The following is a 72,089-nucleotide window of genomic DNA, read 5'->3' as shown; positions in this document are numbered from 1 at the left end:
TTACTCGGAATCCTAAGGCTACCGGGATTCGTAATATGATTAAATCTAATCCTAATAGATAAACTTTGTTTAATTAGAATCCTAGTAGGGTTATAATTAAATAGATTTGTATTCTAATAGGATTATAATTCCTTTCCATAAACTCTATAAATAAGTGCCTAGGGTCACTTATTTACAACGAGTTTTCAAGTATTAAAAGTGAGTTTTTGAGAGAAAAATTCAGTCACACATTTGCCTAAAAGTGCCGAAAATAATAGTACCTTAAGGGCGATTCTAGTTGGTCAATCTTAAGGCGGATCCGGACGTGCTGTGGACTATCTACGGAGGGACGACACTTGGAGTCCTAAAGACTTGTTCTTGTTCGGTTCGGGCGCAGCTAGGGAAGGCACGCAACAAAGAGTATGCATCTAAACTATGCTATATGATTATGTGTAAATAATATGTATTCCTGGCTAAATGGTTTTTCCGCATGATTTATGAATTGTCATATGTATCATAACCTTACAGTGGTATCACGAGCCTCTTATTATTTTCATAATCTAAATTGCATGAACATGGTTAAATATTACAAATTTGCAAGAATTAAAAGGGGTGATTAATTTTCGTAATTGTTAATTAATTGCAAATTGCGTTTATTTAATTATACGTACGCAGTTTTTCGGCAGTTTCTTCGTTACTCATCCAGATCGAGTGATTTTTGTGTCAATTCCGAATGTAAAAGGCATTCTAAAATTTTGACAAAAATAGCATTTTTCGGCCGAACCCAGAATTCTCAAATTCGAAGCCTAACTATGACTTTTCGAAGGTTTTAGTTTTTCGAATGCAAAATTTCGTAAATTTAAGATGTTAAATTAAATATTTGCGATTCTTGTTGATAAATCTTGAATTTTTGATTGACCTACTGTATATGTTTAACAAGTTTGAATGCCTAGCCTTGTTAATTATGCAATCTAATTTGTAATTATGATTAATTTGTTGAAAATTAGAATAATTTAGAATTAATTTGATTTTCATAATTAATTATAATTTAATTAGATACCTATGATTAAAAACCACCATAAAAATTGTAAATTGATGATAAATTTTAAATTTTTATGACCTAGACTTGAATCCATGTTAATCGGAAATCAATTGAATAATAAATTTTCGATTTTTCGCCCTAAAATTATGAAATTAATATTATTTATTAATTTGTCATTAATATTAAATATAAAATTTTAAATTTTATGCGATTCGCTCATATAACTTGCACGCACAAAGCAATGGACGCTACGTGTTACCCTTAAGGGGTGTTGTATAGTGCGGGCATGTGACGACGAGCAAGGGAGCTCGTCGCCCATGCGGCACGAATGCAATGAGCAAGGCCATGGTGCACGAGCACAAGGCAGCAGCCCTGCCTTGTGTCGTGGGCTATGAGCAATGGACGAATGGGCATGGGCGAAGGCAAGGCACGGCAGTCGCGTGTGGGCAGCAAGCGAGCTGCGCCACAGCGCGCACTGCCTCGCGCAAAGCGCGCGGAGCCTCGCGCGCAGCGAGCGCAAGCTCGCGTGCCACGAGGGCTCCGCCCAGCGTCGATGCCTCACGCAGCGAGCGCTGGCAAGCGCGCGCAGCGAGCGCTGGCAAGCGCGCGCAGCGAGCGCTGGCGAGCGCGCACAGCGAGCGCTGGCGAGCGAGCGCAGCGAGCGATGGCTCGCGTGCATCGAGCGCTGGCGCGCGCGCAGCGAGCACCAGCTCGCGCGATGGCTTGCGAAGGAAAGCAGCAGCAGCTATGCGACGCAGCGCATGGGCTGCGCGCACATGGCCAGCGATGGCTGTGTGTGTGTGGCCCATGGGCGTGCGATGCGTGATGTGTTTGCGTTGCGATTAGATCGTTTTGAAATTTTAATTTGAAATTTTCAGTTTACGTAATTTTAATTAATTTTAAAATTAATAATTTAAATTATTTTCTTGGATTTTAATTTTGAATATTGTAATTATAATAAATTTTATTTATTCTAATTATTTTACTAAAATTAAAATCATGAATTAATTTAAATACGACTGAAATTAAATTAAACTTTTGGATTCAATTACAAATTTATATGAGCTTTAAATTTTAATTAAATTTGTATGTTTCCGGTTAGACTAGAAATACATTTTTATGTTTAAAATTAGTAAAGCATATGAATTTATTGGTTTAAGTGGGAGCCCTTTTTAGTCATAAACTCTTGATTAGGTCTACAAATCCTTAAGGTTGAAACAACTTGATTAGAATTAATAAGGACTGAATAATTAGTAGATTATTGGTGCCCTTAATTAATTGCTGCAAATGTTTACGTGATGCATAATGTGTTTAACTAACCAGCTATGTGGGCCATTCATGATAATGAATGGGTGAATGGTATATATATATTGTATATGTACTGTTTTGCAGGTTATGAAGTGACTAGTATGGCCCAAATAGGATAGAAAATATGGTCTGCGTACCATTAATTTGAATGTAATTGGTCTAAAGTACCAAAGTTGTTTATCAATTCAAATATGGTCTGCGTACCATCAAATAGTTGTAATTAGTTTTAATTATAGCTTATCCTATTTGAAGAAAATAGTGCCTCCCACGGAGATTTTCAAGACGGACTTTGAAGTTAAAGCTTCAAGATGAAGTCGGGCCATACTAGATCACATTTATCTTATGCATGTTTTAAGTTATTTATTGCTTTTAAATATGTCTTAAAATGCATGAGATCAAAAGCTTGATTATGTTGCATGATTAAGGATTTTAGTTCACTTAAAATCTAACCAACATAGTAAGAGCCTTAAGTTCCAAACTTAAAAATTGAGTTAAAAGGTGCCATGCCAAAATATACACTTGCTTGGATATCCTTTACATCAATCTAGTAATAGTTTTCGCTCAGCAAGGTGTTATTTATTGGTCCTAAAGGGGCAAGTTACACAAATAATTGTGAGTACATGTTAGTTTTGGTGAAACTCAACGATATAAGTAAGGAGTCCTTTTATGTCGTGGCAAAATCGATAGGTTTACCTAATAAATTCTTAGACGTACCTATCAACCAAGAATAGTTTCTAGATTATTAGCAAAAGGCTTTTGCTTACCTAAGATGTTTTAGGATTAAGTCGACAAACTGTGCTTAGTTCTTCAATGATTTTAGGATCTTGGAATCATTTTATTCACACCTGCCGGAACACATAATTCGAATAAAATGCTAATGACTTGTTTAAATTGCATGATTGCTTTCATTTTCAAGTTATTATTCATGATAAATGTTTAGACTTTGCATGCTTCAATGTATGTTTTAATTATTGTTTATAATTAAATATCTTGCACTGCAATAAATCCTTTTAGAAAGGTAACAGTAAATTTCCTCGATTGGTAGTGAATCCAAGAACGATTCACGGAAATGAGAGAAAATGAGCAATTTAAATGTACGTTTCTTTTAGCGACTTTTATGGTTGTTTTCGAGTATCAAAGTCGAATGGCGAACCGATTGGTGCTTGTGAATTCAAAATACAATGTAGTTTTGAGATCATAAAGCATTGAGTTTAAACGCTCAGCTTTACCAATGGTTAACAACCTAAAATCTTTTTCCATTTAATTCTCGAATGAGTCTAGTCCCTAGACATTCGAATAGATCGATACGTAGAGAACTTTAGAAGCTTCTGGTAAGATCATCTAGTTGAAACAAAATATTCAACATAAATTAAAATGGTAAAGAACCTTGTTGGTGACATTGGACATGTCTAACAAAGTATAAAAGTCAACACTAAAGAATTCAATTCTTAAGACTATAAGAAAGGGTACAAGAAATAGGAAAACGAGGAACAAATGAAAGGAATTTACGATTCTGTTTCTACCTATAAGTTTATGTTTAAAGAGAAGTGACCTAGCAATCAAACTTCCTTGGTATCATATACCGCTTGAGGGTCTTACTTCGGTAATAACTCAAACAATGGAAGCTAGGCTACACTAATGACCTACAAGTGGGAAATGAAGCATGCCAATGCTACATTAGTTGTAGGGTCATCTAGTTTGTTTTAAGTCCTTTCAAAGGCTGGAACTTAATGGCTATCTAGAGAGTTGCAAAACTCAGTGGGAGCTTAGTGTTTGTCATTCGACAAACTAAGGCCCAAGTATAGATATATGTTTCATTGTGATTTATTCAAATGAGACACAAGGGTATTGTTTCTACCACGAATTTTTGAGAACATAATGTTTGTTTGGTCGAAATAATGTCCTTTTGGAGATTCGTTTCCAAAATGACAAGTGGGAGAAAATAGACCTCGAAAGTTTTCGAGGCGAACAACAAACATAAACGGACATTCTGAAGGCTTTTCGAAGTGCTTCAGAAAAACCGAACGTATTCTTTAAGGACTTTAGAAGTGGCATTAAAGAATAGACATCTCTTAGAAGACTTTACAAGTGCTTCAAGGAGAACAGAATATTCAAAGGACTTTTAAGTGGCTATTGATATTCTATTGTTTGATGTTCCATACCCAAGTAGGCATAGAGTTCAAGTCACTGGAACTATGAGATTCTTCTATTAGATAGTAAAGAAACATAGAGTTCTGGTCAATGAAACTATGAGATTCTTCTATTGGATAGTGAAGAAACCTACAACTTGCAGTCAAACTATTATCATGTAGATTAATGAGTTTGTGACTTGTAAGAAAGCTATGACGAATCCTAGATTCCCTAAAATGGTTAGAGGCCATATATAGACTCAAATGTTTTAAATGGTTAGAGGCCATAAAACATACTCAATGTTTTGATGACAAAATTGAAATTTTGTTGATTTGCAAGAATAGTTTCACACCTATTGGTTGCAAGTTTGTTTTAAAGATAAAAACCATCAAACATGAAATTGTGTTCACACACAAAGCTAGATTAGTTGCTAAAGGTTACAAGCAAATTCACGGCGTGGATTGTGTTGAAACCTCATGCATAATCGTAATGCTCAAGTCTATAAATCAAGCAATGATTGCATATTGGTACATATAGCAATAGGATGACAAAACGTATTCCTCAATCAAATGTTGGAATAAAATATGTACATGGTATGTCATAGGATTTGTGGATCCAAATAAATGCTTGAAAAGGAAAGCTAGCTTATAAAATCTAAGTACAGATTTAAGCAAGCAATTGGGAATTGGAACTGTATTTTAAGTGAAGCTAATAAGCATTTTAGTTTCATAAAATATACATGATTCTTATTGATATATAAGAAGTTTAGTGGGAGTACTTAAAACTTAATTAGTCCTATGTGTATTACACACATATCTCTCTATTGTAAAATAACATTCAAATGCTAATGACTTAGATTTGAGATTATTCATCAATGATGGACCATGGCGAAACTTAGTACATACTGGGTATTAAGATCTATTTACAAAGATCTTATGATATTGTTTTGGATTAAGTAATGGCATTTACTAAATCAAACACGAAAGTCTCCATTGGAGATATTCGACCCATGTGAATAAATCTAAGTAAAGGATGTTTGAACTATGTATAAGCATTTACTAAGTTAAACATCAAAGAGTCTAAATGAGATTCTTAACCTATATTATATGTCAAAGAATTTAGCTGAATTTAGTATCTACTGAAACTAGATAAGCTAAAGTTACATGAATAGAATTCAATTGGAAATTATTCTGCAAAAGAATTTATCATGTATGATATAATATGAGGATCGCCAAAAACGTATCGTATGACTTTAGGCATGACGAACATATACCAATCTCTATTGATCTAAGTGAAGATCAACTAGATTGAGATCAAGAATACTTATGGTACTTGAAAAGGTACATAGGAATAGTTCTTGATTCAAGGAAATAAAGATATGCTAAATATTGATGCTACACGCATAAACACTGGCAAAGGATCAAGCAAGACCCTTTGGAGTTAACCATTGCTAAGGACGGGCTATAGAGCATCGTGTTTTGAAATGGCAACATGGATTGGAGACCATGAGTTGTTGCGTGGGAAATTAAAATATTAATTTCTATGTTCTAAGATACAGCTGGAAAGTCTTCCACATGTCTGTGAACTGCTTGGATAAGTAAATCCAAACAAAGCATCACCAGCAACCTAAACAGTTGAAGTAAAAGTACTTATTGCCTAAGAAGCAATAAAACAAGAGTTGTTTATATTAATGAGTTCTTCATTGAACTTGGGTGGATCACATGTCTGCTAACTTGATGGCTCTTCATTGCAAAATGCGTAGAACCACTATCGAAGTAAGAGAGATTAGATCACATAATAAACAAACTCAAAAGATCTTATCATCCTATCTCGAATATCATTCGATGAAAAAGATATTAAGATTGGCAAAGCATGATAACTAAACCTATGCAACAAGTGAGAAGCAACACTCACGTTGTAGCACTGGAAATCAAGCATAGCTTTGAATTCCATGAACTGTTTTAAAGATGGGTTTGAGGCCCATGGTTGTAAAACAATGGGGTTGAACATTTATCATATATGAAATGTATTTTCATATTCCATTTAATCTTGGTTTAGTATTAAATGATGAGTCCCTTCAAATTTGGTTATATATATTCAAGATAGACTGTCAGGACCAGTCCTGTGACTAAGAAATGTCTATCAAGTGAACTTGAATGTCAAAGGTTGAAAATGGTCCCTAGTCGGAGTTTTCTATAAAATTGGACGAATAGAAAACGTTAAATGACTAGAATGCAAGATGACTAGTAGTTCTGCTTCTTGAACTATGTGGACATGGCAATGTCATAATCATTTGCATAGATACTTACTTTGGGAACACTAGTATCGGACAAGACCTATGAAACTTTACTGTAAGAGATGAAAATCTGTCATAAGTAAATTTCATTAAATTATTAGACACTAAATCCTCAATACCTGAGTGATTTGAGATTACTTGTTTGAGAACTGGTTGCTTTGACGTTGACCAACCGTCGCACCGTAAAAGGAGGCTATAAAAGCAACGCTCAGGTAATCACCTATCAAACGAAGTCTAATCTCAAGATCGCAAGATTTTGATTGTCCTCCCATAAATCGGGATGAGATGCTTAAAAGTTGTACAAGGCCACTCGGAGAGCTAGAAACTGTGAAATGCATGGCCGTGCTCGGATGAATCATAGGCTATGATTATCTGTCTATTTGATCAGTTGAACTCTGAAACCGAGGAACACCTATGGACATAATAAGGATGACAACTCTTACCTTATGTTCAAGAGCAAGCATCGAGCGACAAAGGAATTAGGAAATGCACACTTGTCCCTAAGGACAAGTGGGAGACTGAAGGAAATAATGCCCTTGGTTCAAGTATGCATTCAATGTTAAGTCTAATAAATGCGGTTCAGTATTAATTAACAAGTTAATAATTCAGTGAGATCAAGTGAGCTGAATGCCTAGCTAGAGGCCGCTTCAGTTCAAGTGGAATTAATGATATTAATCCACAGCTTACTCTTGACTGAACCCGTAGGGTCACACAAATAGTACGTAAACGGATCAAGTATTTAATGGCATTAAATACTCCATCTATGGATATTCGGAATCGACGGATCTTGGTTTCAGTGGGAGCTGAGATCGTCACAGGCAAGAAATGAATACTCCGGAAACGATGATATTGCCAGATACGGAAATATGGGTCGTATCGGAAATATAAATATTATCCAAGTCGTAGATGTTGCCGGAAACGAAAACATGGTACGTATCGGAAAATATTATCGGAAATGGAAATATTGCCGGAATCGGAAATATTGCCGGAAACGGAAATATTGTCAGAATCGGAAATATTATCGGAATCGGAAAATAATTCCGGAAACGGAAATATTAAATATTTGTTCGAAACGGAAATTAATTCCGGAATCGGAAATATTAAATATTGTTCGTATCGGAAATGAATTCCGGAATCGAGAATTTAATCGGAAGCGTATCGTACGAATTAGCATCGGACGAGGCCTGCCAGACGAAGGCCCAACACGAAGCCGGGCCATCGCCCAGCAAGCCAAGCGCCACAACCACACGCCAAGCATACGACCAGGCCCAGCGCAAAAGCCAGGCCCAGCCGTAGCTTGGGCGCGCGCGCGGACAAGGCTGCGACAGTGGGCCTTGCGCTGTGCGCTCGGCGTGGGCCGCAAGGCCTGCGTGCCCGCGTGCGGTGCTTGTGCGCCACTCGTGTGTGTTACTCGGAATCCTAAGGCTACCGGGATTCGTAATATGATTAAATCTAATCCTAATAGATAAACTTTGTTTAATTAGAATCCTAGTAGGGTTATAATTAAATAGATTTGTATTCTAATAGGATTATAATTCCTTTCCATAAACTCTATAAATAAGTGCCTAGGGTCACATATTTACAACGAGTTTTCAAGTATTAAAAGTGAGTTTTTGAGAGAAAAATTCAGTCACACATTTGCCTAAAAGTGCCGAAAATAATAGTACCTTAAGGGCGATTCTAGTTGGTCAATCTTAAGGCGGATCCGGACGTGCTGTGGACTATCTACGGAGGGACGACACTTGGAGTCCTAAAGACTTGTTCTTGTTCGGTTCGGGCGCAGCTAGGGAAGGCACGCAACAAAGAGTATGCATCTAAACTATGCTATATGATTATGTGTAAATAATATGTATTCCTGGCTAAATGGTTTTTCCGCATGATTTATGAATTGTCATATGTATCATAACCTTACACGCCAAGCATACGACCAGGCCCAGCGCAAAAGCCAGGCCCAGCCGAAGCTTGGGCGCGCGCGCGGACAAGGCTGCGACAGTGGGCGTTGCGTTGTGCGCTCGGCGTGGGCCACAAGGCCTGCGTGCGGGTGTGCGGTGCTTGTGCGCCACTCGTGTGTTAGGTTATGATACATATGATATTACATAAATCATGCGGAAACAACCATTAACCCAGGAATACATATTATTTACACATAATCATATAGCATAATTTAGATGCATACTCTTTGTTGCGTGCCCTCCCTAGCTGCGCCCGAACCGAGCAAGAACAAGTCTTTAGGACTCCAAGTGTCGTCCCTCCGTAGATAGTCCACAGCACGTCCGGATCCGCCTTAAGATTGACCAACTAGAATCGCCCTTAAGGTACTAGAATTTTCGGCACTTTTGAGCAAGATGTGTGACTGAATTTTTCTCTCAAAAACTCACTTTGAATACTTGAAAACTCGTTATAAATTGTGAACCTAGGCCACATATTTATAGGGGTATGGAAAGAGAATTGGAATCCTATTAGGATACGAATTAATTAAACCTAGAATCCTACAAGAACTCTAATTAATTAATTTATCAAATAGAATTAGGAATTTAATCATTAACCGAACTCTGCACGTTTTAGGAATCGTGCATGAACACAAACTCACACACACACACACGGCAGCCACGATGGGCCGCCCATGCGCGTGCGTGCGAGCAGCAGCCCACGCAGCGAGGCCTACGCGAGCTACAAGCCCACGCAAGCACCTGCGCGCGCTGCGCGCGCTGTGCGCGCTTGCCACGGCCTGCTGGGCCTGGCCTTGCGCTGGGCCTGGCGTGGCCTTGGCTGTTCGTGTGGCGCGCTTGGCTTGCTGGGCGATGGCCTGGCTTCGTGCTGGGCCCTCGTCCGGCAGGCCTCGTCCGATGCTAATTCGAACGATACGCTTCCGATTAAATTTCCGATTCCGGAATTCATTTCCGATACGAACAATATTTAACATTTCCGATTCCGGAATTAATTTCCGTTTCGAACAAATATTTAATATTTCCGTTTCCGGAATTATTTTCCGATTCCGATAATATTTCCGATTCTGACAATATTTCCGTTTCCGGCAATATTTCCGATTCTGGCAATATTTCCATTTCCGATAATATTTTCCGATACGTACCATGTTTCCGTTTCCGGCAACATCTACGACTTGGATAATATTTATATTTCCGATACGATCCATATTTCCGTTTCCGGCAATATCATCGTTTCCGGAGTATTCATTTCTTGCCTGTGACGATCTCAGCTCCCACTGAAACCAAGATCCGTCGATTCCGAATATTCATAGATGGAGTATTTAATGCCATTAAATACTTGATCCGTTTACGTACTATTTGTGTGACCCTACGGGTTCAGTCAAGAGTAAGCTGTGGATTAATATCATTAATTCCACTTGAACTGAAGCGGCCTCTAGCTAGGCATTCAGCTCACTTGATCTCACTGAATTATTAACTTGTTAATTAATACTGAACCGCATTTATTAGACTTATCATAGAATGCATACTTGGACCAAGGGCATTATTTCCTTCATCGTGTGTGTTACTCGGAATCCTAATGCTACCGGGATTCGTAATATGATTAAATCTAATCCTAATAGATAAAGTTTGTTTAATTAGAGTCCTAGTAGGATTATAATTAAATAGATTTGTATTCTAATAGGATTATAATTCCTTTCCATAAACTCTATAAATAAGTGCCTAGGGTCACATATTTACAGAGAGAATTCAAGTATTCAAAGTGAGTTTTGAGAGCAAAATTCAGTCATACAATTGCCTATAGAGTGCCGAAAATAATAGTACCTTAAGGGCGATTCTAGTTGGTCAATCTTAAGGCGGATCCGGACTTGTTGTGGACTATCTACGGAGGGACGACACTTGGAGTCCTAAAGACTTGTTCTTGTTCAGTTCGGGCGCAGCTAGGGAAGGCACGCAACAAAGAGTATGCATCTAAACTATGCTAAATGATTATGTGTAAATAATATGTTTTCCTGGCTTTATGGTTTTTCCGCATGATTTATGAATTGTCATATGTATCATAACCTAACACTCCTTACTTATATCGTTGAGTTTCACCAAAACTAACATGTACTCACAATTATTTGTGTACCTTACCCCTTTAGGATCAATAAGTAACACCTCGCTGAGCGTAAAACTATTACTAGATTGATGTAAAGGTTATCCAAGTAAGTGTTATTTTGGCATGGCACCTTTTAACTCAATTTTTAAAGTTTGGAACTTAAGGCTCTTACTATGTTGGTTAAATTTTAAGTGAACTAAAATCCTTAATCATTCAACATAATCAAGCCATAATCTCATGCATAATTAAGACATATTTAAGGCAATAAATAACTTAAAGCATGCATAAGATAAATGTGATCTAGTATGGCCCGACTTCATCTTGAAGCTTCAACTTCAAAGTCCGTCTTGAAAATGGATTGGAAACTCCGTCTTGAATTTCACCATGGGAGGCGCCATTTTCTTCAAATAGGATAAGGTATAATTAAACTAATTACAACTATTTGATGGTACGCAGACTATATTTGAATTGAAAAACAAACTTTGGTGCATTAGACCAATTACATTCAAATTAATGGTACGCAGACCATATTTTCTATCCTATTTGGGCCATACTAGTCACTTCATAACCTGCAAAACAGTACATATACAATATATACCATTCACCCATTCATTATCATGAATGGCCCACATAGCTGGTTAGTAAAACACGTTATGCATCACATAAATATTTGCAGCAATTAATCAAGGGCACCAATAATCTACCAATTATCCAGTCCTTATTAATTCTAATCAAGTTGTTTAACCTTAAAGGATTTGTAGACCTAATCAAGAGTTTATGACTAAAATTTCTCCCACTTAACCAAATACTTTATATGCTTTACTAATTTTAAACATAAAAATGTATTTCTAGTCTAACCGGAAACATACAAGTTTAATTAAAATTTAAAGCTCATATAAAATTATAATCGAATCCATTTATTTAATTTATTTCTCAGTTGAATTAAATGAATTTAAATTAATTCGATGTTTAATTTTAGTAAAATAATTAGTATAAATTGAAATTTATAATAATTATAATATTCAAAATTAAATCCCAAGAAAACAATTTAAATTATTAATTTGAAAATTAATTAAAATAATTTCCAAACTGAAAATTTCAAATTAATATTCAAAACGACTCAATCGTAACACGACGAGCACTTGGGCTTGCGCCCAAGCCCCATCGTGTGCACGACTGATCGCACACCCATGACACATCGCAGCAGCAGCCACGCTCAAACGCAGCAAGCCAAGCCACGCTTGCGCGCAGCCTGCTCGCCCGCATGCATCGCAGCAGCTACTGAAGGAGTGCTCGCTCGCTAGGCGCAAGCAAGCCCTCGTGGCGAAGCAGCGCTCGTTGGTGCAAGCAAGCCCTCGTGGCGAAGCAGCGCTCGTTGGTGCGCAGAGCAGCGATCGCTGGGTGACCCAGCTCTCGCCCTTGCGCGCGCGCCTCGTCATGTGCCACGCCCATCGCCCTTCGCCCATAGCACACAACACACACGCCCAGGCTCCCTTGCCTCGTGCGCGCGCCATATGCTTGGTTGCTCGCTGCATTCGTACCGCACGGGCGACGAGCTCCCTTGCTCGTCGTCGCGTGCCCGCACTATACAACACCCCTTAAGGGTAACACGTAGCTTCCATTGCTTTGTGCGTGCAACATTTATGGGCGTTTTTCAAAAAATTTAAAATTTTTAATTCAAAATTAATAACAAATTAATAAAACATATTAATTTCATAATTTTAGGGCGAAAAATCAAAAATTTATTAATCAATTAATTTCCGATTAACATGGATTCAAATCTAGGTCATAAAAATTTAAAATTTAACATAAATTAGCAATTATTAATTAATTATGAAAATCAAATCAATTCTAAATTATTCGAATTTCAACAAATTAATCATAATTACAAATTAGGTTGTATAATTAACAAGTCTAGGCATTCAAAATTGTTAAACATATACTGTAGGTCAATCAAAAACTCAAGATTTATCAACATGAATCGCAAATATTCAATTTAACATCTTAAATTTACAAACTTTTGCGTTCGAAAAACTAAAACCTCCGAAAAGTCATAGTTAGGCTTCGAATTTGGGAATTCTGGGTTCGGCCGAAAAAAAAAATTTTGTCAAAATTTTAGAATGTCTTTTACATGCGGAATTGACACAAAAATCACTCGATTTGGATGAGTAACGAATAAACTGCCGAAAAACTGCGTACATATAATTAAATAAACGCAATTTGCAATTAATTAACAATCACGAAAATTAATCACCCCTTTTAATTCTTTAAAAATTTGTAAAATTTAACCATGTCATGCAATTTAGATTATGAAAATAATAAAAGGCTCGTGATACCACTGTTAGGTTATGATACATATGACAAAACATAAATCATCCGGAAAACCTTAATGACAGGAAACATATTATTTACACATAATCATATAGCATAATTTAGATGCATACACTTTGTAGTGTGCCCTCCCTAACTGCGCCCGAACCGAACAAGAACAAGTCTTTAGGACTCCAAGTGTCGTCCCTCCGTAGATAGTCCACAACACGTCCGGATCCGCCTTAAGCTTGACCAACTAGAATCGCCCTTAAGGTTCCTAGGATTTTCGGCTAAAATGGTTGCAAGTGTTTGGCTGATTTTTGCTTCAAAATCTTACCTTTGAATACTTCAATGTTTTTATAAATTTGTGACCCTAGGTACCTATTTATAGAGTTATGGAAAAGGACTTATAATCCTATTAGAATACTAATTTAGTTTAATTAGAATCCTACTAGGACTGTATTAAATAAACTTTATCTATTAGGATTAGGATTTAATTATATGACGAATCCCGATAGCTTTAGGATTCGTGTAACACGCACACGAGCAGCGCACAAGCACCGCACACCCATGCGCAAGCCTTGCGGCCCACGCACAACGCACAACGCTGAGGCCCACTTGCTTGCAGCCCATCGCTGAGCTCGCGCGCACCAAGGCTTGGCTGGGCCTAGCCTTGCGTTGGGCCTGGTCGAGGCTTGGCGTGTTATTGGATGCGTTGGCTTGCTGGGCGATGGCCTGGCTTCATGCTGGGCCTTCGTCTAGCAAGCCTCGTCCGATGCTAATTCGTACGATACGCTTTCCGATTAAATTCCCGATTCCGGAATTCATTTCCGATACGAACAATATTTAATATTTCCGATTCCGGGATTAATTTCCGTTACGAACAAATATTTAATATTTCCGTTTCCGGAATTATTTTTCGATTTCGATAATATTATTCTGACAATATTTCCGTTTCCGGGAATATTTCCGATTCCGGTAATATTTCCATTTCCGATAATATTTTCCGATACGTACCATGTTTCCGTTTCCGGCAACATCTACGACTTGGATAATATTTATATTTCCGATACGATCCATATTTCCGTTTCCGGCAATATCATCGTTTCCGGAGTATTCATTTCTTGCTTTTGACGATCTCAGCTCCCACTGAAACCAAGATCCGTCGATTTCGAATATCCATAGATGGAGTATTTAATGCCATTAAATACTTTATCCATTTACGTACTATTTGTGTGACCCTACGGGTTCAGTCAAGAGTAAGCTGTGGATTAATGTCATTAATTCCACTTGAACTGAAGCGGCCTCTAGCTAGGCATTCAGCTCACTTGATCTCACTGAATTATTAACTTGTTAATTAATACTGAAACGCATTTATTAGACTTAACATTAAATGCATACTTGGACCAAAGGCATTATTTCCCTCATGACCCCTTCTCCCGCGGCTTCGGGCCTCGCCTCTTCCAGGACATACTCCTTTTCTTCCTGCATAAGAACTATTTGCAAGTTCCTTTGCCAGTCAAGGAAGTTCTTCCCGTTCAACTTCTCCTTTTCGAGAATAGATCGGATGTTGAATAAATTGTTGTTTTCCATAGTTAAAACTACAATTGAAAAGAATAAACAAATAAATAACCATTCATATTTTCTCTTAATAAACTTAAATTCTAGCATACATGCATAATTCAAAATTTATTAAGCATTTTATTCGAGTTTTTGTGTTCCGTCAGGTGTGAATAAAATGAATCCAAGATCATTAAATCATTGAAGAATTAAGCACGTAAATTATGTATTTTGACTCAATTCTAAAATATTTTAGGTAAGCAAATCCTTTGCTGATAGTCTAGAAACTACTCTTGGTTGATAGGTACGTCTAAGAACTTATTAGGTAAACCTATCCCATTTTCCACGACATAAAAGGACTCCTTACTTATATCGTTGTGTTTTACCAAAACTAACATGTACTCACAAGTATTTGTGTACCTTATCCCTTGAGAATCAATAAGTAACACCTCGCTATGGCAGAAAACTACTACTAGATTGATGTAAAGGTTATCCAGGTAAGCGTTATTTTGGAATGGCACATTTTAACTCAATTTTTTAAAAGTTTGGAACTTAGGGCTCTTACTATGTTGGTTAGATTTTAAGTGAACTAAAATCCTTAATCATTCAATATAATCAAGCCACAATCTCATGCATTATTAAGACATATTAAAAGCAATAAAGAATTTAAAACATGCATAAGATTTAAATGTGATCTAGTATGGCCCGACTTCATCTTCAAGCTTCAACTTCAAACTCCGTCTTGAAAATGGATTGGAAACTCCGTCTTGAATTTCACCATGGGAGGCGCCATTTTCTTCAAATAGGATATGCTATAATTAAAACTAATTACAACTATTTGATGGTACGCAGACCATATTTAAATAATAACTTTGGTGCATAAGACCAATTTTACATTCAAATTAATGGTATACATACCATATTTACTATCCTATTTGGGCCATACAAGTCACTTTCCATAATCGGCAAAACAGTACATTTACAATATACCATTCATCCATTCATTTATCAATGAATGACCCACATAGCAAGTTAGTAGAACAAAGCATGCATCACATAAACATTTACAGCAACTAATCAAAGGTTCCACCAATCTACAAATTATTCAACCTTATTAGTTCTAATCGAGTTGTTTTAACCTTAAAGGAATAAAGACCTAATCAAGAGTTTAATGACTAAAAGCTCCCACTAAAACCAAGAATTTACATGCTTTATAAATTTTAAACATAAAATTGTATTTCCTAGTCCAACCGGAAACTTAAAAATTTAATTAAAATTTAAAGCTCACATAAAATAATTTTAAATCCCTTTATTTTATTTTCAGTTGATTAAAATTAATTAATTAAATTTTACCAAGGTTTTAATTTTATTAATATAATTAGTATAAAAAATTATAATAACTAATTAATCAAAATTAAATTCTGAGAAAAATTAAATTACGAAATAAAATTTAATTAAAATCTTTTTCAACCGAAAATTAAAAAACAAAACGAAACAAGTTAATCGGCCAAGGCAAGGCACATGGGCGCAAGGCCAATGCCTCGCCGAGGCTTGCAGCGACGCAAGGGCTGACCGCACGCATGTCCGAGGCCATCACACAGTCAAGCCCTCGCCAGCGCCCATGGGCTCAACGCCATCGTTGGCTTGCTGTTGCATGCTTGCTTGCTTTGCGCGCATGGCACGAGGGCATCCATCGATGCCTCGTCGCCATCGCTGCTGGGCACAACGTGGGCTGGCAGCGTTGCCCATTCGCCTTTCTCGATCACTCGCATAGCACACACGGCACAGAGGTTGTCCCCGCGCGCGTGGCTCGTTCATTGCTCGCTGCCTTGTACCGCATGGGCGACGAGCTCCCTTGCTCGTCGTCGCATGCCCGCACAATGCAACACCCCTTAAGGGTAACACTTAGCTTCCATTGCTTCGTGCGTGCAAGTTTGTGAATGATTTATAAAAATCGAAAACTTTTATATTTAAATTTAACGACAAATTAATAATTCATATTAATTTCACTAAATTTAGGCAAAAAAATCGAAAAATTTATTATTCAAATTAATTTCCGATTACATGTTTTCTTAGGGATTAAAATCTAGGTCATATAATTTTAAAATATTTTAATTTTAACAAATTTTATGGTGGTTTTTAATCATAGGATCCTAATTAAATTATCAATTAATTATGATATTTAAAACAAATTCTAAATTATTTGAAATTCAACAAATTAATTATAATTACAAATTAGGTTGTATAATTAACAAAATTAGACCTTAAAATTGTTAAACATATACAATAGATCAATCATAGATTCAAGATTTACATACAAGATTCGCAAATATTAATTTAACATCATAAAAATTACAAATTTTGCATTCGAAAAACCTAAAACCTCCAAAAAGTCATAGTTAGACTTCGAATTTGGGAATTCTGGGTTCGGCATCAAATATTTGATTTTTGTCAAAATTTTAAAACGTCGTTTACATGCGAAATTCACTATAAAAACATAAGATTTCGACCATTATTGACAAAACTGCCGAAAAATCATGCGAACATATAATCAAATAATCGCACGAATTTGCAATCAAGTACATCCACGAAATTAATCACCCCTTTAATTCATTGCAAATTTTAAAAATTTAATCCATGTTAACTATAATTGATTATGGAATTAATTAGAGGCTCGTGATACCACTGTTAGGTTATGAATAATACAATAATATAATTCATGCGGAAAAACCCTAAAGCCAGAATTCAAATTAATTGCAATATAGTCAATTAGCATAATTTAGGTTACATACAATCTGATGCGTTCCTTCCCTAGCTCCTCCCGAACCGAACAAGAACAAGTCTTTAGAGCCCCAAACGTTGCCCCTTCATAGAAAGTCCACAGCACGTTCTGATCCGCCTTAGGTTCAACCAACTAGGATTTTACTTAATGTTTTATGTATTCGGGCTAGGCTATTTTATATTCTCCCTTGAACACAAAGTAAGTAAAGAATATGATTTTCAATCTTTGATGTGTATAATTATGAGGGCCTAGCCTCATATTTATAGGGTAGGAAATAAGGAGTTTGAGTCTTACTAGGAAAAGAATTACCAACCCTACTAGGATTGAAATTCTTATCCAATTAGAATTCTAATATTAATTAAACTCCTAATCAAACCAATTCTAGTAAGACTAGGAATACTTAATCCCAATGTTACTTGGCAACTAAGTAATCAGACTTTTCTTGGAGCCCAAGACGAAGCAACCAACGCAGCCACAATGGGCCACGCTGGTGCGTGTGCCTGCCTAGGCCCAGCCGCAGCTAGCCAAAGGCCCAGCGCGCTGCAGCCTTGCCTTGGCGGGCTGCATCGCTGCCGCTGCCTTGCTTGCTTGGCGGGCTGCTATGCTGCTGCTGCCTTGCTTGCTTGGCGCGGCCCCCTCTGCTTCCAGGCCCATCGGTTGGGCGCTGGCGCTGGGCTTTTTCCTCAGCCCTATACGCTCGGCCTTTGCTTGTCGAGCGATGGGCCGGCTCGCATGCGCTTGTCGCTCGTCGAGCTTCCGATTCGTTTTCCGATTCTGGAATCCATTTCCGTTTCGAACAAATATTTACGTTTTCGTTAATATTTACGTTTTTGTTAATATTTCCGATTCCGAAAATAATTTCCTTTTCCGACAATATTTCGGATTCCGGCAATATTTCTATTTCTGATAATATTTTCCGGTAAGAACCATGTTTCCGTTTCCGGCAACATCTACGACTTGTATAATATTTATATTTTCGTTATGAACCATATTTCCGTTTCCGGAAATATCCCCATTTTCGGAATATTCTTTACTTTGTCTTTTGACGATTTCAGCTCCCACTGGAACCGAGATCTTTCATTTCCGAATGATCATAAATGGAGTACTTAATGAATAACATATTTACTTAAATACTTGATCCGTTCACGTACTATTTGTGTGACCCTACGGGATCAGTCAAGAGTAAGTTGTGGATTAATATTATTAATTCCACTTGAACTGAAGCGGCCTCTAGCTAGGCATTCAGTTCACTTGATCTCACTGAATTATTAACTTGTTAATTAATAATTAACCACATTTATTAGACTTAGCATTAAATGCATACTTGTACCAAGGGCATTATTTCCTTCACATTACACCCCAACTTCCAGCATCTAAAAACTAACCGTAATTTTGTCGTTGGCACAACATCTCCAATTAACATCCATATCAACCAAAGCCAGAATTGATTACCAACATCAACAAACTTAAACAGGAATTTACTAACACAAGCAAAACCTAACAAAACTACTACCATCACCAACTTAATAAAATTAATGCATTTAATGATAAGTCTAATAAATGCGGTTCAGTATTAATTAAACAAGTTATTTATTAAGTGAAATCAAGTGATCTGAATGCCTATCTAGAGGTCGCTTCATTTCAAGTGGAATTAATACTCCCTCCGTCCCAGATTAGTTGTTACACTTTCCTTTTTCGTCCGTCCCATATTAATTGTTACACTTCTAAATTATGAATGACCCCACAATTATGAAATTGTCTCTCTCTTCCTACTAAATTTTTTTTGTCCCCACACCCTCTCTCATTCAATTAAAAAAATACCCCACTAACTCCTATCACATCTCCCTTTTCAATAAAATAACAATTGATAACCAAACAACCACTTATCACCTAAAATTTTGTGCAAATGTAAGTGTAACAACTAATCTGGGAAGGAAGGAGTAATATTAATGCCACAACTTACTCTTGATTAAACCCGTAGGTGTGAGGGGGTCGAAAAAGCACGAGGCTAATGCGTGACCTCGTCCCTCGTGGGTGTGACGATTCTTTTTATTCAATCAAGTGTAATTGGATTTCCTGTGAGTTTACACCCAATTGATTAGTAATATAGGAGTCGCCATTCAGTTTTTAACGACAATGAGAAAAACTGACAAAACCCGGTTATCGTGACATAAAGGGAGTGCAATTATGTTTGACCACGACGGCCGTAGGTTCCCTTGTGATCCCTGGTGTGGGGATCTCTCAACATACACCCGCAAGGTAGAGATTGAGGGTTCAGGGGACTGTAACTACCGAGAGGAGTACTCGCTCTTCGATAACTCCAGAGGCAGGATATCCTTACTAGCTCAGCATAAATAATTGAAGGGACATGCGTTAACTATTAAACTAATCTGAGTTGATTTTAGCAATATACAACATATAATACTAGATCGATCGCGATTATCTGATTTAAATAGCATTAAGGGACCTAGCATGATAATCCAATTTCCCAAAAATATTATATTTGTTAGGCGTGGTAGAACAATCAGATTTAGTTAGTTTAACAGTTCATAAAAAGGGCGAGGAAAGCGATTAAATCATAGAAAAGGGGCACATTACGACGCACCCTTGAGAGGTGCGTCACGGTTCTCAGAAAACTAACCACTTTGACTTTGCTATTTCTCCTTTTTATTTAACGAATCTCAAATTATGGGACATGATACGTTCTGTTCGATTTATGGATCGATTGCGACAGAACGCGTGAACAATTTCGCAGCGTGAGGCTTAGGCTAGGGGTTGGAGTCAATACTCAGAATATGAACTGTGTGTTGTGATTTCACGTCGAACTTGGGCTATATTTATAGAAAAGAGTTTGTGGAAAGATAGAATTGCAGAGCTCTAATCCATGAAGAATTAGGAAAAAACACGTACCCAGGTAATTCCAGCGCCCAGGCCTAGGCGCCGAAGATTTCGGCGCCCAGAGCCAGGCGTTGAAAATAGGGTCTGGGCTGTTTTCTTAGTCAGATTCGGATTCCTGAAATCCGTAGTGTTTGAGACTTAATCGAGTCTTTTGGTGCGTATCAATTTCATGACGGAATGCGTCTGGGCCCGTTACGAACTCTAGGCTCGTTAGGATTTTAATTAATACGTAACTCTTATTTCCGAATCATATTAGGAATAGGATTCTCGCAGTTTTCTATCTCATTTAGGATTTATGTTGGAGTGCAACACCTAATTCTGACAGGTTTCTATCTTTTATGACTTGCCACTTTTAGAAGCTACCCTTTACGGCAGTTACTATTTTTAGCAGGTTTCCATAAATAGCAGGTTTCTATAGATAGCAGGTTTCGGGTGAAACGAGAAGGGTGATTGAGATTCGTTATTTTATAGGAGATGCGTTGTCAAGTGGAGATTTATGTTTTCATCATCGAACCTTCCCTTTCAGGAATGGGGACAAAAGTAGGTGTCTACAGTTAGCCCCCACTTTGACTGAGTCTTGGAGTAAGACGATGGTCAAAGTATTAGACGGAGTGCGTCACACAAGCCATGGTGACCTGTTTTTTGCGAGGGTCTCACGAGCCCCCGAGTGATAACATTTGACTTAAGGGTCATCACTTTGAAGTGTCGACATATCCCTCACGTGTCATTGGGATTTGTCAACTGATAGTATAGAAACTTCCTCACTTTGTCATTGGAAGGATCTAAAGGTGCGTAGAAACTCCCTCACTTTGTCATTGGGAGTAGCTACAGATGTTTTCGAAATCAAAGCTGTAAAGTGCAATTGGGCCTGGCCAAGCCCAATCACGAGGTAAAAATGTTTTTAAAGATTCTCATTTTTAGGGTTAGCTAAACGAGAAAACCCCCTTGTTTTTATGGGACGTAAAACGAAGGAAAATCCAGCACATCGTTCTTTTTTGGAAAAAACGGAAAACCAATTTTTGAATTTTTTTTTTTTTTTGGAAAAAGGAAAGCTACTCACATCGTTCTTTTTTGGAAAAACGAAAAACCAATCTTTGAATTTTGGAAAAAGGGAAACTACTCACATCGCTTTTTTTTGGAAAAACGGAAAACCAAAAGCTACTCACATCGCTTTTGGGAAAAACGGAAAACCAAAAAGAGTTATCGCTGCAGCGCCTAAGGACCTGCGCGGTTAGTGACGCAGACCCCGCCGGCTAAAGATGGTGAGCCTGTCCGCTAAGGGTGGACACCCCGTCCGATAGAAGTGGACGAATCGGTTTTGAAATTTGTTTGTGTTTATTTTTTGAAAATAAGGACCTACGTGGTTTGCGCCGTAGACCCCGCCGGCTGAAGATGGCAAGCCTATTTCATTTTGTTTTTGAAGATTCTATTTTTTGAAAACTGAGGACCTGCGCGGCTAGTGACGCAGACCCCGCCTGCTGCGGGTGGGCGAGCCCTGTCCGCTGAGGGTGGACGCCCCTGAATTCGTTTTTCAATTTGGGACTCGCGTGGTTCGTGACGCGATCCTGCCCACTAAGATGGGCAAGTTTCCTACTTTTTTCATCGTGATTTTTTTGAGAATTTCTTTTATTCATTCTTGCAAGAGCGAATTCTTTCGAGGGATGCTCGGATTTAGTTGTAACCTGAACGTGGGTTGACAACGGGTTTAGACGAACCTTTGTCTTGCGACCGTCTGCTTTCGTGGTTTTGAGCTAGTCTTTACGGCTCGATTTTTGCCACTACTTGGTCTAATGACGACCTTTCTCTAAGGTCGAACCTGCTTTTTCTTTGAGATATCCAAACATGAGATGGTGTATGGCGTAGTCCGGGAAGGTGATTTTGATTGTGCGCTCCTTGTTGGAGTATATTTTTTCGCGAGCCCCCAAGCACTGGGGCTCGTCGGTCGTTTTTCCTATCTTGTAATCATGTTTGGGGTCATGCTCGTATGCGCGAGCGACCTTTTATAGTAGTTTGCTATTTTAGCGAAGCCGTGGAGTGCGACTTCAGTTTTCAGGCGACATCCGGTTTTAGCTTGGCCCGGATTAATCCTTTGACAGACAAACATTTTTTTATTTGGGAAACCAACGACTTAACGACACACATTTTTTTGGTGTTTCGAAGAATGACCATGATATTTATTTTGATTTGAAAAGTGTACATAAGCATTTTCTGAGACAAGTCTAAGTTTCGACCAAGTTTTAATGTTTATTTTTGCTTATTTGGGAGCTAAAGGTGCTTTTGGGCTTGATCCTACTTACAATAGGGCCTCGTGTTTAGCAACACGGTTTTAAGTCCTTTCCTGTTCCACGTTTTGTGAAATCTGGGCCTTGGGCTGCATTTCCGGCGCCCAAGGCTAGGCGTTAAACATTTCAGTGCCCAACCATGGGCGCTGGAAGTCTTTTCCTGGTGATATTTGACTTTCGGATTTCCTAACACGTCTCCGAATGGGATCAGGATGTCACTGGGTGCGTTCAGCTATATATAGGGGCTAGATACGTCCCTATTTTCCACCACTCTCAATTTCCTTCTCTCTGTGTTTTAATTACTCATTGCTTTTGCCATGTCGATCCCTACTTTCTCACTCCAACGGACTGTTAGGCGTTGGCTACAGGCCCTTACTCCCACAGAAAAGGCTTTGTTAAAAGAATACCACTTAGAGGCACTTTTAGGCTTACAACAAATTAATATTGATTATAACTTTCTGCATGCTGCTCTAAGCTTTTGGGACTCCGATCATCATGTTTTTGCCTTTCGGGGCAACGAAATATGTCCTTTGCCAGATGAATTTGCTGCGATCCTTGGTTATCCTACTAATGCTACTCCTGCTACCCCTGGCACTATTGAAGAGGGTAAAACAACCATAGGGGCTTTCCTAGGACTAGATGATAACATGTTTGCTTAAATTGTTGTAGGTGACGAGGTTAACTTGGCAAAACTTGTAAAACATCACTTTAGGCCTATTAAGAATATGACCGTACAGAAATTGAATATTCGAGCCCTTGTATTTTGCTTGTTGAATCACTATTTTCTGTCGAATAACAATGGCGCGTTCGGTGACATAAGGTTGATCCCCTTGATTAGCCAGATGGAAAGTTGTTATTCTATTATGCCGTTGGTTGTTGCCGAGACTTTGCTGAATGCGGATGAGCTGAAGAAGGATGCCAAATCTGAACATTTTAAGGGAAGCCCCCTATTACTGCAGGTAATCGATTTTTCCTTGCGCACGTATACACGTTTTTTTTTGCGTACACAATGAGTTTCAGCGCCCAAGGTTGGGCGCTAGAATTTTTGGCGCCTGGTCCTGGGCGTTGAAACTGCGCACCAGGAACCGTTTTCTTTTATTATTTTTTGATCGTGCCCACTTTTTGCAGATTTGGCTCGTGGAACGGCTTAGACTTTTGGAAGCTCCTGCCGATCCTAAACATTATCTCCCTATAGCCTTGGGTAACCGAAAATACTTGCACCAAGGCCAGGACGAGGCCGAATGGACCTCCTTCTTTACTTATGGCATTTGTTCTATTAAGTGGGTGGTACCATGGTGGGGTTTGACTACTATGACAGGGGGTTCTGATGTATCGGTTTATGTTTCTTTGTTGGGGCTATCTCGTCCTATTTATATTTTCCCTTACCGAGTCATGCGTCAATATGGTTTAAGGCAGACTATCCCTTTTTCTGATACGGTACCACCTAAGGTAGCGGCCTTTTCACAAGCACGGGTTCTAGCGTGGGCTAAGTATTATGATGGTCTCCCGCGTTGGGCCGTAGCTACAAATGGCTTTGTGGGTCTTTCTGAAAACTACAAGTTGTGGATGAGCTCCGATGATAAAGATGTGAGGACCGAGGCTCGAAATGGGGGTCCTGATTCTGCCAAACCTCGTACCTATAGTATTAAGACTGTGAAAGCTCGTCCTGATCGAAAGCGAAAGGAAGTTCCTCCCCGTTCCAGTTTCAGGCCTAAAAAGATGCCTAACATGAAGGGGCCTGCTGTTGTTCAAAGAAATGCAAGCTCTTGCGGAGATCGTCGCCGGAACAATGTATGGGTTAGGAAGGCTCAGCCGCCTGTAGAAACAGTGGCTAGTCTAGTTGATGATAATAATCCTTCTCCCACCATTGTTTGTGCCCTTGAGGCTGAGCGGGCTATAACTGAGAATGTTTCTGAAGCCTTGGCATCTTTGGAAGTTAGTGTCCAGGAGCCGGTTCTTATGGAGATTGATATTGGGGCAGCGCAGAAGACTGTGGGGGTGGATCCTGCGAACATTGCCCTCTACAAGACTTTATTTGATGATCCGGAAGAACTAGAGTAGTGTAGTTCTTGCTAGGGTGTAGGTGCCCTTTATTTATTTCAGTTGTGTTTGTTTTTATTCTTAGCACTTTGTTTTCCTTCTTATTATTTTTTCAATAAAGGCGTATTTTTATTTTTCATTTTCATTTATTTTTGTTTCTCCTCTTTTTTTATGTTTTTATATGTCTAACACTTTTTGCACAAAGAATATGTGTTTTTTTTATTGGACCGAATCCTTGGTAAGGATTGCCTACGTATCTTGTCAGAATCAGGTCGCGCGTAGTTCTAGCTTAGAATAAGTTCTAGTATGCCGGATTTCGGTAGATATGCCCTGAGGTGGAAGCATATTACTTAATCGGTCAAATGAGTGAAGTATTATCATTATTTTCATCTGTCGTTTTTTGCCATAAGTCGCGTAAAAATGAAATTCGACTAATTTGTATGGCTATATTTTTGGTAAGCCTATTTGGATACGTACTGTACCCCCCAAGTGTTCGTTATTTTTCCGTTGTGTGCGGATAAAATGACGAGCACTTCTGGAAAAAAATTAGGCAGGCAGAGAGTTTCAACGCCCAGCCTGGGGCGTCAAAGATTTCGGCGCCCAGCCCTGGGCGCTGAAAATGATTTCTGGCGGTCGTTTTTGACGCTTTGCTTCACATGTTCTTGCATTTATTTCTTTTTTTTGTGCCTTGATTTTTTGCTCGTATTTAAAGTCAATTTTGAGGCTATTTCGGAGGCTTTTTGACTGTTAGCGTGAAATGCATTTTTGTCCGGATTAATTTTTTCTATTCGTGACTCGAAACAGTTTTGAAAATGGAGTTAGGGTGCGGAAGTTATGAAGATCTTTGTGTAGGATTTTGAGGTGGGTTGAGGTGCGTGTCGTTTTTGAAGGATTGGTGGGGGTTATATTTTATTAATTCCCCTTTTAAGCATTGCTTTCGTTTTGGATTTTGATTTTCTTTTACTTCTTTGGGTTGTATGGGTTGATTTTTATGGTTACACTGGTTGACTTTTATGTTTTGGGGATATGAATGGGATGGTGCGGTTTATTTTTGTGGGTTTCGGGAATTAGTCCCCATGGCACTATTTCAAGGCCGAGTGGGCCTTGTTTGTTGGGCCTAGAGTAGGCCGCCTCTTTATTTTTGTATTTTGCAAGTACATTTGGTGCTTATTTAGTGTTAGAATAAAAAAATTAGGAGAAATGTTACGCCTTTATTGATTTGGAAAGTAAGGAAAACACACTGAAATAAAACTGACCTATATTCTAAGGGGCCTTAGGACCATCTAAAGTCTCTATTATTTTTTTACAATCTAAAGAACTACTAGGAGCTTTTTACTAATGGTGCTCTATGTGGCTCAAGCCTGGGGTTTAGTCTCATAAAACTTCGGTCCTTCACCGGTACTCATCTTGAATTCTATTCCTTTTGCATTGACCCACTGATATGTCTTCACCCATCCGTTCTCGATCTCTTCTAGTGTTGATGAAGGAGAGATTAACCGGGTTGGATCGAAACCTTCATCTTGTAAAGCTAGGGTAGTCATCACAGTCTCGTTCTCCATAGGCCTCGATTCGTTAAACAATGTCCATAGAGCCTGGTTGTCCAATATTTCAGCTGTTTTAGTCTTGGTGAGGTGGGGTGCCTCATCCAAGGTGTGGCAGTCATGGAAAATTTCAAATCCGGATTTTAGCAAGCCATCCTGAACGAAGGGTTCGGGTTTGGGATATCCTGGAAATTCGCTTTTTTTGGGCAATAATGCCAAGTTCTTGACTATCGGCGTTGTTTCGTCGCTCCACCGCCTACCAAGCTATATAAGTTATGTTTCATGGCTGTATTCAAGAAATTGGGGTTTTATAAGTAATTAATTGATTTAATTCGAGATTCGATAATTAAATGATGGTACCAATATACACTTTTGATAGAATCTGAGGTTTTCAGATGAGAGAGATGAAGGTGCGAGTGTTGTTCATCCATGAAATTGACATCTTTAATTGTACTGAAAATGTTAACAAATTAATTAAGAAACAATATTTGTTCAAAGATCGAGTATGTTACTTGGAAATGTCAACAATTTACCAGTAGACGAGAAATGTCACATTGTACTGTTCTATTGTCGTCGTTGTTTTTGTTGGCCTGTTGTTGATGTTGTTATGCATTATCTGAGTAGGGATATGGTATTGTAACAATAGAGACATCCTGTATGGAACGGTTTTGGGTAAGGGATTCCGAGTTATTATTCAAAACTAGGCTCTTAGTTGTTTTTAGAATTTGATTAAAATGTGTAAGATTGTGATTTTGGGTACTCTAAAGTGTAAACATTACATTATAATTTTATGCTAAATGTTGATTGTCAGGTAATTATTAAATTATTTTAAAAGCTGTCTGAATCGAACTTCGGAGACTCCTTATTATAGAAATGAATTTTATGCACGCGATGCGTGCGAAATTTAGCAAATGTTGTCTCATCCGTCTGCCATCACCGCCGTCTCCACCATCACCCTGCTCGGCCTTCCATCGACGTCCGCTTCTCGGCAACCTAATCCGTTTTGCCTCATTATCTCCTCGAATTATCAAAGTAATTATTTCTTTCAATCTCTCTGCTTTTTTGATTAATTTTTGAATTGCTTTGAAAATTCGCCGGTCAATTGTTGTTATGGATCTGGATTTGTCCTATTTTCACAGTAAATTTTAAAAAATGTGTGCAAGTTTCGTGATTCTAGCTATCCAACTTGCTCATTCGAGGGTTTTTAATTTTGTTGTTGATCTAATTTTCACTAATTTACATTGAACTATGTTGATTATATGTGTTCATTGGTTGTTAATTGATGTAATTAGTTTGCTTCGTTTGCATCCTTCTCTGTGGGTCTGACATTTAAGAGGACTAAAGCTATCAAGGCCAGACTTCAGCAAATGGACCGCACTACTTCTTCTAATCGCCGCCTATCTTCTGAATTGGGTACCCCAATTGATCGGTAAGGAACACTAATCTCGAAACTAATTGGGGTTTCAATTGTTTGTAATGTTTGTTCTACAAAACAAATGTTGTGCTTTGGTTTGTATTTTAGATGGAGATATATTCTCTGTGATTTATGGGTGTTGAATGATTTTTAGTTCATATTTTTGTGTGTGCAAATTTGAAGTGGATATAGAAATTTATGTGTGTGTTTTTTGAATGACTATAGGGGATGTGCTGCTTCATTGCGTGGTGTATGCAATATTGGGGGCATTAGGGCTTCCGGACATAGGGCAAATTTTCCGTGACAATGATCCTAAGTGGAAGGGTGCTGCTGCTTCCATTTTTATTATGGTTGTAAGTAATTTAATTGTTGCTCCCTTATGTTTTCAAATTTTAATTATGGGATAATGGACTCTGAATTTTAACATATTTTGATTATTGAATCTTGATGGTCCATTTATGACATTATAGAGAAACTACTTTGGTATTTACTATTACAAAATACAAAATACAGAGTTTTGTTTACAAAAGAGAACACAACAGGCCGGGTGGTTGAGGCTGCTACTTTTTTAGTTATCTAGAACTCTAGAATAGGAGAAGAATACAAGTATTTCTTCCACTTAGCTTTCATTGTTATGGAGAGAAAGTTCTTTAATGAAGCAAGAACATTTTGGAAGTAGTGCATGAGAGTTTAATGATCAGTTTGGATGAATTTTTGGGTGATGATGGATGACCAGGTTGATTTCTGTGTAGGTGGTTTCATGTTTTAGACCTTGAGGTAAGGTTTGATTTAATCTTCTTCTTCTTTGTGATCATAATCAGTGCTCCAGTGCCTTAAATGTACCTCCTACCAGTTGGGTGATAAGATATGAAGATGCATGTGGCCTTATCCTTGCAAATGGAGAGGCAGTTTCCATTTTACCTTGATTTGTAATGCAGTCTTGCAACTTCAAAGAAAGTAAGAAGCATAAGTAGTTATTTGAGCCATTTTCATATGATAACTGTACATATTACATTTCTCATGTTCCAATTATGTATTCAGCTATATATGTCATATTGCACATTTTGGAATTTCAGTAGCAAGCCAGTTATACAAAATTATGGGAATGGCTATTTCTCCTCTAGGAAATTTGAATATTTGTTATCTTTTGTTGTGACTGTAGGCCTGTGCAATGGGGTAGGTCAGGGTTAAATGGGCGGGGTCAGGTCGGATCAAGATAAGTCTTAAACGGGTTGGACCGGGCCATGGCCCATTCATCATGAAGGGGAAGACCACCATGATGAACTTGATTACATATTTAGCCAATGTTTTAATTTTGGAGCTCAATGATGCATTGTTTGCGTGCATAAAATCTCAAGTAAATTGGATTTTTGCATCCACTAGTTATATACCGAGAGCTTGCTCTTTTTTTTTCTTTCACTACTATAGCACTTCCTGGAGGAGACATTTCAGTTACAGAGGGTTATAGTCTCAACAAGACAGAAGCTGATGGAAGTACAGTTCAAAATAGCTGCTGGTTTTGTTGCTAAGATCACGAATGAGCTTGACTGGCCATCTAAGTAGTGACTTCAGAAAACCTGAACAAAAACTTAGGGTTCTTATTGATATTTTATATATTCTGTGTTTCAGTCAATTGGTGCAAGAAATTAGATAGATTACATTGTAAATAAACTCCAAAAATAAAGAAGTAAGATGTTTGTTTGATACTGCTAAAGATCATAACATTCCTTGCTGGAACTGATCTTGGATTTGTCAGTTGTATTAGTTAGACAGTTCAGTAATACAGATGTTTTAATCTGCTTAATTTTAATGCGCGACTTTGAAAACTGAGGTTTTAATATGTTTACCTTTTTTTTGTTCACATTACCCAAAATAAGGTGAATAAAAATTTTCTGGGTTTTACTCTTTGAATACATGTTAAAGATTGAAAATACGAAGTAAGAGAACGTTTTACAAGTCTTATATGCATGCATATAAGACTAGTTACTATATACTAAAAGACACACCAAGAATGACACGTGTCATGTCCTGGTGAGTCCTTAGTATTTTTCATTTTTTTTGCAGAAAAGATTTCACCATATTTTAAAGAATTTTATATTTCTTTTTTTAAAAATGAAAATCATTCCTTATTAATTGATATCTTTTATCAATTTTTTTTTGTAACGTATGTTATAAAATATCCTTATATTTTTTTTTTTCAAAATATACTAATATAGCAACATACATTTTTTGTACTACACAATATTTTTTTTACAATTTCATTTCTGAACAATCCATCAATAATTACACTACTTTATTTTAAATACTTCCAAAAATATTACGTGTTCCTTCTTTGCGAGAGAATATTTGTGGCACATTTTTAACTACCAAGATCAATAACTATAACTATCAATCAATATATCAATTACTATATACTTAAAGACACGCATAACTCCCTCAAAAAAAAGACACGCAAAACAATACCTGTCAATACCTGGTGTTTCAAAAAAAGTTGTGAAAATATTAAATATGAGAAACTTTTTATAAAGAACTGAAAGAAACAAATATTAGCAAATTGTTACCTTATATTGAAAGTAAATATGAGTACACTTATTTCAAATAATATAAGTTTAGATAAATTTAGTTAACTTAAGCCTCTGTTTTATTCGACTTATTGTGTCTGCATTTATATTATATCAACTTATTTTATCTGAAATAAACTTATTTTGATTGAAAAAATTTATTTGTGTGTTAAAATATTTGAAAAAACTTAAATTTTTTTTTTGGTGTTGATGAACTCATTTACGAAATATATTTTATTTTATTAACTTTTTAGTAAATAATTATTAAATTATTAAAAAAGTATTAAATAAAAATATTTAAAGAATACTAATAATCGTGCGTTGCATAGGTACTAAACTACTCTATATTATTAAAGAAGATTGATGAGAAATGTGAGGAATTCAAAACCCCAATCCCTATCTCTCATGCACAGTTATTTAAGGAAATCTAGACAATTAAAAAAAAAAAAAAAAAGAAACAAACCACCTAAAAGTATACCCGCATAATTAATTGGGAAAACTAAAATGAAAATAAGAATAATTAAGAGTATTGGACATGAAAAAATAAGAAAATAATTTAAAATAATTATCCATTGTCAAATTTAATTGTGGGTTTAAGGAAACAGATATCCGCAGTCGATGCGTATATTAAAATCAAGAACTTGTATTTCATTTTTTGGATTGTCGGGTTAACAAAGTGTATGAAATTCCTCTACTTTGTAAAAGAAGAGTTTGTATGTTGTGGATTCAAGGAAAATGATCGCAATTTAGCAGTGCGTATAATAAATCCGTTAATTCAATTGTAAACCCTTACCCCATACATTACACTTGTATACATCATTTTCTTTTTTTGGGTGATTGTGACAGTATTTTAATACAACAATGACATGATATATACAACAATGATAATATTTATATTACCGTTGACAGTATATAACAAGTTAGCAACAGTTGTACACATTTATTTAACGGTGAATCATCTTTCCAAAAAAAAAAATTGGGAGGGGAATAGGGGGTATGGGGTCAGTTTGTCGCTGGTGACCAGCGATGTAGACTACCTCGTCCAACCAACACCTTGGCTCACCACTCGTCCACTCATGATTTTATGTTAAATATGGTAGGTAATCAAACTGTCTATCCATAAAAGCTTAAAAAAACACAAGTCGTCCGATTGATTTGACCGTTTAGACGCTCGTACACCTTTAAAAATTCAAACAACCGCCCGTTGTCACTATTAATTCATTACAATATTGTAATCTATCTATATATCTATATATTATACTAAAAGAGAGGAAATCAATGTGGTGATGACAAATGTCACTCATTAATTCGCCTCTTTTTTAATTAAAAAAAATAACTAAATAAATATTTTAATTAAGGAAAAATATTATTATTATTTTTTTTTGACAGGAGGAAAAATATTATTAAGTGTCATTATAAATCCTAAATATTTTGTTGATAATAAACCTCCTATAAATATTTTCCTATTCTTTATTTCCTTCCCAATTAAATAAATTTATTATACGAATAATATATGAGTCATTTCAATACCATACTTGGGGACCCTTGCCTAGAAACAACGTTTGGAGTACCGAATTCCAAATGTTTTGTCATAAAGTAAAGAGGATTATATTAATATTCATGACAACTATAGTACGGTCTTGCATGCACATGATTTACAATAAATTTATTGTATATTGAAGTAAAAGTTAAAACAAAATGCTTAAAAGTTAGTTTTATATGTATAAAAGTTATCTATTTTATATTGATAAAAGTTTCATATGAATAAAAAAATATTTTTTTCAAAATCACTAATAACAACTCATTATACGAATTCATATTGGGATGTTACCTTTTAATTGTACCCTAAAAACATGTCTAAAAAGATACTCCCTCCGTATTTATTTAAGAGATACAATTGGCCGGACACGGGTATTAAGAAAAAGAATTGAATGTAATAAAGTAATAAAACAAATGGGGTTGAGTAGATATTTTAATAAGAAAAACAAGTGGGGACCATGTCATTTTAGGGAGTAGGGGTGGGGTGTAAATATATTATTTAATTAGATGGTGGGGTTGATAAGTTACTAAGGTAGTGTTCTCTTCACCTGAATTTCACTTATCTTATCTTATCTTATCTTATCTTATCTTATTGACCTTTATCTTATCTTATCTTATCTTATCTGAACTTATTGACCCTTATCTTATCTTATCTTATCTTATTGACCCTTATCTTATCTTATTGACCCTTATCTTATTGAAACTTATAGTATAACCTTATGTAATATTTACCTTATCTTATCTTATCTTATCTTATCTTATCTTATCTTATCTTATTGGCACTGAACTTATCTTATCTTATCTTATCTTATTGACCCTGAACTTATCTTATCTTATCTTATCTTATCTTATTGACCCTGAACTTATCTTATTTTATCTTATCTTATCTTATCAGACCTGAAATAAGTGAAAATAAGGTGAAGAGAACAGAGCCTAAATAAATACGGCCGGAAAAGGCAAGTGTATCTCTTAAATAAATACAGAGGGAGTACTTTTTATCTATATAATACGGAGTATACTAAAAGACAGAAAATCAATATGGTGATGATAAATGTCACTCATTAATCCGCCTCTCTCTTAATTTTTTTTAAAAAAACTAAATAAATATTTTAATTAAGGAAAAATATTATTGATTGTCATTATAAATCCTAAATATTTTGATGATAATAAACCTCCTATAAATATTTTCCGCTTCTTTATTTCCTTCCTAATTAAACAAATCCAGTATACGAATAATATATTTCATTTCAATACCATATTAGGATGTTACCTTTTAATAGTACCCTAAAAACATGTCTAAAAATATACTTTTAAATAGCACCCAAAAAATATGTCTAACAAAGATAACTTATGAGTTATGAATCTTGATCATCACTATATGTAACGAATTTTTATTGTTGACATATATACAAGTACTTAAGACATGAAAATATAAACGATAGTGGCAAAATCCTATACTTTATTTTAAAAATGAAAAATAAAGTTTGGCAATATTATACGGAGTAGTTATGGTAATATTTTTATACGGCGCATGAATAATAATTTATTCTCTCATACGGAGTATTATTGAAGTCTTAAGGTGATTAATTTTTTTTACTAATATATGTAATCAACATTTTCTTTGCTCTAATTGATTATAAATATATCAACATTTTATAACTACTAATGTACATATTATAATATTTTATTTATTTACTCAATTACTCTAATCAGACAACCGAATTGTCGGAGACTCTAGAATATAGTTTTAAAATTCAAAATTATTTTAATAAAAAAATAGTCGAGTCTAGGGATGGGTTTGAGGCGGGTGTGGATATACGGGTAGGTAATGGAGCGTGAATAATTTTACTTTGTACCCCTCGAGAAGAGGATTGAGATGGGGTTACCATTCCCATATGGGTGCATGTCAAGGATGTATATGAGAATTTTAGGCGGATACTTGTGTGGAGGCCCCACCCCACCTCAAAGACATCTATAGGATGAATGAAGTAAATGGTGTAAGTAGGTGTTAATTGGCCAGGTAATGAGATAAATGAGGCAAATATTAAGTGGGTATAACTACCGAAGTGAAGGGTGGATGTGGTACCTTATTGCTTGACAGAGGTGATGAATGGAGATGAAAATAATTCTATCCATGTACCCTTATTCGCTTTAACTAATTTATAAATAAGACAACGAAATGTGTAATAACAAACTTATCAGTCATTATTTTAATTAGGATAAAATATATAAGCTCTATTTTAATGATAATTGTCTCCTAAATTTCATACAAATTTATATTAAGATTATAAACCGTGCATCGCACGGGTAGTATATTAGTTCAACTCCTAAACCAAACCCAGAACCCTAAACACAGAGAATCGGTAAAACTTGTGAGACCAATCTCCTACAATTTCTTATTAGGTAAAATATAATGTAGAAAATCAATCTTCAATACTTCTTATTCTATGTCTTCATTTTCTTATTCTCTCATCAAACTCAAAATCTGGCAAATTTTCTTTGTGATTTTTGCAGGATGAAAACTGATCGGAAACCACCGCTTGCTAGATCTCCGATGACTCTTCGAGGCCGTCGCCCCCTTCAACCACCTAACTCCAATTTCAACGCCAGCACCCCTCTTCGAACACCAGATTTTTTTTCCCCAAAGAGCTTGTCATTTTGGGTTTTGATGTGGGTTTTTTCGTTGTTGATATAATTGCTGAAATTCCTTTCTTTTGCACAAACAAAATTGGTATGTTGTGGGTTTAAGGAAACAGAATAAATCAGTTAATTCAATAGTAAGCCCTTACTGGGTCTGTTGATTTTGGTTGTTTTATTTCCTTGATTTTAATTTGGTTTTCTGGGTGATCGAAGAATGAATAAACGCTTAATAAATGGGTTTAATTCTGTTTTTCACTGTTATTCCAGCAATGATGACCAAACCGCAGATGAGAGAACAAGAGAACAAGCCAGAATTCAACACAGTTTCTTGTGAATTGAGGGCATTAGCAAAAATGGTGGAAGACGAGCTCGGTGCAATCAACGCGAAAAGCAACAATGATTCAGCAATTGGAGGGGGTAATACTAAGATGTTTGAGAGAGGTAGGTTGTAGAATGCTTATTCAGAGAGGAGGAATGAAAGGCTAAGGAAGAAACAGAGTGAATCAGGGGATGATGAGCCCAAAACTGCTTATAATCATATGGGTGTTAAACTTGATTCTACTTTGAAGAAAGATTCCACCAAGAAGAAGGCTGAGACTTTGAAGAAGTCGATGATGGCTGCGGCCAATACTTATTCATCAGTGGATCGAAGCCAGCACCCAAGGTACGCATTGAGGAGCACCACCAAGAAGCCACCGCTTCCGGTGGCACCGATGAATATCGATGAGAAGGGGACGGCGAGGAAGACTCCTAGTACAAGAGCTAGGAGGAAGTGAAGGAAAAGGAATTTTAGAACTTTAGAGGAATTGATCTGTTAATTTCTAATGGGATTCATGGAAAATTATGATACTAGATGTTTTGGTTGTATTAGTCCATCTATTGTGGACATCACAAATCTTCAGTGCTGAATTGGAGAACCAATGATATACAGTAGGTTAGTATTTATGTTGTGAGACACTTGCAAAAGTTGCAAGAATGTGTTCAATCACATTACCCAAAGAAAAACAAAAATGTTATGATTCTTTCTTAATAAATTTTTCATCTATGCATTCATTCTTAATTTCTTATCGATCTGGCTATTTGTATCGAATCCTATTAGTATTGTTGTATGGGGCATGTTCAACCGTCCAAGTAATTCGGGTTGTGTGTTAGTCAATTGTATACTTCCTCCGTCTTTTAATACTCGCAACGTTTGGACTTTTTTCACTATTCATATAATTTACTTTGACTATTCTTAGTGATTTTTATATAAGATAAAACATAGTCATGTGGGATTTTTTTAGATTCGTCTCAATGTGTATTTTTAAAATATCAACTTTTTATAATTTTTGCATAAAGAGAATTTAAGATATAAATGATCAAAATTGTGCATTGGCATGCGTGAAACTAACAAACGTTGTGAGTATTAAAAGACGGAGGAATTATTAATTACTTATTTATATTGTTACTCTCAAATCAAGTCAAACCAATTTTTATCAGAATATGAATTATGTTAATGCTTATATGTATTAAATAAGGGCTGCATTACGCATTATCTATGGTTTAATTCTAAATATAATATTTAATGTAGTGATACCTCGATTGCTACATTAAATAGTTAAAATTTTAGATTTTTTGGAAGCTCCGCCGCCAATTGATGGTGACACGTAAATAGTTATCACTCAAATCCTGTTTGGGACAATTCCAACCACAATATCTACAACTGTGGTTATTGCAAGAAAGGGAAGTACATGTACAACAAGTTCAACGGAAAATGAAGGCACTTCGAAGGAGCAGTAGTTTGCTATAGTGGTTACACCCTTCTAGGGTGGATGGCTATGATAATGATAATGTCAAAAGCTAGAGGGTATTTTGCTAATATTTTGGACATTTTGGTTTTAATTTGGGTAGTTAACGACCTTAGGTAATATAGTAACTTATCACCTTTTAAATGCATCAATTTTCAAACACTGTGCTTATTATTGTGGGATCTTTTGTGGTGATGACGTGTCACGCGTTCCTCAGAGGTATCAAGTATGCGTTGGCACGATCTTCCTGCAACCTGCAAAACAAGAATATTCCCGAAGGAATATTCCCTCCGATACCTAAGTAAGTATTGGCTAGAGAGAGAAGTAATTTGTAGAGAGAAGGCAGAGCAAAGATAGTTTTAGGTTGGTGGGAATGAATTGAATGCCCCTTTTACCATGGGAATCGGACTATATATATGGCTAGGGTTTTTGGGAAGTGTCCAAAAACCCTAGCTATATGACTGGCTGACCTTTAGAGATGAAGACATGTGTCCTTATCTGGTGCATTTTGAAATAAAGGGCTTTAAGGTGCCTTTTTAGGACTGGGCTAGCCTGTCAAACAAGTTGGGCCTTTGTGTCTAAACAACAAGTAGAGATACATTCGAGCATCTTGCATATCTGTTTGGGGCAAGTTTGGAGATGCCACGTGTCATTATGTGAGAGGTCCACGGTGGATTCCAACGAAGTCACGCTGTTTTAGCATTTATGGAGGACATGTGTCAAGCTATCATTGGGACATGATGTCCAGTTATTTTTTGCCGCATCATTTGTGTAATACCTCGTATTTTTCTATAATTATAAATATATTTTATTATATTTATAAAGCATTTCGTCGTATTTATAAAGTATTTTTATAAATTAATTCCATTTGATGAGAATTAAATGCTATTTATTTTTAATTAATTTAAATATTAATTATTTTGAAAACCGTATTTTTATTAAATAAATTCAATAAATTTATTTAATCGAGATTTGTTGGGACGTATTTCGAAAACGAATTTGATTTACTTAAAGCCCGGTCGTTTTGTCTTGACCAAACCCAACAAAGCTTGCAAGGAGTAAACTTAAATGAGCCCGGTAATAAGCCCAACTCAAAATTACCCTAACCTAGCCCACATGGGAGAGAAAATCTATAAATAGACCTCATATCAAACCCTCACAACCAAAAATTCAGAAATCTCTCTCTCTCCTCTTTTTCCTCTCATTGCGGCACACTCCACACCTCACACTCCCTCTCTTCTTCGTGCGCCCTTGGTTGCGGCGCAAGGCAGCCCGCCTCTCGCCCGTCTCTTGCCCGTCCCGCAGCCGCAGCGTACGTAGCACTACGTGCCTGCGTGCTATGTGGTCGTGCTCGCCCGCGCTGCCCACTCGTGCATCACCCCTCGTCGCGTCGCAGCACAGCAGTAGCGTTGTGTGCGCGTGTGTGCCTCGCATGTGCCCAGCGCCCAGCTCGCCTGCCCCTGCCCCTTTGCGCGCGCGCCCTTGCTGCGGTGCGTTGCGCTGCCGCTGCTGTTGCTTGTGCTTGTCGTGTGCGATGGTCGGCACACACACACACGATCATTAATCGTTGTGTGTGTGTGTGTTGATCAATTGTCTCAATCAAAATTTATTTTCAAAAATATTAATTTTCAGTTTTAAATTGATTTAATTGTCGTGATTAGTTTAAATATTTGGGTTGTTTAAATTAATTAGAACGGTTATGAACACCGTATTGGGTTAGTGTTGTTTTTAATTAAAGAGAGTGGTTTTGATGATTGAAATTATAATTTTCAGATTTAATAAGTTTATAAAGTGTTGATTTTTTAAGTCAAAACATGTTTTTGGAATAAACTATTGTTAGGGTTTTGATTTCAATTAATTAAAGCGATTGATTCACATAATTTAATGACAATTTAAATTATAGGAATCAACTTAAATTTTCAGATTGTTTATAAGCTTTAAAAAGTTGGTTTTTAATGATTTTAAAGCTAAAAAGTCAATGTTTTTATGTTAGGACTTGAGTTGACTATTTGAGACTATTAAATTAATGATTAATGATTGATTTCTAATTAAAACAAAGGTTTTAGAATCTTAAATAGTTGCTGGAAATTTAATAAACATGGATAATAATTTAGTTCTCTTATTTTGCTTATAGGAGTTGATTTATAGTGAGTCGTGATTCGCACAGTGGCCCCCGTACTTAGGTATTCCAGGTACGTACAAGACTAGGGTGACCACCCATCCCTTTAGGACTTTGTGAAGTGTATTGAATGCGAATCATGTGAACTTATATGTTGTTATGAATTCATGTTTGATGATTGAGAAAGAATATGTTATTGAATTCATGTTTGATAGTGAGAACGAGCATGTTATTATTATTATTGAATCTATGTGAACGAGCATGTTATGAATTGAATTATGCTTTATAGATTCTGTTGAACTATCATGTTATGGACTTTTATAATCGTTGAATTATGTCAATCATGTTGTTCAAGTTGGTTTGCATGTATGAGTAGTGCGTATGCAAGTCGTTATTATTGTTATGCTATAGTATAGGATGTCTAGCATAATTATTGAGCCAATCGAGTATTGCCAATGAGCAATATCTATTCTACCAAGGGGTAGAATATGTTAGAGAGTCTATGTGAATTGAATTAAGGACAATTCGTGCTAAGGGCACACCCCGCTTGTTAATAGGCAATGTCGGGTTATCTCAAACAGTGTTTTTGAGAAGGAACAATGGGAGTAATATCACTTGAGTCTATGTTTGATCACAAGTCTTAAAGAAGTAAAATAATGAAGTGTTGTTGTTGAATTGTTATTTGTTCAATTGTTTGTATGTTGTGTCTTAAGTAAAGTCTTGAGTCTCCTTGAACATAATATACTGATTAACGTAAGGTGTATCCCGAAAGATCTTCAAAACTCTTGGAACGTACATACCTTGAGTATGAACAATGGGGGGAGTCTTGCCGGAAAACTTATACTCCTAGAATGATTCAAGACGTTGTTTCATTCTCTTTTATGCCGTTGTGCATTGAAATTCCTGTCGGTATGGCCCGACTGTCGATAGTAGCCCGACTTATTTTGGTGTATGGTTGGCTCCCATCACCCTTTTCTTTCCTTTTGAGGATACTTTACTTTACCCGTTCGAAGCTACTTCTTTATTAAACTGTGAGTCAAGAGTCGTGTCAAGTGTCGAGTCTTGTCTCCATGTTTGTTGTTTATTACATGCCTTTTGCATGTGGATTATTTAATTTGTCGAGTGAAGCATGTTAGAATAGAATGTTATTCTAGCTTGTTCGTACTCAGCTTTTGCTGACTTCGTGCTTCATGTCTTCTGGTCATGGCCTTTCCTTAATGACCCTATGATGATCCATCAATTGCATTTGCATTGTTGGGGAGTAGATTTTTAATAAAGCAGGTTTGTAGAGATAACTTGCGGGAGAAGATATCATGGGATTCGAGTTGAGAGTTTATTTCTTCCGTATTTTATAAACTCTATTTTATTTATAGTCATGACTAATATTTCTTATAGTTAATGGGTTTTCTTAAAATGATTTAATACTTTGGATTTGGGCCTCAACGGTTCCAACTTGTTTTAATGACCATTAACTACTTATTTAATATGTTTTAAAAGTTAGTTAATTCCGCTGCGTAATTCTGGTAAATAGCATTAGCCGTTATCACGGTGGCGGTAATATCTTGGTAATTCCTGTGTTTTAAGTTGGAAAATGTTTTATAGAAAGCACAGAATTATTAGGGTGTTACAAAGTGGTATACTAGAGCTTAGTTTCAGTCATTCTTTGTAGTAAGTAATACTACAAAGTGGTATTTGCAGAGCTCTAGTTTGAGAGCTGCTTTGCATTAATTAATAGTACAAAGTGGTAAATCCTTAAACTACGATTGCGGAACTTTAGGATTTTTCGAAAACTATTTTCCTAAAGTCAAAATGTTGTTTTTGAGTACTCAATATTTTGAAAAGCCAAATACCAATTATTTCAAGTATTTGAAAGTTATTTTAATTATTCGAGTTTTATTAAATTCGAATTATATTTTTTTTTTTTTTCCGAAAAATTTTCGGATTTTTCAAAAAAAAATTAATTTTTTTTTTGGATTTTTCCGAATTTTCGAAAAAAATAAAATAAAATAAAATAAAATATTTTTCCGAAATAATTATTTATTTATTTATTTATTTATTTATTTATTTATTCATTCCTTTTTAATTATTTTCGAACATAATCGAATTAATTATTTAAATTATTCTATTACTTATTTTAAATTTTCGATTTTAATTTTAATAAATCCGTATATATTTGAAGTTATTTATTTAAATTAATTTTGAATTTTTTTATTTACTGTAAGTGAGGAAAGGGTAGATTAAGAGCACTCCCAGCAGTGGGGAGAAAAATTGCTCACGAGCAAAGATCGGTGAGGAAAAAAAAGAACACGCATGCCATCAATAGGGAGACGAATAATATCTCACGAGCAAAAATAAATCTGCTTGCGCGGCGTTCCAATTTGGTATTCTGCTCGCCAAATATATTGGGCCCCACTACTGAATTGTTTGAGGTTGAAAGTTGGTGATTCACGTGAAAAATTGCCCAAAGTTACCACTTTTTTTGGAATTTCCACTACATTCCAAAAAAAAAGGGAAGTGTACTCAAGACATGTGATAACAAATGGCAGCAGTGGGCCCAAGTGTTCAACCAATCAAATAATTCAAGCAAAATCTAACGACTATTTCGATTAACGGCTAATTTTGCGTAAAAAAAATTAATAAAAAAAATAAAAATTATACCAACGGTCATAAAATTTCAAGATCTATAAATAGAGACCAAATTTGATATATTTTGACACACTTTCAAAAATCATTTTTCTCTCTCTAAAATCATCAAAATCATTTTTCATACTAAGTATTACTATAATTTGTGTTATTTTTTGGAATTTACTGAACATTCCAGTAGCATATAATTTCGAAAATTTTATTTCCTGTTGTTATTTATTAATTTTATCATCATTATTATTATTATTATTGTTTAGTTTATTATTATTATTATTATTATTGTTTAGTTTATTATTATTGTCATTATTATTATTATTGTCATTATTATTATTATTATTATTATTATTGTCATTATTATTATTATTATTATTATCATTATTATTATTGTTACTGTCATTATTATTATTAGTGTGCTTGCGTATTTTTTAAAAATAAAATGGACCCTAATTACTATTCTCAAAATTTCGAAAACAATTTTGATGATTTTGATCTCAACTCTGACAACAATCAGCATCCCGGCTATGATTCTTATTCGCAGGATAATTCTTCCTCTCAAAATTTCCAACAATCTTTTTATGCTAACACTATTGTTGACCGTGAAGCTATAGAGGAACGTGTTATGGAGACACAGGAACCAATCATGACACATCCATTGCCCGTCAACCCAAATCAACCAATTAAGGTTGCATCTCAGTCTCGAAGTTGGTCGATTCAGGAGGATGAAGCTCTGGTTGATTCCTACATTAAAGTTTGCTCCGATCAGATTATAGGCACCAACATAAGAAAAGCTGATATTTGGAGGCAAGCTGCTGCGCGCTATAGCCAAATTCAAGTAGGTAGACCGTACGAACTTCCTGTAAGAAATGAAAAATGTTTAGAGAGTCGTTGGGGAAGGATGTCTCCAGACATCATGTTGTGGGCTGCTAGTTTTGAAAAGGCTGGTAGGTTATTTGCAAGTGGGAATAATGATGCGGACCAAGTTGCTACCGCTCACCAGTTATTCCGCACAGAAAACAAAAAGAACTTCACATTGATGCATGCTTGGAAGATGCTTACTAAAGAAAACCCAAAGTGGAGGGTGATGATGAGGTGGGGTATGTCAAAGACAGGGAGAGAAACATACGATGCCAGTCTACCAATTTCTACCGAAGAGAGTGATGGAAGTGGCAAGAGAACTAGAGCTGATGATGATGGTGACACCGTCTTGCCAAGTGGTGGGAGCTTCGTATCTGGAGGTATATCTTGACCAGATGGTGTAAAGAAAGCTAAGGCCAGAAGAAAAGGAAAAGGGGCAGAATCATCAGAGGCAGTTTCGTCTTTTGGAAGTCGTTTGCAAGCTAACACTGAAGTGAGGAATAATGAGCACGAACTTAATTTAAAGAGATTCGAGCGAGAAGAAGAAAAGACTATAATGCGGAGGCGACAACTTGACATAGAGGAACAGAGAATTCAGTTGGATAAGCAAAAAATGAAACATGATTTCTTGCAAACATTGGTGTCTAAGGCTTGTCTAACTCCTGATGAAGAAAAAGTTAAGGCAAGATTGATGTTGGAGTTTTATGGTGGTGATAACTAGCAAGGTGTTTAATGTTTAGTTTATTTCATGTGTTTAAATTTTATGTCACAATTTAGTTTTAATAAGTTTTCAATAAGCTTGTATTAATTCGTGTTGTGCCTTTAAACTTGTATTAGTTCGTGTTATGTCTTTAACTTTGTATTGTTTTGTGTTATGTAATATATTACATTATTTTTTATTGCCAAGTAGTATTTTACACATTGTTGTTATTATATTATAAGAAAGTACAATATAATCTTATCAAGAAATCCATAAAATCTTATCAACCAATAGAAAATCTAAGAAAATCTAAGAACATCCAGTAACATCTTGTCAAGAAAATCTTATCAACAAAATCTAAGAACATCCAATAACATCTTATTGAAAATCTAAGAAAATCCAAAAAAATCTTATCGAAAATCTAAGAAAATCCAAAAATCTTATCGAAAATCTAAGAAAATCCAAAAATCTTATCGAAAATCTAAGAAAATCCAAAAATCCATATATTCTTATCCACATTACTCTTTAAATACACACACATTATCAAACTCATTTCTCACACTCACTTGTCATTATCACACTCTACTATCACACTCTACTATATCTCAAAAAAATGTTATTTGAATACAGTTCAAGCTTAGAATCTGCTGATGAGAATCCATACGGAGAAGTTGATCGAATGGTTGACGAATTTGTCACTCATCACTTACCAAACACATTCTTTCCACGAGGTCCTAGACTTCGAAATGGGAATGATACCATTTCGATTCCAGCAGATAGAAACCGTGAAGAAGGGCATAACCGCTTGTTTAATGATTACTTTGCGGAAAATCCAGTATATTCAGACAAACAGTTTCGTCGAAGGTTTCGAATGAGAAGACCTTTGTTTTGCCGTATCATGAACAAAGTGGTTGAAAATGATGTTTTCTTGCAACAGAGAAGAAATGCTGCCGGAAAATTAGGGTTATCAGGATTGCAAAAATGCATTGCAGCTATCAGAATGTTAGCATATGGTTTGGCTCCGGATGCAATTGATGAAAATCTGCGAATGGGTGAAGCAACTTCAAAAAAATCATTATTACATTTCACTCAAGGGGTAATCAAGCATTTTGAAGAGGATTACCTAAGAAGTCCTACAGATGAAGACTTAAGGAGAATCCTTTATCAAAATGAAATGCGCGGATTTCCAGGCATGATTGGTAGTATTGATTGTATGCACTGGGAATGGAAGAACTGTCCTACCGCATGGAGAGGTCAATACCAAGGATGCAGCGGGAAAGCGTCCCTAATTCTTGAAGCTGTTGCAGATCAAGATCTATGGATTTGGCATTCATTTTTTTGGTATTCCTGGTTCATCTAATGACCTTAATGTTCTGCACCGTTCTCCTATTTTTGATGATGTTTTGACAGGTAAGGCACCTCCTATCACTTTTCAGGTGAATGGACATGAATAAAACATGGGGTACTACCTCACAGATGGTATTTATCCAAATTGGGCTACGTTCATTCAAGGATTTTCTCGTGCCCAACTTGAAACGGAAAGGTTGTTTGCTAACAGACAAGCGCATGTTCGTAAGGATGTTGAACGTGCATTCGGAGTTTTGCAAGCAAGATTCGCCATTGTACGACAACCATCTCTGGCTTACGATGAAGATATATTAGGCGATATAATGAAGGCTTGTATCATCTTACACAACATGATAGTTGAGGATGAACGAGATATGTATGTCCGAGCTGATGTGTTACGAAGGTACTATGAAGAAGACCTTTCGAGCTTAACCGCAACAGTGAATAATGGTGAACCCTTTGAGTTCCAGACTGGACAACCTTACTCCATTAACGCATTATTGGGGAGAATAACAGCTTTGCGTAGCAGTCAAATTCATCACTCTTTGAAAGAGGATTTAATTGAGCATAACTGGCAAAAGTATGGAGGCAATAATCATTAAACTCATGCCTCGAAGAAGAGTTGTTATTTTAGTGGTTGCGTTTGATTTATCGTAATTTTTTTTAATCATATTTTGGCTTTATGATGTTTTAGTTTATGACATAGTGTGTTTAGTCCATCTATTATGTATTTATTCAATTATGTCCCTTTATTTTATTTAAATTTATGAAATATTTTCAATAAAATTTATAGTATTAAAAATAAATATAAAAATAACGTAAATAAAATGATTAACGTAAATTAAATAATTTATCTTAACTAATTGTTAAAATTCATTTAAGTTATTAATATAATTGAATAAATACAAAAAGGATGGAGTATGTGGGAAATAGAAAGTGTGGTGGGGTTTAGTGAATAGTAAAAGTAAAAGTGGTGAGGAGTTTTTCATTTTGCTCATTGGTGGGATGAGTTTGTTGTAACAAAATTTGTATGTGAGGAAAGTGATGTGGAGGAGTAAGAAAGTGGTAGAGAAATAGTGGTGAGGAGTTTTTTTCTCCATTGATGGGAGTAGTCTAAGAAGGGCATAATTAGACTAAGTATGTGTTTAAGTTAAGTATGCATTGCTAACCAAGTGTTTATGTGATTATGTCTTGATTATGTGATCTTTTACTTAAAGTTTGATCATGTCTTGTTTTGCGTTATGTGATTAAATGCATCACGATTCATGATTAAGCATGTATTTGTGCATTGAAATTGTATGGCTCAACGAACTTACCTTGTTTTTGGAACACTTTAGTAAGACTTTGTAGTTGTTAACTTTCAGGATTTAAGATGTTGATTCAAAGTATGCAAATCTAGGAAACCTAGAGAAGCTAGATTGTGAAACCCCTCACATTTATGTGAAGAAGATCGAGTTTGCTTGCAATTACTTTGCTACAGTGAAGAACCTACCCGAACTAAGAAGAAAGATGTTATGGCAAAGATGGTTATTCATTGCTTACCTTCCAAGAACCCATACATAGAGCTTAAGAACCGATTTCGTGATATGCATATGGAAAATGGCATTCCTAATTACTACAAGTATGGTACTCCAGATGGTAGATGGAGATATGATTTGGAGATTATGACCACGATTATAGAGCTTGCGGAGGAATGTTTTGATGATGGTAAGACAGTGGAAAACATCAACCTTACAAGATTAGATCATGATACAGAAACTCAGATGGATGAGGATAATGATGATGATGTTGTTGAGATTGAGAACCCTAATCCTATCATTCCTGAACCTACTATTGAGAACTCCAGTGACACAGAAATTGGGCCAGAGACTAACACTGATAAAGTAAACAGTGAGCTACAACAGAATAATGAGGATATGGAGTATGAGTCTGATCCAGAGGAAGACTTTGATGACTTTGAAGACCATGAGCACTCTTCACCAGTTTGTTGAGGTGGTTGGATAATAGAGTAGCGATTTAAAGATTTTCCTAATGTAATAGCCAGAGCTTAAATTTTAGCGAATTAATAAAGTAGTAAACTACTATTTATGGTTTTAGTAGTTCAGTTTTGTGTTCCTTCGAATAAAGTACGATCCAAAGGATGTATTATTTTTCCCATTGAAGTAATAAAGTTTAGAATTCTTTCTTTTACCTTTAAGTCTAAGTTATGTTCTCTTTTAGCGATTACCGCAAAAGAACTTCATGTGTTTCTTCAATGAAATTATACTTGCAAGGTGGTTCAATTTGCACCACTCGAACTTTGTGACGCGGACTAAGTGGAAAAGTGGCCCATAATAGGCGCCTATCTTGCTTCGAGTCCGAAAATTTCTTGTTTGTGTACTAATTGTATGACTAGTTAGTGCAATGTTTTAGTAAGGCAGTGTCCAAACTCAATGGTTAAAGTTAGTCTTTTGTTTTATTCAGGAGAAGGGAAATGACTACCCAAGGGATTGCCGATGTGGTTAGGCAACTAGCTGAAGTAGTGCAGAACTTAACACAGAATAGGAATAACCAGGGAGTTGATCCAGCTAGTGAGATGTTTAAGAAGGTGGCCCAAAGTAAGCCTCCTTTGTATCAAGGGTATATAGACCCAACTATACTTGAGAACTGGCTAAGGGAGTTCGATAATCTTATCGTAGCTGTCAATTGCCCAGAAAACCTTAGGGTTAATAGTGATGTTTATTACCTTAGGGGAGAAGCTGATTTGTGGTGGCAGAGGTGTGAGAATGCTTTGAGAGCTGCACCTGGATTTGGATGGGAATCATTCAAGGTAGCCTTAAGGAACAAATTTTACCCACCATACCCGAAGAAGAAGAAAGCCCAAGAGTTCATCGAGTTGAAAATGGATGGGATGTCTGTAACAGAGTACTACTCTAAGTTTATAGAGCTGTCTAGATTTCCACCGGAAGTGGTGGCAACGGAGGAGCTTAGAGCCCAAAGACTTGAGAGTGGATTGACTATGGATTTGCAACTGATGCTTGCTGGAGAGACCTTTACATCTCTGGACACCCTATATGGAAAGGCTTCCCATTTGTATGGCCTGCAGCAAAGGAAGAATGGAATTGGTGAAAAGAGGAAGGATGTTGGTAACCAAAACCAAGGTAGTGGCCAACAGAATCAGGGGAACTTTAAGAAAAACAAGGGAAAAAACCATTTCCAGTTCAGGGGAAACCAGGGCGGAAACAGGAACAATTTCCACAATAACAATGGAGATAAGAATCAGTCTGCAGGCAATGGAACGAGAGTCTATGAGTGTAGACGTTGCCATACTAATCACCCAGGTCGAGACTGTAATGAAAACCAAGTTGTCTGTAGGTTTTGTGAGAAGCTAGGCCATAGAGAATTTGAGTGTTGGGACAATAATGGGAAACCCAACCAAGTCAACCAAGGCAACCGCCAGATCAACAATCGGAATACCCAAAACTGGAATGACACAATGGTGGAAACCAAAGGGGTAACCAGAATGGTAACAATGGCAATAATGGCTAGGGTAATGGAATGCCCAGAGGGAACTATCAGCAGAATGGGAACCGAAATGCCAATGGAAATGCCAATGGAGGTGGCTATAATAAGGGAGTTGCCCAAGGAAAGCTGAATGTGATCACCAGGCAGGAAGCCGAAAACTCGTCTAACGTCATAGCTGGTACTTTTTCTATTAACTCCATTTTAGTTAAAGTACTATCTGATTCTGGTGCGACTTATTCGTTTATATCAAAGGGTATCTTAGAGAAGTTAGGATTGAAAGAACCCGAAGAGATTGAAGTACCCATAGTAATACCAACCGGTGAGATTGTGAAATGCAATAAGATCCATAGAAATGTACCTTTGACCATTTGCCAAGACCATATTCTTGTCTAGCCTAATTGAGTTTGAGTTAGGAGATTTAGATGTGATTTTGGGAATGGACTGGTTGGCAATGTTCAAAGCTAAGATTGACTGTCAGAAGCAGAAGATTCACTTGCAGTCTAGTCTAGGAAAGGTTGTATCATATCGACGTTTTGGGAAACCTAGGAGTGTAGGAATCGTCACGGCAATGGAACTCGTGAAGTTAATACACAAAGGGAACCCTGTTTTCTTATGCAACGTAAGAGACCTAGACCATGTGATGAAGGAGCAACCAGGGGATATGTTAGGTTATGATACATATGACAATTCATAAATCATGCGGAAAAACCATTTAGCCAGGAATACATATTATTTACACATAATCATATAGCATAGTTTAGATGCATACTCTTTGTTGCGTGCCTTCCCAAGCTGCGCCCGAACCGAACAAGAACAAGTCTTTAGGACTCCAAGTGTCGTCCCTCCGTAGATAGTCCACAGCACGTCCGGATCCGCCTTAAGATTGACCAACTAGAATCGCCCTTAAGGTACTAAAGATTTTCGGCACTTATAGTCAAGGAATGTGTCTGAATTTTCTCTCAAAAACTCACTTTGAATACTTGAATAATCTTTGAAAACAAGTGACCCTAGGCACTTATTTATAGAGTTATGGAAAGGGTTTTGGAATCCTATTAGGATACTAATTTATTTAATTATAACTCTACTAGGACTCTAATTAAATAATCATTATCTAATAGTTTTAGGATTTAATCACACTTCGAATCCTGATTGCTTCAGGATTCCCGCACAAGCATTGCACGAGCACCGTACACCCGCGCAAGCCTTGCGGCCCACGCTAGGCGCACAGCGCTCGGCCCACTGCTGTGCTCCGCGCGCGCGCCCAAGGCCTTGGCTGGGCCTGGCCTTGCGCTGGGCCTGGTCGAGGCTTGGCGTGCGTTGGTGTGCGTTGGCTCGCTGGGCGACGGCCTGGCTTCGTGCTGGGCCTTCGTCTAGCGGGCCTCGTCCGATGCTAATTCGTACGATACGCTTCCGATTAAATTCCCGATTCCGGAATTCATTTCCAATACGAACAATATTTAATATTTCCGATTCCGGAATCAATTTCTGTTTCGAACAAATATTTAATATTTCCGTTTCCGGAATTATTTTCCGATTCCGATAATATTTCCGATTCTGACAATATTTCCGTTTCCGGCAATATTTCCGATTCTGGCAATATTTCCATTTCCGATAATATTTTCCGATACGTACCATGTTTCCGTTTCCGGCAACATCTACGACTTGGATAATATTTATATTTCCGATACGATCCATATTTCCGTTTCCGGCAATATCATCGTTTCCGGAGTATTCATTTCTTGCCTGTGACGATCTCAGCTCCCACTGAAACCAAGATCCGTCGATTCCGAATATCCATAGATGGAGTATTTAATGCCATTAAATACTTGATCCGTTTACGTACTATTTGTGTGACCCTACGGGTTCAGTCAAGAGTAAGCTGTGGATTAATATCATTAATTCCACTTGAACTGAAGCGGCCTCTAGCTAGGCATTCAGCTCACTTGATCTCATTGAATTATTAACTTGTTAATTAATACTGAACCGCATTTATTAGACTTAACATAGAATGCATACTTGGACAAAGGGCATTATTTCCTTCAGTCTCCCACTTGTCCTTAGGGACAAGTGTGCATTTCCTAATTCCTTTGTCGCTCGATGCTTGCTCTTGAACATAAGGTAAGAGTTGTCATCCTTATTATGTCCAGAGGTGTTTCTCGGTTTCAGAGTTCAACTGATCAAATAAACAGATAATCATAGCCTATGATTCATCCGAGCACGGCCATGCATTTCACAGTTTCTAGCTCTCCGAGTGGCCTTGTACAACTTTTAAGCATCTCATCCCGATTTATGGGAGGACAATCCCAATCTTGTGATCTTGAGATTAGACTTCGTTTGATAGGTGATTACCTGAGCGTTGCCTTTATAGCCTCCTTTTACGGTGCGACGGTTGGTCAACGTCAAAGCAACCAGTTCTCAAACAAGTAATCTCAAATCACTCAGGTATTGAGGATTTAGTGTCTAATAATTTTAATGAAATTTACTTATGACAGATTTTCATCTCTTACAGTAAAGTTTCATAGGTCTTGTCCGATACTAGTCTTCCCAAAGTAAGTATCTATGCAAATGATTATGACATTGCCATGTCCACATAGTTCAAGAAACAGAACTACTAGTCATCTTGCATTCTAATCGTCTAACGTTTTCTATGCGTCCAATTTTATAGAAAACTCTGACCAGGGACCTTTTTCAACCTTTGACATTCAAGTTCACTTGATAGACATTTCTTAGTCACAGGACTGGTCCTGACAGTCTATCTTGAATATATCGTCAAAATTGAAGGGACTCATCATTTAATAAACCACAAATTAAATGGAAAAATGAATTATTTTCATTTATTGTGAATGATTAACCAATAATGTTTTACAAAGATTTAAACTCTAAAACTTTAAAACATTAAACAGAGACATCAAAGCCATTCTCCAATATGCTTGATTCCCATAGCTGCAGTGTGCGAGTTGTGCTTCGCTTGCGGCAGAGGTTTAGTCAATGGATCTGATATGTTGTCATCAGTTCCAATTTTTCTTATCTCGACTTCTTTTCTTTCAACGAACTATCGTAGAAGGTGAAATCTACGAAGTACATGCTTGACTCTCTGGTGGTGTCTAGGCTCCTTTGCCTGTGCAATAGCTCCGTTATTGTCACAATACAGGGCTATTGGTCCTTTAATGGAGGGGACTACACCAAGTTCACCTATGAACTTCCTTAGCCATATAGCTTCCTTTGCTGCTTCATGTGCAGCAATGTACTCCGCTTCAGTTGTAGAATCCGCAATGGTGCTTTGTTTAGCACTTTTCCAGCTTACTGCTCCTCCGTTGAGGCAGAAGACAAACCCAGACTGTGATCTGAAATCATCTTTGTCGGTTTGGAAACTTGCGTCCGTATAGCCTTTAACAATTAATTCATCATCTCCACCATAGACCAGGAAGTCATCTTTGTGCCTTTTCAGGTACTTCAGAATATTCTTGGCAGCAGTCCAATGCGCCTCTCTTGGGTCTGACTGGTATCTGCTCGTAGCACTGAGTGCGTACGCAACATCCGGGCGTGTACATATCATAGCATACATTATTGAACCAATCAATGATGCATATGGAATCCCATTCATTCGTCTACGCTCATCAAGTGTTTTTGGGCACTGAGTCTTGCTTAGAGTCATTCCATGAGACATGGGTAGGTAGCCTCGTTTGGAGTCTGCCATCTTGAACCTATCAAGCACCTTATTGATATAAGTGCTTTGACTAAGTCCAATCATCTTTTTAGATCTATCTCTGTAAATCTTGATGCCCAATATGTACTGTGCTTCTCCTAGATCTTTCATCGAAAAACATTTCCCAAGCCAAATCTTGACAGAGTTCAACATAGGAATGTCATTTCCGATAAGTAATATGTCGTCGACATATAATACTAGGAAAGCAATTTTGCTCCCACTGACTTTCTTGTATACACAAGATTCGTCTGCGTTCTTGATGAAACCAAAGTCACTGACTGCTTCATCAAAACGTATATTCCAGCTCCTGGATGCCTGCTTCAATCCGTAGATTGACTTCTTTAGCTTGCATACCTTTTTAGCATTCTTTGGATCCTCAAAACCTTCAGGCTGTGTCATAAACACAGTTTCTGTTAAAACGCCGTTTAAGAAAGCAGTTTTGACATCCATCTGCCATATTTCGTAATCGTAATATGCAGCGATTGCTAACATTATCCGAATAGACTTTAGCATTGCAACTGGTGAAAAGGTTTCATCGTAATCCACACCGTGGACTTGCCTGTAACCTTTTGCAACCAATCTAGCTTTGAAAACTTCAAGTTTCCCATCCTTGTCCTTTTTCAGTTTGAAAACCCATTTGCTTCCAATGGCTTGGTAGCCATCTGGCAAATCGACCAAATCCCATACTTGGTTTTCAGACATGGAGTCTAATTCAGATTGCATGGCTTCTTGCCATTGCTTGGAGCTAGGGCTCGTCATAGCTTGTTTGTAAGTCGCAGGTTCATCACTTTCAAGTAATAGAACGTCATAGCTCTCGTTCGTCAAAATACCTAAGTACCTTTCCGGTTGAGATCTATATCTTTGCGATCTACGCGGGGTAACATTTCTAGATTGACCATGATTCTCACCAGATTCTTCTAAAGATCTCTGAGTTTCATCCTGAATGTCATTTTGAGCATTCTCTAGAGTTTGTTGTTCGACTCGAATTTCTTCGAGGTCTACTTTTCTCCCACTTGTCATTTTGGAAATGTGATCTTTCTCCAAAAAGACACCATCTCGAGCAACAAACACCTTGTTCTCAGATGTATTGTAGAAGTAATACCCCTTTGTTTCCTTTGGATAGCCCACAAGGATACATTTGTCAGATTTTGGATGAAGTTTGTCTGAAATTAATCGTTTGACGTATACTTCACATCCCCAAATCTTAAGAAAAGACACATTTGGAGGCTTTCCAAACCATAATTCGTATGGAGTCTTTTCGACAGCTTTAGACGGAGCTCTATTTATAGTGAGTGCAGCTGTATTTAGTGCATGTCCCCAAAATTCTAATGGAAGTTCGGCCTGACCCATCATTGACCTGACCATGTCTAGCAAGGTTCTGTTCCTCCGTTCCGACACACCGTTCCATTGTGGTGTTCCAGGAGGAGTCAATTCTGATAGAATTCCACATTCTTTCAGATGGTCATCAAATTCATAGCTCAGATATTCACCGCCTCTATCAGACCGCAGTGCCTTAATCTTCTTGCCTAATTGATTCTCTACTTCACTATGAAATTCCTTGAATTTGTCAAAGGATTCAGACTTATGCTTCATTAGGTAGACATAACCATACCTACTGAAGTCATCAGTGAAAGTGATAAAGTAGCTGAAACCACCTCTAGCATTTGTACTCATTGGTCCACATACATCTGTATGGATTAAACCCAATAGTTCATTTGCTCTTTCTCCAACTTTAGAGAAAGGTTGCTTTGTCATTTTGCCAAGTAAACATGATTCGCATTTACCATAATCCTCTAAGTCAAATGGTTCTAGAATTCCTTCCTTTTGAAGTCTTTCTAAGCGTTTCAAGTTTATATGGCCTAATCGACAATGCCATAGATAGGTGAGATCTGAATCATTCTTTTTGGCCTTTTTGGTATTTATGTTATATACTTGTTTGTCGTGATCTAATAAATAAAGTCCATTGACTAATCTAGCAGATCCATAAAACATCTCTTTAAAATAAAACGAACAACTATTGTCTTTTATTAAAAAGGAAAATCCCTTAGCATCTAAGCAAGAAACTGAAATGATGTTTTTAGTAAGACTTGGAACATGGAAACAATCTTCTAGTTCCAAAACTAGCCCGGAGGGCAACGACAAATAGTAAGTTCCTACAGCTAATGCAGCAATCCGTGCTCCATTTCCCACTCGTAGGTCGACTTCACCCTTGCTTAACTTTCTACTTCTTCTTAGTCCCTGTGGATTGGAACATAAGTGTGAGCCACAACCTGTATCTAATACCCAAGAAGTTGAATTAGCAAGTATACAGTCTGTAACGAAAATACCTGAAGATGGAACGACTGTTCCGTTCTTCTGATCTTCCTTTAGCTTCAAGCAATCTCTCTTCCAATGCCCCTTCTTCTTGCAGTAGAAGCATTCGGATTCAGAAGTGGGTTGACTGACCTTCCTCTTTACAGATTTGGCGCCAGTTTGCTTAGTTGGGCTGGCCTTGTCGCCACCTTTCTTAGCATTCCTCTTCTTTCCAGATTTCTTGAACTTGCCCCCACGCACCATAAGCACATCCTGCTTATCACTTTTGAGCGTCTTTTCAGCGGTGTTCAGCATACCGTGAAGCTCAGTGAGCGTTTTGTCCAGACTATTCATACTGTAGTTCAGTTTGAACTGATCATACCCGCTATGAAGAGAATGGAGGATGGTGTCTATAGCCATTTCCTGAGAAAATTGCTGATCCAGCCGACTCATATTCTCAATGAGTCCAATCATTTTGAGAACATGTGGACTTACGGGCTCGCCCTTCTTAAGCTTGGTCTCAAGAATTTGTCAATGAGTCTCGAATCTTTCGACTCGAGCCAGATCTTGGAACATGTTCTTCAACTCACTGATGATTGTGAAAGCATCTGAGTTGATGAACGTTTTCTGCAGATCCGCACTCATGGTGGCGAGCATTAGACATTTCACATCCTTGTTGGCATCAATCCAACGATTGAGGGCTGCCTGAGTGACCCCGTCGCCTGCGGCTTCGGGCATCGCCTCATCTAGGACATACTCCTTTTCTTCCTGCATAAGAACTATTTGCATGTTCCTTTGCCAGTCAAGGAAGTTTTTCCCGTTCAACTTCTCCTTTTCGAGAATTGATCGAATGTTGAATGAATTGTTGTTTGCCATATTAAAAACTACAATTGAAAAGAATAAACAAATAAATAACCATTCACAGTTTCTCTTAATAAACTTAAATTCTAGCATACATGCATAATTCAATGTTTATTAAGCATTTTATTCAAGTTATGTGTTCCGGCAGGTGTGAATAAAATGATTCCAAGATCCTAAAATCATTGAAGAACTAAGCACAGTTTGTCGACTTAATCCTAAAACATCTTAGGTAAGCAAAAGCCTTTTGCTAATAGTCTAGAAACTATTCTTGGTTGATAGGTACGTCTAAGAACTTATTAGGTAAACCTATCGATTTTGCCACGACATAAAAGGACTCCTTACTTATATCGCTGAGTTTCACCAAAACTAACATGTACTCACAATTATTTGTGTACCTTGCCCCTTTAGGACCAATAAGTAACACCTCGCTGAGCGAAAACTATTACTAGATTGATGTAAAGGATATCCAAGCAAGTGTATATTTTGGCATGGCACCTTTTAACTCAATTATTAAGTTTGGAACTTAAGGCTCTTACTATGTTGGTTAGATTTTAAGTGAACTAAAATCCTTAATCATGCAACATAATCAAGCCACAATCTCATGCATAATTAAGACATATTTAAAGCAATAAATAACTTAAAGCATGCATAAGATAAATGTGATCTAGTATGGCCCGACTTCATCTTGAAGCTTTGACTTCAAAGTCCGTCTTGAAAATCTCCGTGGGAGGCACCATTTTCTTCAAATAGGATAAGCTATAATTAAAACTAATTACAACTATTTGATGGTACGCAGACCATATTTGAATTGAAAAATAACTTTGGTACTTTAGACCAATTACATTCAAATTAATGGTGCGCAGACCATATTTTCTATCCTATTTGGGCCATACTAGTCACTTCATAACCTGGAAAACAGTACATATACAATATATACCATTCACCCATTCATTATCATGAATGGCCCACATAGCTGGTTAGTAAAACACATTATGCATCACGTAAACATTTGCAGCAATTAATCAAGGGCACCAATAATCTACCAATTATTCAGTCCTTATTAATTCTAATCAAGTTGTTTTAACCTTAAGGATTTGTAGACCTAATCAAGAGTTTTATGACTAAAAGGGCTCCCACTTAAACCAATAAATTCGTATGCTTTACTAATTTTAAACATAAAAATGTATTTCTAGTCTAACCGGAAACATACAAATTTAATTAAAATTTAAAGCTCATATGAATTTATAATTGAATCCAAAAAGTTTAATTTAATTTCAGTCGCATTTAAATTAATTCATGATTTTAATTTTAGTAAAATAATTAGAATAAATAAAATTTATTATAATTACAATATTCAAAATTAAAATCCAAGAAAATAATTTAAATTATTAATTTTTAAAATTAATTAAAATTACGTAAACTGAAAATTTCAAATTAAACATTCAAAACGATCTAATCGCAACGCAAACACCCTACGCATCGCACGCCCATGGGCCACACGCACACAGCCATCGCTGGCCATGTGCGCGCAGCCCATGCGCTCGTCGCATAGCTGCTGCATCTTCCCATCGCAAGCCATCGCACAAGTGGTGCTCGCTGCGCGCGCGCCAGCGCTCGACGCACGCGAGCCATCGCTCGCTGTGCGCGCTCGCCACCGCTTGCTGCGCGCGCTCCAGCGCCTGATGCACGCGAGCCATCGCTCGCTGTGCGCGAGCAATTGCGCGCGATCAACGCTGGGCGCAGCGCTCGTGGCACGCGAGCTTGCGCTCGCTGCGCGCGAGGCTGCGCTCGCTGCGCGCGAGGCTGCGCGCGCTTGCGCGAGGCAGTGCGCGTTGTGGCGCAGCTCGCTTGCTGCCCACACGCGACTGCCATGCCTTGCCTTCGCCCATGCCCATTCATCCATAGCTCGTGGCCCACGACACAAGGCAGGGCTGCTGCCTTGTGCTCGTGCACCATGCCCCTGCTCATTGCATTCGTGCCGCACGGGCGACGAGCTCCCTTGCTCGTCGTCGCATGCCCGCACTATACAACACCCCTTAAGGGTAACACGAAGCGTCCATTGCTTTGTGCGTGCAAGTTATATGAACGAATCGCATAAAAATTTAAAATTTATATTTAAAATTAATGACAAATTAATAAATAATATTAATTTCATAATTTTAGGGCGAAAATTCGAAAATTTATTATTCAATTGATTTCCGATTATTATGGATTCAAGCCTAGGTCATAAAAATTTAAAATTTAACATAAATTTATAATTTTTATGGTGGTTTTTAATCATAGGTTTCTAATTAAATTATAATTAATTATGAAAATCAAATTAATTCTAAATTATTCTAATTTTCAACAAATTAATCATAATTACAAATTAGATTGCATAATTAACAAGGCTAGGCATTCAAACTTGTTAAACATATACAGTAGGTCAATCAAAAATTCAAGATTTATCAACAAGAATCGCAAATATTTAATTCAACATCTTAAATTTACGAAATTTTGCATTCGAAAAACTAAAACCTTCGAAAAGTCATAGTTAGGCTTCGAATTTGAGAATTCTGGGTTCGGCAGAAAAATACTAATTTTGTTAAAATTTTAGAATGCCTTTTACATGCGGAATTGACACAAAAATCACTCGATTTGGATGAGTAACGAAGAAACTGCCGAAAAACTGCGTACGTATAATTAAATAAACGCAATTTGCAATTAAATAACAATTACGAAAATTAATCACCCCTTTTAATTCTTGCAAATTTGTAATATTTAACCATGTTCATGCAATTTAGATTATGAAAAAAATAAGAGGCTCGTGATACCACTGTTAGGTTATGATACATATGACAATTCATAAATCATGCGGAAAAACCATTTAGCCAGGAATACATATTATTTACACATAATCATATAGCATAGTTTAGATGCATACTCTTTGTTGCGTGCCTTCCCTAGCTGCGCCCGAACCGAACAAGAACAAGTCTTTAGGACTCCAAGTGTCGTCCCTACGTAGATAGTCCACAGCACTTCCGGATCCGCCTTAAGATTGACCAACTAGAATCGCCCTTAAGGTACTAAAGATTTTCGGCACTTATAGTCAAGGAATGTGTCTGAATTTTCTCTCAAAAACTCACTTTGAATACTTGAATAATCTATGAAAATATGTGACCCTAGGCACTTATTTATAGAGTTATGGAAAGGATTTTGGAATCCTATTAGGATACTAATTTATTTAATTATAACCCTACTAGGACTCTAATTAAATAATCATTATCTAATAGTTTTAGGATTTAATCACACTTCGAATCCTGATTGCTTCAGGATTCCCGCACAAGCATTGCACGAGCACCGTACACCCGCGCAAGCCTTGCGGCCCACGCTAGGCGCACAGCGCTCGGCCCACTGCTGTGCTCCGCGCGCGCGCCCAAGGCCTTGGCTGGGCCTGGCCTTGCGCTGGGCCTGGTCGAGGCTTGGCGTGCGTTGGTGTGCGTTGGCTCGCTGGGCGACGGCCTGGCTTCGTGCTGGGCCTTCGTCTAGCGGGCCTCGTCCGATGCTAATTCGTACGATACGCTTCTGATTAAATTCCCGATTCCGGAATTCATTTCCAATACGAACAATATTTAATATTTCCGATTTCGGAATCAATTTCCGTTTCGAACAAATATTTAATATTTCCGTTTCCGGAATTATTTTCCGATTCCGATAATATTTTCGATTCTGACAATATTTCCGTTTCCGGCAATATTTCCGATTCCGGCAATATTTCCGATTCCGGCAATATTTCCATTTCCGATAATATTTTCCGATACGTACCATGTTTCCGTTTCCGGCAACATCTACGACTTGGATAATATTTATATTTCCGATACGATCCATATTTCCGTTTCCGGCAATATCATCGTTTCCGGAGTATTCATTTCTTGCCTGTGACGATCTCAGCTCCCACTGAAACCAAGATCCGTCGATTCCGAATATCCATAGATGGAGTATTTAATGCCATTAAATACTTGATCCGTTTACGTACTATTTGTGTGACCCTACGGGTTCAGTCAAGAGTAAGCTGTGGATTAATATCATTAATTCCACTTGAACTGAAGCGGCCTCTAGCTAGGCATTCAGCTCACTTGATCTCACTGAATTATTAACTTGTTAATTAATACTGAACCGCATTTATTAGACTTAACATAGAATGCATACTTGGACCAAGGGCATTATTTCCTTCAGGATATTGCAGTGGTGAGTGAATTCCTGGACGTGTTTTCGGAAGAGATCACGGGAATGCCGCCCAATCGACCAATTGATTTTACCATAGATTTAACACCCGGAACTGCACCTATCTCGAAAGCCCCATACCGGATGGCTCCAGCAGAAAGGAGTGAGTTAAAAGGTCAACTTGAGGAATTACTAGGGAAAGGTTATATCAGACCAAGTGCATCGCCTTGGGGAGCGCCAGTCTTGTTTGTGAAGAAGAAGGACGGTAGTATGAGACTCTATATAGACTACAGGGAGCTCAATAAGGTCACAATCAAGAATAAGTATCCTTTGCCTAGGATAGATGATCTATTCGACCAGTTGAAAGGAGCGGGAATGTTTTCAAGATTGACTTGAGGTCAGGTTATCATCAGTTGAGAATCGCGGAGCACGATATACCAAAGACTGCATTTAGGACTAGATACGGTCATTATGAGTTCACACTTATGCCTTTTGCGTTAACCAATGCACCTGCAATCTTTATGGACTTAATGAACCGAGTATTCCATGCATTCTTGGACAAGTTTGTAGTGGTTTTCATAGATGATATTCTGGTCTACTCCAAGAATGAAGAGGATCATGCGGAACACTTAAGGTCAGTGTTGAGTACCCTGAGAGACAACCACTTGTACGCCAAGTTCTCGAAGTGTAAATTCTGGCTGGAGAGAGTTGCGTTCTTAGGACATTTCGTATCCAAGGAAGGAGTTGCAGTAGATCCTGCAAAGATAAAAGCTGTTAGTAAGTGGCCTACACCTAAGAGTGTCACCGATATTCAGAGTTTTCTTGGTTTAGCGGGTTATTATAGACGTTTTGTGCAAGATTTTTCTAGAATCGCCAAACCAATGACAACCTTGATGAAGAAAGAAGCGAAATTTGAGTGGAATGACCAGTGTGAGGAGGCGTTCCAAGCCTTAAAGACGCGATTAACAACCGCGCCGGTGTTAACTTTGCCAGATGAGAGCGGTACTTATGATGTATATAGTGATGCCTCTAAAAATGGTTTAGGGTGTGTATTGATGCAGAACGGGAAAGTGATTGCGTATGCATCGAGGCAGTTGAAGCCATATGAATCCAATTACCCTACCCATGATTTAGAGTTAGCTGCCATAGTGTTTGCATTAAAGATACGGAGACACTATCTGTATGGTGTGAAATGTAGGATATTCACGGATCATAAGAGTTTGAAGTACATTTTCCCACAGAAGGACTTAAATATGCGCCAACGAAGGTGGTTGGAGTTAATCAAGGACTATGATCTGGATATTCAATACCATGAGGAAAAACCAATGTAGTCGCAGATGCATTGAGTAGGAAATCAAGTCATGGTGTGAATGCGTTAGTAGTTGCTAACGAGCTGTGTAAGGACATGCAGCGATTGAATCTAGAAATAGTGAGTGGAGAATGCCTTGAGGGTATGATGAGTGCCTTAACCATCCAGTCGTTGGTGTTTGATGAAATCAGGGAGAATCATGCTGGTGATGTTAAGTTAGAGCGGATCAAGGAAAAGATTTCGCAAGGAAAGGAGATGGATTTTAAGATCCACGAGGATGGAATTTTGAGGTATAAAGGACGACGGTGTGTAACTCAAAAGTGTGGTGAACTAAAGGAGAAGTTGATGAGAGAAGGTCACAATACGCCATATTCTGTTCACCCGGGAGGTGACAAGCTGTATAAGGATCTGAAGAAGGTCTATTGGTGGCCAAGGATGAAAAATAAAGTGGCTGAATTCGTGGTAAGGTGTTTGACTTGTCAGAAAGTTAAGATTGAGCATAGGAGACCTCAAGGGAAGGTCCAACCTTTAGAAATTCTGAGTTGGAAGTGGGACTATATCTCAATGGACTTTGTTAGTTGTTTACCCAAGTCGAAGAGTGGAAATGACACCATTTGGGTAGTGGTGGATAGGTTGACTAAGTCGGTAGTGTTCATACCAATGAAAGAAACCTGGAAATTGGAACAACTTGCCAAAGCTTACATCAAACATGTAGTGAGATTACATGGAGTTCCTAAGGATATCGTATCAGATAGAGATTCTAGGTTCCTTTCGAATTTCTGGAAGAGTGTTCAGAAGAACTTTGGTACCACATTGAAAATGAGTATAGCGTTCCACCCAGCCACAGATGGACAAACCGAAAGAACTATTCAAACCTTAGAGGATATTCTAAGAGCTTGTGTGATTGATTTTCAAGGTGGATGGGAAGATAGCCTAAATCTAATTGAGTTTTCATACAACAATAGCTATCATGCCGGTATTGGAATGGCACCATTCGAAGCCCTGTATGGACGAAAATGCAGAAGTCCACTATGTTAGAGTGACATTAGTGAAACCGTCGTACTAGGTCCCCAAATGATAGAGGACACTATGAATCAGGTTAGGACTATTCAATCCAAAATCCAAGCCGCGCAAGATCGCCAAAAGAGCTACGCAGACTTAAAGCGTAGGGATGAAGAGTTCCAAATAGGTGACAAAGTGTTTCTTAAGGTTTCACCAATGAAAGGTGTGATGAGATTTGGGAAGAAAGGAAAGCTTAGCCAAAAGTATATAGGCCCATATGAGATCCTAGAACGGATAGGGAAGGTAGCATATAGATTAGCCTTGCCCATGGACTTGCATAGAGTACATAATGTGTTTCATGTATCTCAGTTGAGAAAGTATGTCCTGGATAAGTCTCATGTACTGCAACCAGAGACCATAGAGTTAGACCAAAGTTTGACATTTGAGGAAAGACCTGTCAAAATACTTGATAGTAAAGTGCGTAGTACACGAACTAAGGATGTTAAGATCGTTAAAGTGTTGTGGTCTAACCAAGAGTCTGAGAAAGATACCTGGGAAGCGGAGGAGGAAATGAGAAAGAAATACCCCGAGCTTTTTCCCGAGGTTAGTTGAGTTACGGGGCCGTAACTCGTTTTCTTTAAGGGGGGTAGAGTGCGGTAGAATTTTGCGCTTTTTACCTTATTTACCCAATTTATCCTTTAAGATATGCTTGAATCGTTGTTTCCGGTGAAGTTTCACTGTTTATCGTCATGTTGAATTACTTAAAGAGTACAACAACTAAAAGTTTTTGCAAAGAAAACGCACTAAAGTCTCATAATAGTCTCAAGTCTAGTTTTAAAGTTGTGATTTCCGTGCCCAAGTTTCGGGACGAAACTTCTTTTAAGGAGGGTATACTGTAATACCTCGTATTTTTCTATAATTATAAATATATTTTATTATATTTATAAAGCATTTCGTCGTATTTATAATGTATTTTTATAAATTAATTTCATTTAATGAAAATTAAATGCTTTTTATTTTTAATTAATTTAAATATTAATTATTTCGAAAACCGTATTTTTATTAAATAAATTCAATAAATTTATTTAATCGGGATTTGTTTGGACGTATTTCGAAAACGAATTTGATTTACTTAAAGCCCGGTCGTTTTGTCTTGACCAAACCCAACAAAGCTTGCAAGGAGTAAACTTAAATTAGCCCGATAATAAGCCCAACTCAAAATTACCCTAACCTAGCCCACATGGGAGAGAAAACCTATAAATAGACGTCATATCAAACCCTCACAACCAAAAATTCAGAAATCTCTCTCTCTCCTCTTTTTCCTCTCCTTGCGGCACACTCCACGCCCCACACTCCCTCTCTTCTTCGAGCGCCCTTGCTTGCGGCGCAAGGCAGCCCGTCTCTCGCCCGTCCCGCAGACGCAACGTAGCACTACGTGCCTGCGTGCTGTGTGGTCGTGCTCGCCCGCGCTGCCCACTCGTGCATCACCCCTCGTCGCGTCGCAGCACTGCAATAGCGATGTGTGCGCGTGTGTGCCTCGCCTGTGCCCAGCGCCCAGCTCGCCTGCCCCTGCCCCTTTGCGCGAACGCCCTTGCTGCGGTGCGTTGCGCTGCCGCTGCTGTTGCTTGTGCTTGTCGTGTGCGATGGTCGGCACACACACACACACACGATCATTAATCGTTGTGTGTGTGTGTGTTGATCAATTGTCTCAATCAAAATTTTTTTTTCAAAAATATTAATTTTCATTTTTAAATTGATTTAATTGTCGTGAGTAGTTTAAATATTTGGGTTGTTTAAATTAATTAGAACAGTTACGAACACCGTATTGGGTTAGTGTTGTTTTTAATTAAAGAGATTGGTTTTGATGATTGAAATTATAATTTTCAGATTTAATAAGTTTATAAAGTGTTGATTTTTGAAGTCAAAACATGTTTTTGGAATAAACTATTGTTAGGGTTTTGATTTCAATTAATTAAAGCGATTGATTCACATAATTTAATGACAATTTAAATTATGGGAATCAACTTAAATTTTCAGATTGTTTATAAGCTTTAAAAAGTTGGTTTTTAATGATTTTAAAGCTAAAAAGTCAATGTTTTTATGTTAGGACTTGAGTTGACTATTTGAGACTATTAAATTAATGATTAATGATTGATTTCTAATTAAAACAAAGGTTTTAGAATCTTAAATAGTTGCTGGAAATTTAGTAAACATGGATAATAATTTAGTTCTCTTATTTTGTTTATAGGAGTTGATTTCTAGTGAGTAGTGATTCGCACAGTGGCCCCCCACTACTACAAAAACACCTTTATAAGTCGCCCTTTTAGTGTCGCCTCAAATTAATGTGCGACATCAAAACATTTAGAGTCCCATTTTATAAAACAGGCGACACAGAATGTTGCTAGTAGATATTTCAAAGAGGCTAGCGTGTCGCCTGTGTTTTAAAATGGGACTCTAAAAGTTTTGGTGTCGCACATTAATTTGAGGCGATACCTATTTCTTCTTAATATTTATTTTAATTTTTTTAAAAAAATTTTAATTAAATACTTTTAGTGTCCGCTGCGTTTTAAAACGAGACTCTAAAAGTTTTGGTGTCGACAATTAATAACAGGCGACACCTATTCTGTTTTTTTAAAAACCAAACGAAAACATTTAGTGTCGCCGTAGATATAAAATGGGACTCTAAAAGTTTTGGTGTCGCACATATAACAGGCGACACCTTTCCCTCCTTCATTTTATTTTATTTCAATTTTTTTTCAATTCTTAAAAGTTGAAGAGCTACAAATTTTTAATATATGTCGTCTGTTATTAAAACAAAATAATGAAACAAGCAACACTATATTAGAATTTAAGCGTACATTACAATTAGAAAAATCAATTAAATAAATAAAATCTCGAGATTAAACCCGAAAACCTAATCTAAAAAATAAAATATACATATTATATCTCTCCTTATTATAAAAGAAAAATTAAATAATGTAGAAATTATGATCCAACTTTCAACAATCACATGAAAAAAATAAAAATACCCTTTCCAAATATTTTGGAGGAATAATTTCCTAAAATTTCCAAAAAATAAAAACTAAAAGGTTCCAAAAAAACGGGAAACACATGTACTTTTCATCGAAAAAAAAATATTAGGAAAGAGGTGAGCGGAGCAGTGAAGCATGACATGCACTACTCCTCTGTATTCCGTGAAAAAATAACCAACTCTCACAATCTTCTCACAATTCAGTTCTAAAGCAATCCCTATTCGCCCAATCCAATTCGCCTAATCTTTCTCACCGCGCGTCTCTCAAGATCAGGTACTGAAGCAAGGGAAATTCATCATCACCCAATCCATCATCGCCCAATTCGCGCGCAGTCATCCTTTGGTTCATCATTGCCCAAACACAGCATAGAAAGGTAAGAGATTGCGTTTTTTTTTGGATTATTGAATTCATATGTTGTGAAAGTTATTGAATTCATATGATTAATTGGGCATTTTTTTTATTTGAAGTATTAATCTTAGAAATCTCAGTTATTTGTGTTTATGTTATTACTTTTGGTCGTTTATCAGAATGGTAATTTTTTTGTGGATTGTTGATTCATATGTTTTAAAAGTTATTGAATTCATTTGATTAAATTGGGTTTTTTTTTTTATTAATTAGGGCATGGATTAAAATAGAACAGGAAGCAGGTTCATACACTGCCATTAGGGGGGTTTAAATTGGACATTTATTTAATCAAAAAATATTCAATTCATATGTGGGGGGAGGGGGAAGGAACGTTTATGGGAGTGAAGTTCTGTTGGTGACTTTTAGTTGGAGTGGGATATGATTTTGGTTTGGATTTGAAATAATTTGGTTATAATATTGTATCACAGGAGCTAGTATGAAAAAGAATTGTGAATTAAGTTTCAACTTTCAAGCATGTGCATATAGAATTATTAATTGATAGATTATGTAAATAATTAAATATTACTAAGTTGTTTTTTTATTAAGATCAATGTTTAATTTGGAATCAAGGGAGGTATACATTGGATTTATTAATTTGTTGAAAGGTGAATTGATGAGATTATATGAATACTTAGTAAAGGATTGTCCTAGTTGTAGGCTAATATTGTCAACACCGATTTCTAATTGATACCGGAGAGATAGTCTAATATTTGACATAAGGGCGATATTTAGGCCTTGTGGATAATTTGGAGAGTGGCGTTTTATATGCTGTGATATTACAAGTGTTATTTCTAATTAAAAAGATTACAATGCATGATTTTATTTGAGTTAGTACACGTGTATACATAGTTGAAATTAATATATATGACATATTCATTGGTTAGATATGGACAAAAGTTGGATTTCACATAAGCGTACTACCCCTCTGTTTCGTCAAGGGGTTGAGGAGTTCATTCGTATTGTACTTACACGTAAAAAGGAAGGAGAAAAAATATGTTGTCCTTGTAAGAGTTGTGGTAACATGCGTAAGGTGTCTACAGAAGATGAATTACGAGCTCATATTTTTTGGAATGGTTTTTCCAAAAATTATACTGATTGGATATGGCATGGTGAAGGGGAAACGGGTACTGAGAATCATAGCTACGAAGACCATGCAGAGGACTTAAATACTCACCATGGTAATGAAAATGAGGTGCTTGATGAGGTGTTTGATGAGATGTTGCACGATACGGAGGATAATCTCACAGAGGGGCCACCTGATTACGAAAGTTTGTTGACTGACGCCGAGACACCTTTGTATCCAGGGTGCAGTAAGTACACTCGATTAACAGGTGTACTAGAATTATTTGAACTGAAAGCGGAAGCCGGGTGGACTGATTATCATTACTCAAAATTGATGGTAAAATTGAAAGATATGTTTCCCGAAGGTAACACGCTTCCGAGTTATACTTATGCGACTAAGAAGATGTTGTGTCCGATGGGTTTGGATGCTGAGAAAATACATGCTTGCCCTAATGATTGCGTATTGTATCGAAAGGATTATAACTATTTGCATGAATGTCCAACTTGTGGGACATCGCGATATAAGGTGAAGAGCAACGGTGAAAACACCAATGAACCTGCTAAGGTAATGTGGTACCTACCTGTAGTGCCTAGGCTCAAACGCTTGTTCGCTAATGCTAAAGATGCAGAAAATTTGACATGGCATGCAGACGGGCGAAATAAAGATGGAATGCTTCGGCATGCTGCTGATTCCCCTCAATGGAAACATATTGGTACTACCTTTCCGAATTTTAGTCGTGAAACAAGGAATTTAAGGCTACGCTTATGTACAGATGGAATCAACCCATTTGGTAACATGAGTAGTCAGCATAGCACTTGGCCAGTTCTGTTGGTGAATTACAATTTACCACCTTGGTTGTGCATGAAGCGCAAATACATTATGTTGTCAAATTTGATATCTGGGCCTAAACAACCTGGAAATGACATAGATGTGTACTTGGCACCACTGATTGAGGATTTGAAGAAGTTGTGGGATGAAGGTGAGCGTGTGTATGATGAATATCGTAAGGAAACATTTACTTTGCGTGCTATGATCTTCTGCACAATTAATGACTTTCCTGCGTATGGGAATTTATCTGGCCATGTTGTCAAGGGATACAAAGCTTGTCCTATTTGTGAAGATGATACCAAAGCTGTTCAATTGAAGAGTAGCAAGAAGGTTGTATACCCATTTCAACGAGTATTTCTACCTCGCAATCACCCTTATCGTCGGCTTTGCAAGGCTTTTAATGGAGAACCAGAACATAGATCTCCTCCTAAGCCTCTTACTGGGAAACAAGTTTATGAACGTGTAAAGGACATCAATTGTGTTTTCGGCAAACCCTACAAGTCTCTTGGTGACAAGTTATGTTATAAAAAGAGGTCTGCGTTTTGGATCTTGCCATATTGGGAACATCTTAGTGTAAGGCATTGTATTGATGTGATGCATGTTGAGAAAAATGTATTTGATAGTTTGATCGGAACGCTTCTGAACATGCCAGGGAAGACTAAAGATGGAGAGAAGGCTAGAAATGACATGGTCAAGATGGGAATGCGCCTTGAATTGAAACCTACAAAAAAGGGGAAGCGATATTACCTACCTCCAGCTTGTTATACTTTATCTAAGAAGGAGAAAAAAGTATTATGCGAGTCCTTACATAATGTGAAAGTTCCATCTGGATATTCGTCGAACATTCGAAACCTCGTGTCATTGAAAGATTTGAAATTAGTTGGATTGAAGTCTCATGATTGTCATACTTTAATGCAAGAGATATTGCCGATTGCAATTAGGTCGATTTTACCCAAACAAGTACGACAAGCTATAATAAGACTTTGTTTGTTTTTCAAAGCTATTTGTTCGCGGGTACTCGATCCTGGTAAATTAGACTCTTTGCAATCACAACTCATTGTCACATTGTGTCAACTTGAGATGTATTTTCCGCCCTCCTTTTTCGACATCATGGTGTATCTGATTGTTCATTTGGTGAGAGAGGTCAAACTTTGTGGGCCGGTGTATTTAAGGTACATGTATCCGTTTGAGCGCAATATGGGTGATTGGAAAGGTTATGTGAGGAATCGATCTCGTCCAGAAGGCAGCATAGTTGAGGGATATCTAACTGATGAGGTCCTTAGATATTGCATCGAGCATTTGGAAGAGTTAGAAACACTAGGACTTCCAAAGCCTCGTCACAATAAGGAGAGAGTACAAGGTATTGGTACAGTTGGTCGTAAAGTGCTAAACTTAAGTCGTGAAATAGTTGATCAAGCTTACCTCTACATCTTACAACAAGTTGATGAGGTGCAACCATATTTGGCAGACCATATGAATCTGATTAGGCAAGAATATCATGGCAGAGGTGAAAAAATTTTGAGAGACGAACACAATCGATCTTTCATCAGATGGTTCCAAGAGAAAGTGGATCGTGGTTTGAAACAAACACCAAATGATGTTAGTGAAGACATTAGATGGTTAGCGTTTGGTCCAGATGCAAATGTTGTATCCTATGAAGGTTATGATATAAATGGATATTGTTTTAACGGTTTTTTCATGAAATGCCCCTGAGGTTTTCAATAATGCACCAAATACCCTCGCGTCTTTCGAATCACATAATATACCCCTATTTTTTCGTATTGTTCATGAAATGCACTTGCAGTTAACGGACGTTAGTCCTCCGTTAGCTATAGTTTACCATTTTGCCCTTAATGCATGTTCTTTGGCATAAATTCCAAAAAATTAAAAAAGTCTCAACTTCTTCTCTTTCTCTCTCCTCTCCCCTGTTCTTCATCCTGCTCTCTAGTCGCCGGTAGCGGCCGATCTCCCCTCTCTGTTCCCCGGCGGAGGCCGATCTCCGATATATGGTCGCCGGCGAGCCTAACTGTTTGACTGAGATTCTTGGTTCGTTGTTTTGACCGTTCTTGCAATTTCTTCTGCTAGGTTTGATTTCTTCAAATTAATTCTTAGTTCTTTTGATTTCTAGGCGTTTCTGCTGGGTTTGATTTCGTTGACTGAGATGAATGTTGGTGAATTTCTGGGCGTTTTTGGTTTGGTTTGATTCGCTGCCTAGAGAGTTTTAGATTTGATTTTGAGGGTGCCTGGAAACGATCAATCCCGACTCTAGTAATTTCATAATCCTGATTTGTCTTTATCAATTCAGTAAAGTACCATTAATTCCTAAGATTTGTTTATGTTTGAACTTCAGATTAATTCTTATTCTTTATCTGCTTCTTAATTAATGAAGAAATCATTAGTTATCAAACTGATTCCAGTTACTTGTGCTTATTTCCCAATTTGCTTTGCTATAAATTGGTTGTTTTAGTGTCTATATATGGTTTTTTTAGTGTGTGTGTTTTGGTTAGTGTTTATGGTGCTTTTATGTGTGTTGCAGTGCTGCACCTGCTGCAAGAATGGGTATGACTAGAAGAGTGTACCCTCTTGGTTCTTTGAACCCTTACCAAGGGAACTGGACCATCAAAGTCCGAGTTACCAGCAAGGGGACACTACGAACCTTCTATAATGAGAGAGGAGAAGGGAATGTCTTCAATGTTGAGCTAACTGATGAATATGTAAGCATAATCTAGAATGAGTCAAACTCTATGTTTTACACTTTCATGTTTGAATTGAGAGTTGTTCATATAGTAGTTCATGAATGTAGGGTACTCAAATACAAGCAACGATGTTCAATGCGATAGAGAAGAAGTTCTTTGACACCTTTGATGCAGGGAAGGTTTAATACATCTCAAAGGGATCTGTTGAAGTTGCTAATAAGAGGTTCAACACGACTAAAAATGACTACGAGATGACCATCAATGAGAACTTAGTTGTTGAGGTAGCCAGTGTTGAAAGGGTATATATCCCTGAAACAAAGTTCAACTTTGTTCCTATTGATCAGTTGGGTATACATGTTGATGGAAAGGATCTTGTAGGCAAGAAATGCAGCCTTTAACAACAACACTTGTTTCTCACAATACCAATCACTTGTATTTTATTTTGTAGATGTTATTAGAGTTGTTCATAATGTTTCTCTGACAATGAGTATTTCAATAACGCAAGGAAACCTGTTATTAGCAGTGAAATTCGTTGCCTCTGCCTAATTTAGTTTCATGATATTTGGGTTTTTTTTTCTTCAGAACAACCAAGTTGTTGAGGTAGCCTAATTTAGTCATTTCATGATAGAGTTAGAAGGTTCAAACTACCTTGAGTTGCTCTTCTGAAAATTGAAACTGATGAATTATGAGGAGGCAATGTGACTAGATTCAAACTAGCCGTTAGATTCAATTCGTGCAATTTGAGTATTTGGTGCAAATAACTTTACAAATAGGTGTATATTGTGCAATAAGTTTATAAATAGGGGCATTTTGTGAATTATAAACATGACTTAACGGAGGACTAACAGAATGTCGGATTAGGGGTATTTGGTGCAAACTTAGGCAAAAATAGGGGTATATTATGTGATTCGAAAGACGCGAGGGTATTTGGTGCATTATTGCAAACCTGAGGGACATTTCATGAAAAAACCGTTGTTTTAACACTAAGAGGAGGGATTCTAGTAGTACTACGCAGAATAGTGGTGTTTCTTTAGTGGCATCAGCTTTACATTTTTCTAGTGCCAAGGATAATAATCCACAGCATGCAAAGATGAACTATTATGACATGATTGAGGATATCTTTGAACTTGATTTCGTTCAGTTCAGGGTGCCTGTGTTTAAGTGCAACTGGGTGGATATAGGCAAAGGTGTGAACATAGATGACATGGGATACACGGTCGTGAATTTCAATAAACCGGGTCATTATGATGAGCCATTCATCATGGCAACTCAAGCAAAGCAAGTATTTTATATGATAGATCCGGCTGACACTTCAAAGTCAGTAGTTATTCAAGGAAAAAAGCATGGTGTTGCAGTTGCTGATCTTGTACCAAATGAAGATGAGTATGACCAAGTTGATGAAATCCCTGTTTTTTCTATGTTTCAAAACACACCCGTGCAAGTAGACGATTCAACAGATCATCATTTGCGAGGTGATCACAATGAAGGTGTATGGGTTGTCCCAGATTCGACTACAAATAACTGAAAAAACTGAAAGTCGGTGAAGGGGATAAGGCTAAGGCTGCTATAATTTTGGTTTGGTTATTTTGGTGCCGATTTTTTTATATTAAGTAGTTGCTTGTTTTTCTGTTCTATGCTAGTTGTTTTTGCGATACTTATCATTTACCAGCTAATATTTGTTTGATTGGTGTGATTGAATATTGAAGCTTAGTTTAAAATTTCCGTTTTAACTTAATTTGAATGTTACTTTTTTCATATCTGCATATGTGAAACAGCCTGTTTTTACCATTTTAATTCCCTGCTATGAGTTACCAGAAATTTCATGTTTTATTGTTTCGTAGGGGATTTGATAGGTTGTGAGGCTGCACTGTTGTTTCTGTTGATGTTCTGGTGCAGTGGTGTCTTCTGTTGTGTCTAGGGGATTTGATAGGTTGTAAGGCTGCACTGTTGTTTTTGTTTGGTGCAGTTGATGTTCTGGTTTGTTGTTTCAGATTCACGCAAGAACAGGAAATAAGAGAGAGGTAGTTGTAATATTTAGGAATAAAAACTTAAAGCTTGTTACAATTTAGAGACTTTCAAGAGGTCTCACTCTCCCACCAATTACTTCCAAGATGTTTTCCTTCTTCTCTCCCTTTCTCTTTTATAGACAAAATTCAAATATGAGACAAAAGCAATTAAAACTAATTGACAGAGATAAAATGCATTAGTGAGCCATAAGGCCGTTTCCACTAAGTGAGGCCGTTCCCTCCTGCCAATGTTGTTGCTGCTGTCTCCTTGTCTTGCACTTCTAACTTTATTTGGTGCAGTTGATGTTCTGGTTTGTTGTTTCAGATTCACGCAAGAACAGGAAATAAGAGAGAAAGGTAGTTGTGATATTTAGGAATAAAAACTTAAAGCTTGTTATAATTTACAATTTAGAGCTTGTTACAGTTGATGTTCTGGTTTGTTGTTTCAGATTTAATAGATGTTTGGTTTAGGATCTGAATTTTGTGACCTCGTTCTTGTGAAAGATACTACTGATATCTATGTGCTAATATTTCTTCTCTAACAATCTCTATAATGGTCAGGTTTGTTGGTATGGCTTCTGAAAATAACAATGGCTCTCCTGCTAACAATGAGAATCCAAAAAAGTCAAGTCAAAAGACCACCAGAGGGCCTTCAACAGCCAAGTATATCATTGAAAAAGATGATGGACCATTTCCTCTACAATGGAATGAGCATAATTGTGCGATTGGAGAGTTCAAGCATAGATACACAGCCTACACCGGGTATATGGCACGTGCTAAGGTAAAGATCACCATTGCAGATTGGAGCCAGGTTGCAGAAGATACTAAGGAAAAATTGTGGACTGCTGTTAAGGTAAATAATTTAAATGTAGATGTAAATTAATTCTAACAAATGCAATTTTTTTTTGTTAAAATGAATTCCTTAACAAATCAGTTAAAACAAACAGAAAATGTTCAAGTGTGATGATGATAAGAAAGAAGCAGTACTTAAGGATTGCAACAAAAGGTGGAAAGAATTCAAAACAAGATTGACACGAGAATACTTCACAAGTGAAGAGAAAGAGAAAGATGCAGTGGAGGACCCGTTGTCAAAAAAAAGAAAAAAAAATGTAGTGGATGACCCACCATGGGATCTGTATGTGGGCATTGACGAGGATGATTGGAAAGAGTTTAAAAGACAACGTGAAAGTGATGAATTTAAGATGACTTTTAGTTTTATATTTGTGAGATGCACTTTACTTTGTTTGATATGACGGAATGAAAATCCTTGATTTGTGGAAAGCATTGAATGAGTTATCAGGATTGAAATGCTTAGCTTTGATATGACGGTGCTGCATTAAAGGAGTTGTGTGACAAGTTAGG

The 72,089-nt window shown here is 37.1% G+C and overlaps 4 protein-coding genes and 1 long non-coding RNA gene across 5 annotated transcripts; all 5 read left to right on the top strand.

Annotated features, from left to right (window-relative positions):
• Positions 1–33,932: 33,932 nt before the first annotated feature.
• Positions 33,933–35,429, top strand: LOC110785193 (uncharacterized). Its single transcript, XR_008921497.1, has 2 exons — positions 33,933–34,132; positions 34,244–35,429. It is a non-coding gene; the product is annotated as an uncharacterized lncRNA (long non-coding RNA).
• Positions 35,430–41,354: 5,925 nt separating this feature from the next.
• LOC110785173 (glutathione S-transferase T3-like) lies at positions 41,355–42,494 on the top strand. Its single transcript, XM_056829996.1, has 2 exons — positions 41,355–42,111; positions 42,169–42,494. The coding sequence occupies exons 1-2, from the start codon at positions 41,355–41,357 to the stop codon at positions 42,492–42,494; spliced, it is 1,083 nt and encodes a 360-aa protein (XP_056685974.1).
• A 592-nt stretch (positions 42,495–43,086) lies between these two features.
• Positions 43,087–43,833, top strand: LOC130461784 (uncharacterized). Its single transcript, XM_056829995.1, has one exon. The coding sequence runs from the start codon at positions 43,087–43,089 to the stop codon at positions 43,831–43,833; it is 747 nt and encodes a 248-aa protein (XP_056685973.1).
• A 97-nt stretch (positions 43,834–43,930) lies between these two features.
• Positions 43,931–44,422, top strand: LOC110785174 (uncharacterized). The gene has a single exon (XM_021989619.1). It carries the CDS (start codon positions 43,931–43,933, stop codon positions 44,420–44,422), a length of 492 nt encoding a protein of 163 aa, XP_021845311.1.
• A 20,598-nt stretch (positions 44,423–65,020) lies between these two features.
• On the top strand, positions 65,021–68,906 carry LOC110785175 (uncharacterized). Its single transcript, XM_056829994.1, has 3 exons — positions 65,021–67,644; positions 68,562–68,739; positions 68,829–68,906. The coding sequence occupies exons 1-3, from the start codon at positions 65,021–65,023 to the stop codon at positions 68,904–68,906; spliced, it is 2,880 nt and encodes a 959-aa protein (XP_056685972.1).
• Positions 68,907–72,089: the final 3,183 nt, after the last annotated feature.

Source organism: Spinacia oleracea, chromosome 5 (genome assembly GCF_020520425.1).
Source record: "Spinacia oleracea cultivar Varoflay chromosome 5, BTI_SOV_V1, whole genome shotgun sequence".
In the NCBI taxonomy this organism is placed as follows: Eukaryota; Viridiplantae; Streptophyta; class Magnoliopsida; order Caryophyllales; family Amaranthaceae; genus Spinacia; species Spinacia oleracea.
This window is presented reverse-complemented; position numbering and strand designations above follow the sequence as displayed.

Bases quoted from the DNA above. Each gene is read 5' to 3' on its own strand.
- LOC110785173 (XM_056829996.1), top strand. From the start codon at position 41,355: ATGGACCCTAATTACTATTCTCAAAATTTCGAAAACAATTTTGATGAT. The intron at 42,112-42,168 runs GTGACACCGTCT...TATCTTGACCAG, and splicing joins AACTAGAGCTGATGATGATG to ATGGTGTAAAGAAAGCTAAG.
- LOC130461784 (XM_056829995.1), top strand. From the start codon at position 43,087: ATGTTATTTGAATACAGTTCAAGCTTAGAATCTGCTGATGAGAATCCA.
- LOC110785174 (XM_021989619.1), top strand. From the start codon at position 43,931: ATGGGGTACTACCTCACAGATGGTATTTATCCAAATTGGGCTACGTTC.
- LOC110785175 (XM_056829994.1), top strand. From the start codon at position 65,021: ATGGACAAAAGTTGGATTTCACATAAGCGTACTACCCCTCTGTTTCGT. The intron at 67,645-68,561 runs GTTAGCGTTTGG...TGTGTGTTGCAG, and splicing joins GTTAGTGAAGACATTAGATG to TGCTGCACCTGCTGCAAGAA. The intron at 68,740-68,828 runs GTAAGCATAATC...TCATGAATGTAG, and splicing joins TTGAGCTAACTGATGAATAT to GGTACTCAAATACAAGCAAC.